The 60948-nt window shown below is 40.4% G+C and overlaps 2 protein-coding genes across 9 annotated transcripts; both read left to right on the top strand.

Moving 5' to 3' along the window:
• The first annotated feature begins 2134 nt into the window (after nt 1–2134).
• Nucleotides 2135–5996, top strand: wdr89 (WD repeat domain 89). 3 transcript variants are annotated; one of them, XM_034111638.2, is made up of 3 exons: nt 2135–2300; nt 3307–3819; nt 4161–5996. In XM_034111638.2, exons 2-3 carry the CDS (start codon nt 3328–3330, stop codon nt 4803–4805), a joined length of 1137 nt encoding a protein of 378 aa, XP_033967529.1. In that variant the 5' UTR covers nt 2135–2300; nt 3307–3327; the 3' UTR covers nt 4806–5996. The 3 variants fall into 3 exon arrangements, with proteins under 3 accessions (XP_033967529.1, XP_033967526.1, XP_033967527.1); XM_034111635.2 differs by having other exon boundaries at nt 2135–2350; XM_034111636.2 differs by having other exon boundaries at nt 2135–2346; nt 4161–5995.
• Nucleotides 5997–7598: 1602 nt separating this feature from the next.
• On the top strand, nt 7599–58844 carry LOC117467655 (serine/threonine-protein phosphatase 2A 56 kDa regulatory subunit epsilon isoform). 6 transcript variants are annotated; one of them, XM_034111446.2, is made up of 14 exons: nt 7599–8003; nt 21947–22110; nt 47969–48165; nt 50316–50417; nt 51456–51548; nt 51713–51843; nt 52489–52548; nt 53138–53246; nt 54202–54255; nt 54844–54894; nt 54985–55104; nt 57113–57240; nt 57988–58089; nt 58667–58844. In XM_034111446.2, exons 2-14 carry the CDS (start codon nt 21951–21953, stop codon nt 58764–58766), a joined length of 1407 nt encoding a protein of 468 aa, XP_033967337.1. In that variant the 5' UTR covers nt 7599–8003; nt 21947–21950; the 3' UTR covers nt 58767–58844. The 6 variants fall into 6 exon arrangements, with proteins under 6 accessions (XP_033967337.1, XP_033967336.1, XP_033967335.1 ...); XM_034111445.2 differs by having other exon boundaries at nt 21944–22110; XM_034111444.2 differs by having other exon boundaries at nt 7599–8166.
• The last annotated feature ends 2104 nt before the right edge of the window (nt 58845–60948 follow it).

The raw sequence follows: 60948 nt of genomic DNA, 5'->3' as shown, positions 1-60948 counted from the left end.
CACTGCTCTGCTTTCTGCACCTCACAGCTGTTATCACTGTAAACATCGCGTTGCGATGAGAGCAGGTTCTAAAATAATATCCAGGGGTTGCATGCAGAGCTGTCATTGGCTGAGATAAGTCCGGCCGTGCGTCACGACTCCACCGTTCCCGGAAATGCATCCGCGGAGGAGCCGTGGAGGAACCATCAGTGTATCCTCGGTTATAGCTCCTCCAGAGAGCCTCCTCGACGCTCGATCCTCGGTCCTCGGTGTGCATTTAGAGAAATGAGACGTCCTTCAAAATGGCGCGCTGAAATTCATTTCCGGGTCACTACCGGAGGACCGAGGAGTCGAGGAGGGGAAATTTGAGTATTGAGAAGCCTCTGAGGAGTCGAGGAGGGGGATTTGATGAAATGAGAAAGGGCCATAGTATCCTCGTGTCTTTTATTTTGAAATATGTTCTTTAACTTCCGGTTCACCGGACTGCTTTTCTTCATTCTTCAATACAAAACGGAAAATTGAATGAAGTTGAATGAAAAACCAAAATCAGACCGTTTTTTTTATTAGGTCTTCTTGTTATCCGTTTTTTAATTCAGACAACATAAACAGGAAAACGGCTTTGGTTTCACATTTTTTAGTTTTTGATTTAAAACGAAAAAAGGCTGGTATTTTCATTGTTTTCATTTTTTGGTTCAAACGAAAAATCAAACTGACAAAAAGTACACGGACCTTGTACTTATAGTTTGTCTGCTATGGTGTCACTTTTTTAACTGAATACCTCTGAACCGCGTGACCATGTGCAGCTGCATCAGCAGGAAACAGCTAAATAACTAGAGACATGAAGTGAAACAGTTCAACCAAGTTTTAGAAGTTACTTCAAAGTGTTCATGTCTTACATGAACATGTCTAGACAACAAACTCACGCTTTTTATCTCAGTCCATGGGTGCCCTCCTCTAATGTGTGACAGACATGTGTTGTGGCTGATTATTTTTGAGGGGTTTTAACGTTGCTTCTCCAGTGTTTACCTTACTGCTGCTGCAGAGCTGCACCTCATCCACAGATGGTGGTGAAGTGGTGGTGTGTCACAGGACGGACAGTTGTCCACTTCGCTCTGCCAGCGCTGCAGCACAGGAGACAGACTCCAGCCGCTGCCCTGAACATAAAGACATTTATCTTGGTGCTTTCCTTAATTTGTTATGTCATATTATCATCTCTCTGTGTACACTTATCTGTGCAATGCTGACTTTGACTCCTAATGATGTTGCTATGAGACGCCCCTACAGGAATTATTAATGGTTTATCGTATGTTCTTCTTCTGCTACTCCCCCTCCTCCTTTTTCTTTTTGTTCTTTGTCTTTTTCTTTATTGTTTTTTCTACACTATTTTAGTTAGTCTGTTATAATTATATCTTTGTTCAGAACTTGCATACAGTAGATAAGATCAAATGTCACCTTTTCTTTTTTTCCACGGAAAGGTTATTACTTTTTTTTTTAAGTCGGTTCAAGGTCTAACTGCTGTTTAAACCTTTTTTTAAGTTCTAAGTAGATATGCAAACATGTTTAGGCTTCAGCATGAGGACAGTGCAAACTAGATAAAGAATAATTGTATTACACAGTATAAGTATACTAAACAATCATATTTCTCTTATCTCAAGGGTCACATTTAAAGCAGACAGAAGGTTAAAGTATTTTTTGTTTAATTTGTCTAATTTATCCAATGTGTTTATGTGCCACAAACTGCAAGTTGCTGCTGCCACCTGCTGGACTCATAAAAGTAAATGTACAATCTCGTGCTCGCAGAAAATGGAAATAAAATGTTATAGCAAGAGGCATCGATTCAGATTGTTTGTAAATTATGAATTATGTATTATTATCTTTGAATTGATTAATTAATATAGTCGGAGAATTGTGTAATGTGACAAAGTTGTCAGTATAGTAGTTTAGTACTTCTTATCTTATCTATTTAAAAAATAGATAAATTGAATAATATTTGGTTATACAGAAAGTCTTCGTGGTCCCATTATTTATTATTACACCTTTTTGGATTATATTTTTCGCTAACGCTAATCGCTCCCAGATCAGCGGAACCTTTTATCGGGGTAGGGTTCCGACCTATAGTTCCGACACGGCCGTTAATATTGTGACACAACCTATTTCCTCCATGCTTGTTATAACCTAAAGTAGCGTGATTTAAATATCAGTTTATTTTTTTGACCGGTTTTTCTTTAAAACATTATTTTAAAATGCTTTATAATAACCTAGAGTGAATTGCGGTGTTTTCTCCCAAATGGCGACGGACGAGTCCAAGTAAACAACAACGTGTATGGTTCTTTTTTACTTTAGTTGTGGTGTGGACACTTCTAGCAAGTAGGTAGGTTTAAAATAGCACTTTATTACACGACATAACAACACATAACTGAGAAAGTCCAATAACTGATCCAAACGGTGATTGTGGTTTTAATCCCTCCAGGTTTTAGGAAACCAACACCAAACTCAATTCAAAAATATATATATATTTATCCGTATGGTTCTTTATTTAGTGGCAAATATCATTATTACATAAATACAATTCATGCCTTGCTATTTTTTATTTGAATGTGCCTTATTCGGCACAGGTAATATCCACCAAACGCCACATTATTTTCTATAAATTGCGGTGTTAAATGGTGTTAAATATGAACCTTCTTTCTAACCTTTATTGTTATTTTTATTGTATGCCGAATTGCTAAACGGTGTCCTATGATTAATACAACAACACAAGTGATACTAATGCGCACGCAAACAAGACAAATAAGCGAGGACACATTCATTGATAAGAAACTTGAATTGAGTTTTGCTATAAAAGAGTGAGGACACCATACAATTCAATGAATAGATGTTAAAGAGGTTACAAGTATCAACACATGATAAAAACACAAATCGGGGAAAGATTGAAGAGATAATCAAAATGGACAAATGATGGGGGCAGGACATATTTAAATATTCTAAAAATAAATAGGGTTTTCTTAGTAGTAGTAGTAGAACCTTTATTTATCCAGGAAAATCAATTAAGAACACATTCTTATTTACAATGATGACCTGACAACAATAACTGGACTTGAAAGTGAATTGCCATCAATCATACTTATTTGATCCAAAAGTATATTATTTAAACTGTCTGCTCTAAAGTTTGCCATTGCAAAGTGTCAAGAGCATTGCATTTTGGGAAAGTTGAGTATGTCCAGTAAGATCACGTGTAGTCCTCAGACAATTATTTTAAGGGAAACAAAAAATAAGAACTACAGTGAGTATACGCTGATTTGAACAATGTGTTTCCTTCCTGTTCAGTGTGTTTGAATCTTGACTGCCATGGAGGGTCTGGAGGAGAAGCTCAAAGGTTTGTCCCTCGCCCGGCGGTCTCTCCCAGAGGAGCCCACCTACCTGCTGGATGTGGCCCTGCAGCCGGCCGGCCTACTGGCTGTTTCCTGCTCCAACTTTACCATCCACCTCCACAACAAGGACACTCTGAGCCTGGTGGGTCAGTATCAAGGCCACAGCGGCCCGCTTTGTGGGGTCGTTTTCTCCCACACCTCCCCTGACTCCCTGTACTCTGGTTCTGCTGATGGGACGGTCAGGGGGTGGGACGTCCGCCGCCCCGGGTCAGAAGCGGTTCAGGTGTTTAAAAGTGGCCCGTCACACAACTACTGTAGCTTCGACTTGAACAGCAGCGACACGCTCCTGTGTGCCGGCACCGAGCAGGTGAACGATGAAGACAGCTTCCTGGTTTTTTGGGACGTCAGGAAACCAGGCGGCAAGCTCCTCGGGGTGTATTCTGAGTCGCACAGTGATGACATCACACAGGTAATTCTTGCCTATAACTCTAAACAACTATTTACCTCTGGCCAGCAGAGAACTCACCTCTCTATGGTGTTCTTGAGTTATGATGAAATTGGAATCTGTGTATGAATATAAAAACCCAATAAATCTTCTGTAAGTAGCACTTACAAAGAATTTGGCTTGAAGTGAAGCTAATGAAGTAGTACTTCATCTGGTTGGGTTTATAGATAGAAATGTAACTGCAGGATTCTTGCTTTTGAGTTTCTTTCTTGATGGTTAAATGCACTTATTGTAAATCGCTTTGGATAAAAGCGTCAGCTAAATTAAATGTAATGTAATATATCTTACCTTATCTTATCTTTAAGGTGTGCTTCCACCCTCGAGAGAAGGACCGGCTGGCGTCAGGTTCCACGGACGGCCTAGTGAATGTGTTCGACCTTAGCCGGGGGGGTGAGGACGAGGCGCTGTTGGCCACCTGTAACAGCGACTCGTCCGCGGGCTCGGTGTGTTGGTCCGGAGCCGAGTTCACCCAGCTGCTGTGCCTCAGCCACGACGAGGGACTTCACCTGTGGGATCTGGGGCAGCTAGACACCGACGAGCCCCTCACCATCTTCAGCACCTCCGACGCCCGCGGCCTGCCTCTGCTCGCAGACGGGGGGGGCGTGGATTACCTGGTGGGGTGCCGGTGGCTGCAGGAGGCCCAGAGGCTGCTGGTGGTTGGAGGGAAGAACAGCGGAGATCTCCACCTGATGGAGTGTGACCATGCAGGGCTTCGTCTGCTGAGGACCCTCGAGGGGGGTCACTCTTCTACGGTGCGCTGCTTCCTGTGGGACGCGGTGGGGGAGGCTTTGTTCACCGGGGGGGAGGACGCTCAGTTGCTGCTGTGGAAACCAGGAGGGGAGGAGCTCATGTCGGGGAAAAGGAAATCCAAGAAGAGCGAATCAGCTTTGAGACTCAAATCAAGGCCGCATAAAAAACATGGCTACCAGAGAGAAAAGAAGGGAGCGTAGCGAAAATTCTGAATCTCACTGACTTTACTCCTCTGCCAGATTACAGACTGAATGTCAATGCAAAGGGAAAATATGGTCTTCCAATTTATGAACTAACCCAATAGATTTTTTCGCAATTGCATACTGACATGACTGCATACTACATACTCAATTTGTATGTACTTCATTCTGGGCTCTATATTTATCTTTAAGTGCCATTAGATCAAGACTGTTCAAACTGAAGTAAACTCAGGCAATATGCTTTCTCTGCACGACATGACTATATAAAACATTTCAGATCAAAACTACCGTTGAATTAACATTGTTAAACATCAATGTGAATCAACATTACCTCTCCCACTCTATTCAATATTTTCCAGTGTTATATCAAGGAAAATTGAAATATTTGCAGATTCTTAAATATGTTTATACAGTACATCATATATAATGATAATTATTTGTACTGAAATCTCACTTGCCATAATTATTTTATCTAAACGTTATTCAAACAGTCTTCTCTAAAGTTTGCAATCGGACAGTCTTTAGAGCCGCAGTGCATTTAGGGAATTTGTCCACTGAGTATGCTCAGGTCTTATACTCATAAATGCTTGCAATCTACTTCACGGATAGGCTTTTATTACATGCACAAAATCCACTTACTTTGCAGTCTGAAAACACTCCACATCATTTTGACGTCACACCATCTTAGTATGAATAGTATGTTAGTATGCAGTTTTGTGATGTCCAAAGTCAATAGCACGTACCAATCCTAAACAGGTTTGGAGTATGAATATGTTCACGCTGGAAAAACCAAACTAAGACTCAAAGAGTTAATTAAAAAGAATATTTTCCTTCCATGGAGCATACAAAGGTAACAGAATAACAACTCGGAGCCAAACCACAAAGCTCTTGGAAAATGAAAAAAACAACTTTATATTGGTTAACTTTGTCCGATTTGTTACTTGCCAAACCATTTATAGTAACACATCTTGCATACTACGTGTAACAGCTCTTGAATACTATCTGAAAAAACAATATACTGTGAATCTTAATATAGTGTACACAGCTGAGGTTTCTCTAATATTCTCTAATCAGTTTTAAATAAAGATTGTTCAAACGTGTTATACTGTCCATTAAACAATAATTTTGTTGTTGTAATATTCCAACTTTAAAGCCCCTGCAGAACGAACTGTTGTTCCTGCATCACATCCTGAAAGTCACCGGAGCCGCTCAGCAGGATCGCGCTGAGGGAGCAGCTTCACTCTCAAATAGCAACGAGTGGAATAACATGATTGGCAGTGCGAGTGTGTTTGTGTGTGTGTGTGCGTGCGCGCGACTCCACAGACATCCTGCAGTGATTGAGGCTTGGGAAGCAACATCTTTACTCACATTAAGCACAAGAGTTTTTGGGAAATGTATGAAAAATGTGTTTATTTATCACATTTAACACCCAGTTGTAATAAAACAAAACCCATTATGAGAGTAATGACTCAAAATAACTTTTAAAGAAAATCCTATTAGGCGAGAAATCCATTATTTATTATTATCTCAAATAAATGTGCAATTATTTGAGCAGTAATACTTAAACTGGGTTAGTCTTTTCAAGTATCATTAAGGCAGTTAGCTTTTTTTTATGAAACCGTTATCACTTATTTTACAGTAACATTTCTGGAAACCAATCTTCAGTTGTACAAATAGCTGCAGCTGTAAAAATGTATTATACTGGAACTATACCTGCTTTTATGGCTGACACTGTAAGTAAACTGGTATAATATATCACAAATATATATCTTATTTGGAGAAAAAAATGGCAGTCTCAACTGCAAGTTAAAAAAACGGTCTTGTTCTTGACAATAAGATTCAGCATAAAATAAACACTCTTGATTTTAGACCAGAATTACCATATTACCGAAGGAAACTGGACTTTATAGAGATATTGTCATGAATTGGGCCTATAAGCATAATTGACAAGTGAATGTGGTTGATGCAACCTTTGTGAAGTGAGGCAATGTGAACTTTACAGATTTAAAAAAAAAAAGGTTCTCACAAATGTGTGAATATCTTTTTTTGTGTGCAAATGTAATGACTATAATCCTTTACATTTTTGTTTACGTTTTTTCTCTGAATATTAATTTACAGACCTCCCCTGGCTCAGTATCTTTTTTTAAACCTACATTGACTCCAATTGCTGTTAATATAAGTTAATACAAGTATAAAGTTTATAATATAAGTATAAAGTAGAAGTTCAAATATAAATAGGCCTACTGTAGTAAAGTACAAGTAAGTAAGGGAACACCTTGCCCACCCTTTTACCCCCCCCCCCCCCCCTTCCGAGTTCGCCCACGAACATGCCCTAGCATTGGCTATATTCATATAGACAGTATATGTTTAAGTTATGTAACACGTTTCCTGCTAACATATCCCTCTCTAATCAAGGGCTTGCACAGAAATCCACCCATCCTTAACACAGCGCTGCAACGTGCTGGACATATAATAAACCATCAATAAAGCCTGGTCGTCAAAGTGCGGGTACAAAAGTGTAGAAGCAAAGGGCTGGGCCTCGGACAGGTTTAGCCTCATTCCTACATGCTGTGTGTTGGAGACTCCGCACAAACACACTTTGCGTTCAGCCCATGGTTCAGCCCCGATATCTCTTTCCTTGTCCCTTCTCCTCTACCTAACCATCAGATGCAGACGCTTGCACTTTGATCGACATTGCCTCTCGTCCAATCACAGCGCTTGACATTGCTCTGGGCAGCCAATCGGCCTCGTACGTCGACGTTTAACCCGTCAAGCACGCTACTGTGCGGCTCTGTTATGTGCCATGGTCTAACCCAGCCAGTGTTGACAATAGGGTGAACAAGAAACAGCCCCGATTCATAAACGAGCTAAAGGATAAAACACCACAAATCCAGGGGTTTGGGGAAGACAAGCAATTGAATCAGTAACAGGAATGTAATTGCGTAATCGTTTTTTATACAGCCGTGTTTTGTTATTAATGGGAGTTTGAGGATTATTCCGTTGGAAGGAAAAAGGGTACTCGTGGGTTTGGCTGTTTTCAGGCCAGATTTTCCTGCTGTTTTGCCCGCTGCTGCTGCTTGGGGGGGAAGGCTGTTTTTGCACCGTGCTGGAGGTAGCCTGTTAGCCCCGATATATTTCCAAACATAGGATAAACTCCTCCACCGCCGTCTCCGTTGCAAACCCCACAAGAGGATCAAGGTAAAGTACTACGATTGGAGAGCTAACAGCCAGTCGGTCGGCTGCAGCTTGTCGGGACTCGGGACGGTGTGTGTTTCCCCGGTCTGTCACTTAGCATTAGCACTGCTCCCCCTCCCCCTGTATTTACATCTGGGATGATGGGTGATCGCCCAAGTCCGCCCAGGTAATGTTATTTTATCAGCATTCATGTAAATATTTAGATTTGATCTAAATGTTGTGTTTTTGTAAGATGCACTAGAAGCTAGTTGGTGGCTAGCAAGCTAAAGGCTACAACTTGAGCTAACCCGCGATAGCCGTAGGGCTAACGTTAGCTAGCTATCTTAACATTCCTTTTTTCTTTAATACAACTGGAGAGCTTTTATACTACAATGAATCGTGTCAATGTCAGTCATATTTAATTGATTGGTGTGCTCTGAGGAGACAACTAGCTAACGTTGGAAGCGTTACATTGAGACGCTTTGTAACAGTTAATCGGGAAGCTATCGTTGCTAGCTAGCTAGCTGGCTAACGTTGGTGAGGTTATCGCGCTGTCAAGTTTTGAATAATATGCTGCTTTGCTGCTGCCAGGCCCAACATGGCCAAGCTAACGACACTCCTTCTAAAAAAAATACTTTTGAACATACATGTGTAGCTGATAAAGGTGGTCGAGAAAGTATTTAGATCTGTTACATAAGTTAACGTACAAATACCACAATGTAACAATAATCTGTTACCAGTAGAAGTCATTCATTGGAAATGTTCATTCATTTAACCAGAGGTGGATGAAGTACTCAGAACTTGTACTTGAGTACAAATATAAGTACCACAGTGTAGGAGTAATGTTACAAGTTAAAGTCCTGCATTGGAAACTATACTTTGTTTAACCAGAGGAGGTTCAAGTACTCAGAACTAACAGAGTGTAGAAATATTTTGTTACAAGTAAAGGTCATTAATTGGAAACCTTACTTTATTTAGCCAGAGGTGGAAGAAGTACTCAACTTGTGTACTTAAGTAACAATAGAAGTACCATAGTATAGGAATACTCTTGTACAAGTAAAAGTCCTGCATTCAGAATGTTAGTAAAGTACAAAAGTATTAGCATCAAAATATACTTAAAGTACTCATTATGCAGATTGGCCCATTTCAGAATAATATGTATTATATGTTTTGATTATAATTATTGATGCATTAATAAGTAAATCAAAGCTAGTAAAGGTGTAGCTAGTTTTAGCTTACTCCAGGTACCGTGTAACTGAAGTCTTATTTAATTGTTGATTATATTTCACATCCTTAATCCAAGTCTGCAAAGTAACTAAATGTACTACACAAATGTAGTGAAGTAAAATAACATGATTTCCCTCTGAATTGTAGTGGGGTAGAAGTACAGAGTAGCAAATAATTTAAATGCCTCAGAATTGTACTTAAGTACAGTACTTTACATGCCTGCATTTAACGTATGTTGTATGTATCAGGAAAACTTTACTTTGAGTAATTCAAGTAGCAAAAGGTCCCGGCTATCTCTATGCTTATTTATATGATATTATTCAACTGATAATAGATGTTATATTATTATCTCCCATGCAATAATGTAAAGCAGAGATTTTACTATTATCGTTAATTGAGGGGGAGTTTATTTTGTATTATCCAATTGTTATTTTCATTATGCTTTATCCACTGATTATTCTCTCCTTTTTTTAAAATTGATCAATTGTGTGATTTATAAAAACTAAACTTACTTCAAATACAAATAGTAAGGTTTGTTTTGTCTAATCAACAGTACAAACCCTGAATAAAAAAAAATACATTATACATTTAAACATATTCAAAAGAAATTCAACTCAACCAAGATTTAATATAAGAGCAGATCATTTAAACCATTTTCTAAAAAGTTGCTCTTATACTGAAACCATTCATATGTGTTCTGTGCAAAAACTAGAGCTGTATATGTAGTAAAGTACAATATTTCCCTTTTGAGTTGCAGTGAAAGGAAAGACCCAAGTAAAGTAGTAACCTATACCTTAAAATAGCACTTATGTACAGTACTTGGATAAATGTACTTGGTTACATTCCTCCTCTGAGCCAGATGGCTGACTTTGATGCCCCATAACGGTAAATAAGTAACATCAAATCAAGTGTAAATGGATATTATCCTGATTATGTTATTTGTCATAGGTGGTAGGTTAGAGGCTGATCCTTCTGAGGTTAGGAAGCAGTGGAAAGGTTGGCCTGACGTTCAAATCCTGATGTTAAATGAACTCATGGGTTGAAGGAAAAGCCCCGTCAATCTGGCCTGAGACAAGTTTAGATTTCATGTCAAGTGAAGCCAACTGTCAAATGTGTGGCGATAATCCGAGATTAACTTTGACTGGATTTGCACTAAGATAGTGTGTCTCACAAACTCTGAATATGCCACTGGTCTGTCATGTTTTATTTCTACAGGCTACCATTGTTTCAATGTTTAGTGTGTGTACGAGCAGTCAGAGAGATCAACACCACTAATGACACCGTAGTGACATGGATGATGTGGTAGAAACATGCATGGTGACGAGTGAGAGCTCCAGAAAGAAAAAGACGAGAGGTTAGAATCAGTGGTAGATACTCAGGTGTTTTACTCTAGTAAACTAAGCATTCCTACAGTACAGAAACACCAGGTGAGAAGTAATAGTCCTGCATTCAAACTATATATTTAAAGTACCAAAAGTAAAAGCAGAATGGCCGATCACACAATAATTAGATTGTATTTGTTGATGCATTTATGATTCAATCACATTAATGCTTTTGCTAGTAAAGGTAGGGATAATTTAAAAAATGTATATGCTGCTCTGCTAGCTTGTGGATTTGTATCCAATTGTATGTGGATGGGTATCGTTTGAAAATTATCGATTCTGGTTCTGCTTATCGATTCCGGTTCTTATCGATTCCCCGTTTCGATTCCAAAATTGTGAAAGAAAGAGGTCAAACGTCTAGATAACAAAAATATCTTTATTTTTTGTAAACTTTAACTGACATTTTTATAAATAAAATATATAAATGCAATACAAATGTATTGTACAATAGCTGTGCTTTATTATAACTGAGCTATGCCTGTGGCAAGCTATTAACAGGCATTACACTGTGCCTTGAAAAAGACGAGAGGTTAGAATCAGTGGTAGATACTCAGGTGTTTTACTCTAGTAAACTAAGCATTCCTACAGTACAGAAACACCAGGTGAGAAGTAATAGTCCTGCATTCAAACTATATATTTAAAGTACCAAAAGTAAAAGCAGAATGGCCGATCACACAATAATTAGATTGTATTTGTTGATGCATTTATGATTCAATCACATTAATGCTTTTGCTAGTAAAGGTAGGGATAATTTAAAAAATGTATATGCTGCTCTGCTAGCTTGTGGATTTGTATCCAATTGTATGTGGATGGGTATCGTTTGAAAATTATCGATTCTGGTTCTGCTTATCGATTCCGGTTCTTATCGATTCCCCGTTTCGATTCCAAAATTGTGAAAGAAAGAGGTCAAACGTCTAGATAACAAAAATATCTTTATTTTTTGTAAACTTTAACTGACATTTTTATAAATAAAATATATAAATGCAATACAAATGTATTGCACAATAGCTGTGCTTTATTATAACTGAGCTATGCCTGTGGCAAGCTATTAACAGGCATTACACTGTGCCTTGTCTTTTTCTTTTTTAGTGTAGTGGAGCATCACTTTAGAGTGTTTACCGCGATCCATCTTTGGTGTTATGAAGTGACTGAGCTCGTGAACTGTCTACGGGAGGGCGGGAGCAGCCTCGCTGCGGGGAATCTGGACCTCTGTCGCCGCAACTTACATGATGCCGTTTTAAAAGATGAAGGGCGGTGCCGGCCGTTCTGTGATTCTTCAGAACACACAGATGGCCAGTCCTCCCTTACCCTGGCCGTATTCCACCGGGTCACCGCGGCGTAGACGGACCCGGTGGAATACAGGGTCTACCCATGGGTCTACCACGTTTAGGAACCGTTAAGCAGAACCAAAATTGTGTATTTTGTATGGGTACCCGGTACCCGGCATTTTCTTATCGGTTCTCATCTGGAACCGAGTTCCCTAATTATAACCTATGATAATACCACATACTGTATTGGTTGATTTGTATATTGGATCTAAAATGACAAAGGTAGTGGTGTAAACATTTATTCGTTTTTCCTCTGAAACTACTATAAAGTAGGAGGAAATAGAAATATTAAAGGAAGGTGAAATATCTCAAAATCAAAGTATACTTAATTGTTACTTTAGCTTTTATTTCCACTCGGCATGCCAAAGGCCAGGTGTGGCATTGTGATATTTGCAATCCCAGTGTGTGTTTTTTGTGTGTAGGCGTAACCTTACTTTGGATACTGTCACGCTGTTTCATCTTCAAGGTTTTTATATGTCACGTTGTGTTGAGGGGCAGGTCCAGCCGCTGCTCAGATAGCTTAACATCCAAAGTCTCCTGTGTTTATGATGACGCTGATGTGTAGTTACTGCCTCCTTCTTATCAGTTCTGTATGGCTTCGTATATATGTGTACGTCTGAAAGTTGCTGTGTTCATTTGTTCTTGACTGTGTGAACACTGAACAGTGTAATTATCCGCTCAATGAATCATACCAATCAGATGTGCCGTCACATTGCAGCATTCAGTCAGAATGGCTACAGAACGCACTACGAAGAAGTGAGTAGTAGAACGATTTGAAATAGTACATCTGCGATAAATACTGATATTATTAGGGCTGGAATCACTTATCTATTTAACCGACAACAAGGAAATTGTGATGTGATACGCATGAAACTTGCGTCTTGCTCTTTTAGTCAGATATGGCTGCTTGTTGGTGTTGAGTTTTTGGCTTAAACTTAATACATTGATCTAATGACATTTTCTGTAGTTGTCATGACTAAAGCTTCCCTTTTTGAAATTTCAGATATGCTCAGTTATCTGCGCAAAAAATGTAGGGTGACTAGTCAAAGAGGAATAGGTCTTTTCCTGTAAGTTAGTTATTAAACGTTATCACCTTTATATGGGCAATGGCGTCCGCGCACATATTACAACAATAACCGAGTAGGACGCAGCTCTTTTAACTCGATTTGAGAGTTTGTTCTTATTTATATGAATGTTTTTGCTATTTTTCCTGACATTTTCTCCTTTTTATTTAATAAGGAATACAATTGGGATAGTAAACAATTTGTGGCTAACCGCTTTCTCTGCGAACGGGTGATTGTTAGATGCCGGAACAAATTTGACATTTCCTTAAAGTGTCTCGGTAGATGTGGTTATGGGAATCATTATATGACACTAGGAAATATCATGAATGTTGTGCCATAGCTTAAATATTGTCACATTGAAGTTAAAGGTTGCATTTGACTATTTCTTGAACTGATTTCACTGTTTTAGTTGAGTAAATCGGGAGTGAATGCCATCATTAGATTGTTTGTCATTACGGTTTAGAGGTATTGCACGAACAATTCATTCATACCCAGACTAGTGTGTTTGCTTTCTGCCCCTCCTGGGCTGTTTTGAATGTTAACCACAGACGAGAGATCCTTGAGGCTTCCTCGTGCCAGCCTGCTTTAGATCTCTCGTGTGTGTTCCTGTCTGTTCCCTCACTTCAGCTCTGCCTTGCCGTTGCCTATTTGTTGACTTCCTGTCGAACAGCAGCTACCTCCCTCCTCTTCCTCCCTTTCTGTTTCTCCCTGTTGTTGGCTGTGCCCCCTCCTCTCTCCTTCCTCCTTGTTCTTTAATCCCACCCTCTCTGAGCCTGTTTGGATGTCATCTGGGCTCTTATGTAAGAGGCATGGGAGGGGAACGGCTTTGTGCTCGGTTGCCATACGCTTGACCAGCCGCTGTAGTCTCGCTGTCCCTCGTGTGTTGGAGTGTTTATCGCTATTGGCTGTCTACTCAGACAGAGAGGCAGACATTAAGTGACTGATGGTTGTACACGGGGATTCCAGTGCCCCTTTGCACAGGTAAGCTTGAGTCTGTACATTAAGATATTTCAGAGGCTGTGGTGGCATTCACCAGGTGGTGAAAGCATTGACTGCTCTTGAAGTGTTTCATCGTTGCCATTGGTGATGTAGCTAGGAGTTGCTGACTGATTGGGATGTACAACTTCACCGTTGCATCCCAAATTGCGGCTGAGTGTGTTTGATCAGAGCTGAATGAAGCTGACTGGCTGTATTAAATCATCCTTGGAAGAGATGTGAAGTTGTATTTGGGTGCGGTGTGAGGGTAGTATTTATATTTTTTAAAAACCCGACTTGCTTTAAAAGTCATTGTATTTGCAGCCCTTAATCACATATGGCTCTACAATCTTTACATCATATGCACGTTTTTCTACTTAATTACGATTTAAAATATGCTACTTTTTTTTTTACCGTGCCTTTGTCTTTTTTATATATATATACTCTTTTCCTTGTGTTGCATTTGCTGCTGTAACGCTGTAGATTCTCCTGCTGTGGGACAAATAAAGGATTTCTGATTCTAAAACTACAGCTGGAACCAACAATAACTTTCAACATTAATTTAATCGGCTGATAATTTTGTTAGATAAATTAATTGCTTTGTCTAAAAAATGTCATAACACAGAGAAAATTGTATCCCCGAATATGTTTAAATGTATTTGTATGTCTCACCAAAAGTCAAAAATACAAAGTTATTTACTTAACAGAATGTCCAACAACGAGTTGGAGGAGCTGTAACCAACCACAGCCGTATGCTGTTATTGCTCAGAAAACTACTAAAACAAATATTGGAATTGGTACATTTTCTGGCAAACAACTAATTAATTATCAAGCAAATTGTTTCCGCTCTGTCACAACCTCTATTCTCACACAGTCAGTTTGAATTAGGAAAGCTCCATCAGAGAACTCCCCTGTAGCCCCGTGAAAGAAACTGTCCTGGGATAGTTGCTGGTCGCTGCTGCTCTACGCCGCCATCATCAAAACGACTCCTGATATTCTGGATTTGACTCTTTCTAGCAATATAAACCAGTGTCAAAGTTTGTGTACATTAGAGCCACCCCCTCTAAGCCTTTATCTACAGATAATCTCAGACTGAAGGTGATTTTCTGAAGGCTGCGTTATGCTTTGTAAGGTCTTTGCGAGGCTGAACAGGTGTTGAGGTGTCGGTTTGCAGTTTGTTGTAGGGTTTTCGCTCGGGCAGGAGATGCTGTTGGAACACACTTTGTATGGCATTTGAATGAAGCCCTGTGCCAAACTTTGAAAGGCAAATTGTTATTATTGTTATTTATGACCACACAGCAGGATCCACAGATGAATGGTGTGCTACCAGCCAGTGATAGGACAGATCAGTGTTCAGCTGGAGGTGTTCTCCCACCCTGGTGATGCCCAACAGAAGGCGTTCACTCAGTCGGAGCATTAACAGCTGTGTGGTTATTAAGGAAAAGACAATGAGCTGTGTTGACGCATGACAAATTGGTTTTGTCATATGCAAGTGTGTGTCTGTAGGGTGTGGTAGTAAAGAGTTTCGCTGAGCTCTAGTGAAACGAAATATATATGTAATTATGACAGGTTACATTTTTAAGACTGGCTAAAGATTTAACCAAAGATTTCTTTATTGATCATTCAAATATCAGATAAAATGGTGAAGAATACTTTACAAAAGTTCCTGGAGCCAAATGGTGACAGGTTTTAAGTTGTTGTCTTGTAAAAATATGCAAAGATATTTAATATAAAATTATACAAATCTATTGCTAACCTTTTATAAAGAGCTAACAATTGACATTTATTGCTTGATATATGATTTGAGTGACTAATTGATTACCAACATGGTCTGCAATTGATGTGATTTATTGCCTTACTTCACCTAAAAATAAAATACGTTCCTAATTACATTTAGTTTAATTTATATTTAAGAGTAATATTAGACTCCAGTTCATGTTTTTGTCAGGCTATGGTTTATCCATCATCTAACTACATTAGTTGTCACAGCAATTAAGTTAATCAGCATCACATAGCAATGTCTGGGAAAAAGACAACTTTGTTATAAGTTAGGAAAGTAGGGCACATTGTACACATTGCGTCGTTGGGGAAACCCTGAGTAGGGCCTAGATATGGGTCTGCTAAAGAATAAAAGGTCAGTTGTTTTGAGGGCTGTCCCAAATAGTTTGAAGCTTCTTTCATAGGGTTGACATTTAAATTCGTACAACATTTGGATGCTGCCCCTCTCTCTTTTTCCTTTTTGCACGTCTAGTAACTTTGTTTTAACTCGGCTTATCTGCCGAGTACTATTTCAGTTTAGATTTCTCTAATATTACATGAAAACATATTTAAACTTCTTATTAATTGGTCTCTAACCACATGCAGATGCAATGCTACTCAACAATCATTTATCACTTTGAAAACTGCAGTAAACATGATGACAGACGATCGGCTTTGCAGCCTCATGTAACTTGCAAAAGGCTTCCACTGTCTGCTAGTCAGGCTGTGTGTGTGTGTGTGTGTGTGTGTGTGTGTGTGTGTGTGTGTGTGTGTGTGTGTGTGTGTGTGTGTGTGTGTGTGTGTGTGTGTGTGTGTGTGTGTGTGTGTGTGTGTGTGTGTGTGTGTGTGTGTGTGTGTGTGTGTGTGTGTGTGTGTGTGTGTGTGTGTGTGTGTGTGTGTGTGTGTGTGTGTGTGTGTGTGTGTGTGTGTGTGTGTGTGTGTGTGTGTGTGTGTGTGTGTGTGTGTGTGTGTGTGTGTGTGTGTGTGTGTGTGTGTGTGTGTGTGTGTGTGTGTGTGTGTGTGTGTGTGTGTGTGTGTGTGTGTGTGTGTGTTATACGGGGCCTGCAGGACATACTGTTCGACTGCCTGTGTGACTTTGACAGAGCATTAGAGATGCAGCCAGCGCAGAGTACGGCCTGCAGCGTCTCATTCACGTCTTATTACATAACTGCTTCTGCTAGAGTTGTAATTCATTTCTCCTTAAAGCCTTCATGTCATCCAGCTGAGTTTGTGTGGCCTGCATCAGGACATCAGTGTCTTCACTGTTGCTTAGGTCCTAGTGGAAGACAGAGTAAAGGACACAGAGTAAGACAATTGGTTGATTAAAACTGTAAATAAGTTAGATGCTAGCTCAGTTTTAAGTTCAAGACGTTAGGTATAATATCTCAACTATTTGATGAATTTCCATCAAATAGTTTCTTGTTCATCAGCAGATCAAATCCTAAACCCTGGACTTTTTCTCTTGTGCTTTCAAAATGCAATATGTATCTAACTTATCTGATCATGATGAGCTCACCTAGTAACTAGCATTCATCAAATTAAAGAATTGATAGTATCTGCACGCAATGTTGAAGCACCGCTGCAGCGTTTAAATGCACCTTTTAAATTTGAAATAGACTAAAACACAATTACAGGAATCACTATATGGATACATAGAAAATGTTTGAATATGTTGGAAGGAATCCAGTCAATAATGTATCTGAATAGCTGGCAACATGTTATTGTGTGACTTTATCATATCCAATGTAAGTCTGATCAGGTTGCATATTGACATGCTAGCCCTACTGTGTTTAAAACAATGTCATTTAAACCTCCAGCACACAGTCTGGCTTACTGCTGCTCTAATGGGTGTTTGTGATGTATCAGGTAGATGAACACGCGTTGGAACAGCCACCGATATGTACATGGATACTACGTTGACGAATTATAATCCAATCAGCTCTCATTATTACCAGACGGTTCCTCATACCCTCAGGAAAAATCTTTATTTTACTTACTGAGGTTTTTCTAATGGGTGTGGTTCAGGAAAGTATTTTAACATTATTTTGGAGTGAAAAGTGTGACTTCTGCTGATGGTTGTCTTGTCTGTATGTTAGAAGTTTTTTTTAGACTATATCGGCAGCAAACACCCAGCAGTGGACGTTTCCTCAGCTTCCTCCCTCAAGGCTCCATTGTTGTGCGTAGACTGGTGTTTCTGGTGTGTTAGTGCGTTGGTCCGTTGGCATGTAAGAAGGAAAGGCAGTGTGTCTGTGCACCAGGCCTCTTCGGAGGGGTTCAAAGTGGCCTGTTGTGTCTGCACTCGTTTGTTGTGACGCCAAAAAGGGAAGGTGGACTGACACAGAATAGGAAAAAAGTCAGTGGGGATGTTTTTAAGTTTTTATGAGCTCACTATCGTAAAAAAAATTATTGTAGGAGAGCTGCATGATGATGTCAACAAAATTATATTTGGTGATTCAAAGCGACACTGATCGTTTATGTAAACTTGGATCCTCAAAGTAAATCAGAAGTAAGTAGGGCTGTGCAATTAATCGTATTTTAATCGCGATTACGATTATGGCTTGCGACGATTATGAAAACAGCATAATTGACCAAATACGATTATTTTGCTGGGTGCGCTTTCGCCCCTCCCTAAAAGCCCACTCGGCCACGTGGGAGTGACGTGTGTTGTGAGTGTTCAGCGCGAGCGAAGATGTCAGAACAAGAGCAGCAACTCGTTAAAAAGAAGGGTAAAACTATTTCCACTATTTGGAAGTACTTTGGCTTTCAGGAGTCCGACGTGGAGCAAAACAAAGTACAGTGCAGGATTTGTTACCAGGTTGTGTTGGCACCACACGCTAACACAACCAATCTCTTTAATCATCTGAAATACAACCACAAAGTGCAATACGACCGGCCAATAATACAACAAAAAGCAGATGCCCGCTCGACTTCATCCACCACATCATCACAGTCATCGATTCAGGACGCATTGTACAGAGCAACGGCCTACGCGACGAGCTCGCAGAGACACAGAGATATTACAGGTGCCATTACATTTCACATCGCTAAAGATATGTGCCCAGTTAGCACTGTTAGCAACCAGGGCTTCAAGCAACTTGTCAACACGTTGGACAAGCGTTACGCGATGCCGTCTCGGTATTATTTCAGCAGGTCTGCGCTGCCTACGCTATGTGACAAATGCCGTGGGGAAGTTGAGAGAGATGTGGCTTCAGCTGACTACTTTGCTACCACAACAGACCTATGGTCTAGCCGAGGGGTGCCCAACCAGTCGATCGCGAGATGTGTCTAAAAATAGAACAACAATATTCTGTTTTATCGTTAATGTCCTCTAACATAATCTTCCTGTGCCAGAATAATGCACTTGAACGCATCAAAGCTTTGTGATTGGCCGGCGTCACCCCATGTCTCGGGGCGTGGCTGAGGGTCTTCAGTACAGGTGGCTTGTCACCTGCCTGCGCTCATCTCTGAAAACAGACCATGTCAACAGGCTGGTGTTTCTTGCAAAACATCTTTAAGAGATGACATGAGCAGCCCTACCAGCATTTGCCATGGTGGCCTAAACATTTTTATTTGGTCTTAAATTGTAGTTCAACATTTATTTCCTGTTACTTCTGGACCATGACGGTTGGCCAGCCTTCAACGTTTAACTGAGTGGAATATGTTGAATATGTTTTACCAACATGTTGGCTATATGTTAAGGAGTTTTCAGCAGGTTGTGACAGTGCACTGCATCATATTTGATTTAATTTATTTTGGTCTAAGTTATTTTTATTTATCATATTAATAATATATGTTTAGTATGGTTTTGGAAGTGCGCTCCAACATATTTGTTGATCTTGTTTATTGGTAAAATATTATTTGTTTTAAAGTTCAATAAATGGTCAATGAATAATCGTCAAAATAATCGTGATATCAATTATTGACCCAAATAATCGTGATTATGATTTTTGCCATAATCGCACAGTCCTAGAAGTAACTATATAATACATAAGACAATGTGAAATATTTTAAAGTAACATTTGAAACGATTTTTCACGTGATAGTCTGTGGTCACAAATAGCATGTCATAGACATTTCTTATGTTTAAATACAAATGTCTATGATACAAAATAACCCATGTGATACATAATTTTATCATAACGTGTTTTAACATTTTATCAAATAATTTCCCAATTTATTCCTTTATAGATCCAATTAGTCAGTGTGTTTAATATTTAACACATTGGGGCTCCATACACTCAGAGCAGGGGTCTCCAACACGTCGATCGTGAGCTACCGGTAGCTCGCGGGCAGCTTTTCAGTAGCTCGCCGCTCGATTATCGATTATAGCGTAGTGACGGTGCTTCCTGATTTTTCGGCCGCGGCCGGACAATAAAGTGTTTTTATTTTAGAATTGTTTCTGTCACACAAATATAAAATTGGTCCGTGTTGCAGAGATCAGGGAGCAGATGTGACAGCGGCACAGCGACACCACACATGGAGCAGTCTGCTTTCTCCAGCAGCACCAGTCAGAACCAACAGCAGAAGGACCAGCTCTGAATCAGGCCGCGTCGCTGCGGCTCAGAGACACGGGGAGGGATTTGTGCTTTTGAAAAACACTCGTTATCGTAATGTCAGGTTTTTAGTGGATTTAATCAAGTCTTGGATTGCAGAGTATGAATGTCCTCTTGCTATTTTCAGTTGATAAATACGTGTGTAACGTTTGTGAAGGCAGGAGGAAAGCTTCCGCGATCACCGTCTCCTCTCCGTTCCTCCAAGCCCCGCCCCCTCCTGAAAAATAACTACTAATAAGAGTGACAGGCTGATAGTGACCAGATAGAAACTTTATTATTCACTTAATCACTGAGATATAATGAAGCTAACTTAGTCTCATACATTCATGGGATTCATGCAACAGTGAGACAGAGAATGTGAGTGTGCACCCACATGCAGTATTTTAGTTGTTATATGCTGTTGTAAATACTCCTGTTGTCTGCTGTGTTCAGACTCAAGTCCTGTGTGTGATGCCACATTCAGGACATTCAGTGTCCTTTCTTTAACAGAAGACCGTGGCTAGAAGCTGCAGCTCGACTGCAGAAGCATTAGCTTTTTGTTTTTGAGGATGGAAAAATGTCACACACAGATATAGGGAGGCTAGACCTATAGGCCTACAATTGATTAATTATGGTTTATAATTTAATGTCAAGACGAAGAAGAAGAAAATATGGATGCACTGTTCAGTGTCAATCCTGTGTAGATGGAGGTTATAAATCTCCAAAATAATGTTCAGCTGAAGTCTCAGCAAAACTCACAACATTTCTGGAGCCTTGTAGACCCAGAAAACTATAAGAACATTCACCAAGCAGCACTGAACACGTCTGCTTTATTTGGCTCTACATGCCTTTGTGAAGCAGCTTTTTCTGACATGCATGTCATGAAATCTAAATACAGAACAAGACCGACTGATGAACATGAATGACTTTATTAGAGTGAACCTAAGTGGGTCCACTCCAGCAGACACCTGTATGGTGACTCCATGCAGCGCCAGTCATCTCACTAACTGTAAAAAAGAGTGAATGCACTTATTTTACACACGTGCCATAAGATGCTTGCAAGGTGGTGATTAAGGCGATGTATTTACTATGTGGGCCATAATAACAAGTGAAAACATTGTATTTTGCTCTTGGACATTTATGTGAATCTTCAGTGAAGTACTTACTATGTTGTCCATATTAATATGTGAGAAATTGTCGTTTTCTTGGACCTTGATGTGAAGTTAAGATTTGTGATAAGCTTTAGGTTTTGCAATTTCACACTTTTGTGTATAGCTTAATTCAACTGATGAGTGCTATGTGAATAAATGTAAGCGATGCGATGCAAGTAGCTCTTGGCCACTTTCATTTTTTCAAAGTAGCTCTCAGGTGAAGAAAGTTTGGAGACCCCTGACTCAGAGGCTCTTTAAAAAATATTCAATCTCAACAGAAGGCAACTTAACAACACTTTCATAATAGATTGCCTTTTAATGTGAAACTCTTACAACTTATTTTTCACAGGAATACTGATTAATGTATTGGTATTTAATATGCTATAATTTCTATTAAGAAATCCACTGTTGTGTTTCTATTCTGCTAAACTTTCAAATCTGTGTTAATCACTCTGCCCTCAGTTCGCTGAGCACTCTCAACTCATTTTTGATATGATTGTATTAACCACCCCCCCCCCCCCCCCCCCCCCCTGTATGTTTCCCCCAGCAGGGCTATGTCCTCGGCAGCCACCACATCTCCTCCATCTGCCGACAAAGTGGACGGATTTTCACGGAAGTCTGTCAGGAAGGCCAAGCAGAAGCGGTCGCAGAGCTCGTCCCAGTTCCGCTCTCAGGGCAAACCCATAGAGCTCACGCCCTTGCCACTGCTCAAGGGTAAGAGGGGAGGAGGGTGTGTGTGTGTGTGTGTGTGTGTGTGTGTGTGTATTAGGGATCGACCGATATGGCTTTTTCAAGGCCGATACCGATTATTAGTAATCAAGGAGACCGATAACCGATATTTGGAACCGATATACATTTGCAGTAAAATCAGAAAATCTTGGTGTCAAAATGTAGAATAACACAAACTCCAACACAACTCAACACAACTTCTTTGAAATGCATTTAAGCATTTGTTTAATGAACTTTTAAACATCTTACAACTGGTTTCCTCTCTGTGCCCTTTTCTTTAGTGCAGCCATCTGCTATGAGTTAGAGAGAGACAAGAAGTGGGGCTGCAGGCTGACATGCTTAACTAACAATAATGCTTAATTTATTATATCAAACCAATGCCTGTCTGTCTAGCATAAAATCCCAATAAGCTGCTAGCAACTGCAAAACACTAGTGCTAGCTAATGTTTTGCAAACTATTAAAAGTGAGGCTATTACAGTAGACCTAACGTTAGACTAGTAGCCTCACTTCTAATATTTTGCTAAACATTTGCTAAATACATTAGCTAATGAGCTTCACATATCAACCTGAAAAACTGCGAGGCTTCACTCCGCACCACAGTTCCGCTGTGAGACGATGCACGCTGACTGACTTCCCGCGTCCCTGTGTAACTGGGAAGCTGATAGAATTGGATCAATAGATCGTGCTGTTTTTGCAACTTCAGCATAGGGGATTGGGATGTTTATTGAACTTCGGCTTTCAACTGATTTACCTTCGAAACACATGTATGGCTCTGCCGCTCAGCGCTGCTGCTTGCCTCTGTCTGTGTCTGCATTCTTCGCACCTGCCTGTAATCTGAGAAGGTCCCGCCTCTATGGCTGGCTCCCGCCCGGAAAATCTTCAGTGTTGATTGACACTTCAGTAATAGCCTATCAGATAGCGCTGTGGGCGGGACATTGCTCGTGTACAGAGAGTGGTGGCTGCAGACAGAGAAACGGCCGCATCAGAGCCAAAGTGTTATCGGCAATTTTATAAAAAAAAGGCCGATACCGATAATCGGTCAAATGATGAATATCGGCCCCGATAATCGGTCGACCCCTAGTGTGTATGTGAGCTGATGGTGTCCCAGCCAAACAATAATATTGAGTTAACCCTGAATATTATGAACTTGTACGGATGATACAAAATAAGCTTGTGATTTAGTCCGATGTAGATCACTTTCCAGACGGTTTTAACTTGTGACTTCTCCATTTAAAAAAAAAAAAAAAAAAAAAAAAAAAAACAAAGTTAACATGAATGACAACCTGAACTAGTTGGACGGTACATCATGTAGCCCAGGGGTGCCCACACTTTTTGGGCCGGTGGGCTACTTTTGAAATGACCAGCTCACCGAGGTCTACCAACCAAAAATAAAATCCCAAATTGCAAGGAGCTGAATAACACGTTTTATGTATACATGGGATAACTACAACAACCCTATTTGGGTTCTTGAACAGAAACAAATACATGAATACATAAAACTAAAATGGCATGTTAACCTCTATTTCTCTCTCTCTCTGTTAAGAAACACATAACAAGCAGGCTAAGAAACCACTCTCCATGTCCTGAAATCTTAAACATAAAACACAAATATAAGTACAAGGAATACAATAAACGAGTAGAACACTCAACTTAGACATCAGACTCAAATGGGTCCTATGAACAGTCTCTCAAAGTTATAATGAAATATACATAGGTCCAATATAGGAATGTTCTCTCTCTCTCTCTCTCTCTCTCTCTCTATCTCTCTATCTCTATCTCTATCTCTATCTCTATCTCTATCTCTATCTCTATCTCTATCTCTATCTCTATCTCTATCTCTATCTCTATCTCTCTATCTCTCTATCTCTCTATCTCTCTATCTCTCTATCTCTCTATCTCTCTATCTCTCTATCTCTCTATCTCTCTATCTCTCTATCTCTCTATCTCTCTCTATCTCTCTCTATCTCTCTCTCTATCTCTCTCTCTCAAACCTTGGAAAGTATCTAGATATCCCTGCCCTAATGCCAAAGTAACTGGCAACTGAATATGTGTCGCCGTAGCTATGATGTCTATGTCTGGACCGCTGCGTAAAAAGGAGGATTTCTGCCCCATTACTTCTCTTCTTACTTCTATAAGAATAAAACACGGAGGACGGAGATCTCTTTTTGTCCCACTCTTCTCCCCGCTGCAGCCTAGCAGCTGATCTCAGAGCACGCTCCCCTCTCCTGCAGGGGGGCGTGGTCAGCTGCAGCTCACAGAATCAGCCCCCTGCAAAAACAGCGCTGGAAAGAGCAAATGGAGCGAAATGAGGCATGGCATTTGATTTAATTATAAAAGGTATAATATGTGGTAAACTGAAGAGCCCTTTGGGAGCCGAAAGAGCCGGCTCTTCTTGGGGAGCCGAGCCAAATGATCCGGCTCACCAAGAAGAGCCGGAATTCCCATCACTACCCGGCACTTGACTGATGTTATATCGCTTTGCATTCTGGGTTAACAGACTGGAAAGCTTTTTCTGTCAATCAAGTAAACTCCTGAATTAAGTGGCAGGGAGGACAAGGGAGGAGGGATCAAAACCAGTTTTGTCTATTTTAACGGAGCTTGTTTTTTTTTATTTTAATGAATGACTCGCGGTCTACCAGCATTGCCCCCGTGGGCGACCGGTCGCCCGCGGTCGACGTACTGGGCACCTCTGATGTAGCCTAATCTTAAACTTGACTTTGCCCCTAGACCGACCGACAGACAGCCGTGGTTTCATCGTGGGTGCAGACCTGAATTGCGGGTCCAATGTTCTGTGTTTTTTTAAACAACTGTAATACAGTATCCCTGAAATTCAGACTTACGGCCCGTCCACACACAGGCATGAAAAAAAATCTTTCAAAGCTTCGCCCATTCACTTGAATGGGGTGACGTAGAAGATTTTGAATCTTCGCCGAACTGCATTGTGGGGAGCGGAGCATGGCGTTGCAAGCATCGTGAGCATCAAAAGTTGAGCAATGTTCAACTTTTGATGCTCCCGATGCTTTCGAAGCTGGCATCAGCCAATCAAATCCCGTTTATGCAAATCCCGCCAGTACAAGCGCTAGGCAATCAAACCGCGTGCAAGCTGGGAGAGCCAGACCGCAGTTCATTTCCTCATATTCCAAACGAGAAATTACGGTAGCAAATCACCCGGTTCTTTACAACCAGAACTATTAACGGGATACAAACCGGAGGAACCAGGCATGGAGGGAGGTGGCAGAGACGGTGGGTGAAACTGGTAGGTTTTCGCCTGTTTGGGGAGTTTATATCCAGTTTACTTCGTTTTAACATTGCTATTGCTTTGTATGTCGGGGGCGGGAGATTCATGTGATTGGTTGTTGGTCGCGTTGCTCGCAAAAAATCGCCAAACTTCAGACACGCCCAGCATCAAGATTCTTTTCATGCCTGTGTGTTGACGGGCCGTTCCCTTTTCTGGTGTCTATGAAGACTTATTGATGGTAAATCATTAAAGTCTTGTCTGCACAATGTGAGTATGAAAGGGCCCGCCTTATCTTAAAGTGAAAATGGGTCAATAGATACCATATTTTAATGTTTGCCTTGTCGTGTTGAGACTCAGCTGTGAATCAGCATCACCCTCATCGGCCTTTCTTTGAACATGTACACGACAAGATGCCATCGTACATTCCTGAACCCAGAAGTTCTTGTGAAACTTGTGCTGTGGTGACCAGAGCTGCTAAACCTGCCTGTAATTGTCCTGCCATGCTGGTTTTAAGCATCTAGCTCGGAGTGTGTGTTGGTGTGCATGTTATCTACATGACTGGTAAGTCATGATGGTGATCACACAGGGCGGGTCAGGGCTGATGTTTGTCAATGGTGAAAAAAAGACATCTTCTTCAACCTTCGTGAACCATGAATGTTTATTTTTCCTGGAATATCTTTATATCTTTCAATCATCACCAAACACACTATGAAAAATATCCAACCTTTTTAGCTTGTGCTCCGGTATTTTAATTGAAGCAGTTATTTTCACTCCTCATCAAATGTTTAATACAGTTCGTAAAACAACTAAATAGTTAAATTGATATATATTTTTTTTCCATTCTGTTTTATATACATTTTCTGGAAATTGTATTTTGATTCAAGCCGATGTTGTCATCAGAAATGCTGTCCAATCAAGTGCTGGATAGGGACAATTCCAACAATTCAATACAAAATCTTAAGAAACAGAATGAATATCAATCAATCTGATGTAACTCAACATTGGAAATGTTCTTTATCAAAATAGTGCTTCAATACAGTTTATATAACTAAACATTGGATGCTTTCCTAAAATAAAGTGCTCTAAATCTAGCTGGTAGTGTCAAGTGAGTGACATGGTGCTATATTGTCTTTGAGGAATGCTAGTGTATTACTACACGGAGGAGTGTATAGATGTGTACACATCACACTGCAGGCCAAAGTGAATTGGGCGATGTGTGATATGCATTTGGGCGAAGCATTACACAATGAGACATCCCATTCACGTTTCACACAGCAGTGGTGTGGCTCCATGTTGACAGCAGGAATGCTGCCACACAGAAACCAGACACATCTGTCACCTGTCAGTTTAAATGGAAAACCACTTCCTGGTTCTTTCTCAGGTCGGGATTATAATGAGCACAGAAGGTAACCCTGAGGTGTGAGCTCTCTCTAGAGGCTTCTCAATACTCAAATTTCCCCTCCTCGACTCCCCTCCTCGACTCCCCTCCTCGAGACTTAGTCCCGCCCACAGGAGATGCGAGCGGAGGACCGAGGAGGGGAACCGAGGAGAGAGGAGGGGAAGCAGCAGACGTTTAAAGAAATGAGAACTCCTCTCCTCTGAGCGGTCATATTAAAGCGACGTCCGTTCATTATTACGTGGCAACAGCTGCATCAGCTGTCGAGTGTTTTGTCATATTTTATAATCTCTGTTAGATCAGCTGAACATTGTTCCCCCACATATTTACCTTGAATTAATTGAGAGTGCGGTATAATGAGACAATACCAGGCTACAGATGCGGACACACACACACAAATATATTTATATAAATATATGCAATTTAAAGTATGAGAGCACTCTCATAATAACGTAACACAATCAGAGACTGGATATATCCCCCCCCTCTCTCTGGTCGCTGAAATGGGGAATTGAAATTACGGGCCAAAAGTTGTATTTGCAGTATTAAAAGTAAGCAGAGGACACCAAACCAACTAAGACCTGTCTGTCCGCCGCATCTGCGCACACACTGTACCACACACACACCTACACACTGTACAGGACACACCTACACACTGTACCACACACACACACACACACACACACACACACACACACACACACACACACACACACACACACACACACACACACACACACACACACACACTGTACCACACACACCTACAGCTCCTAAAGCATAATCAGGCTACAGCCGTTGTGTATTTTATTATGTGAAGCACTAAATGGTTTTAGAAAAATATCGACTCTTTGTTTGTATATATCTACTAAACTAAAGCAAATAAAGAGAGTAGGTCTGTTATACTGAGTGATATTTATTTTACACACTGCTCTGCTTTCTGCAGGGCCTCACAGCTGTTCTCACTGTAAACATCGCGTTGCGATGAGAGCAGTTTCTAAAATAATATCCAGGGGATGCATGCAGAGCTGTCATTGGCTGAGATAAGTCCGGCCGTGCGTCACGCCTCCACCGTTCCCGGAAATGCATCCGCGGAGGAGCCGTGGAGGAACCATCAGTGTATCCTCGGTTATAGCTCCTCCAGAGAGCCTCCTCGACGCTCGATCCTCGGTCCTCGGTGTGCATTTAGAGAAATGAGACGTCCTTCAAAATGGCGCGCTGAAATTCATTTCCGGGTCACTACCGGAGGACCGAGGAGTCGAGGAGTCGAGGAGGGGAAATTTGAGTATTGAGAAGCCTCTTCTGTGTTTGTGTGCATGTAGGGCTGTGACATAATCAATCATCTGAAACTCCTTTTCACATAACAAGAGACTGAGACAAAACTAGTTAAGTGAGTTATAATAATAATAGTGATGCACGATATTGGTTTTTTGAAACCGATAACTTCCTGCTTCTCAAGACCGATACCGATACCCGATAATAATATATATATATATATATTAAATGTACCTGTAGTTTTTGCACACCAGGTGGTAAAAAAAAAGACTAGTAGTGAGCATGACATGAGCATTACTACTATGAACAAAACAAAGCCAAGAACAGTTTTGACTCTTCAAAGTGACCATATTTATTTTCCCAAATAAAGTTCTTGCCTTTTTCAAAAGCCTCGTCGATAGGTAAAAGCCCCGGTGCCTTTGCAGCTGGCTTTGGATTCGCAGCTAGTTTAGCAGCGCAGGCGTCTTCGTACGCTTTTAACACACCATCGTAGCGATGGCGATGTTTCAGGTGACTAATCAGGTTGGAAGTATTATAGCTCGTTGCCTTCTTCCCTCCTCGTGGAACTTCTTCATTGCATTTGTTAATACAAATAGCAAGCGAACTATCAAACTCTGAAACTTTGAAATAGTCCCATACCACCGACGACATGTTTGTTTACTGTCCTGGCTTCACGGCCGCACACCATTTACGTCACAGCCAGGCATGAGAAGGGAGCGCTGGATTTGTGAAGAACTCCCCTCTTCCTAAACCACTATACCACAGTACTGGCAAAACGGGAGGAGCCGAGGGAAAAACAAGCGCCCCTCATCCCAATCCACCCACACCGCAGGATTTTTTCTTTTTTTTTACCCAAAAAATAAATTGTATATTATCGGGGCTATTAATACTTTTATCGGGATGACGTCATAATTCCTAATATCGGACCGATAATTATCAGACTGATAATTATCGTGCACCACTAAATAATAATAATAATAGATTTAATTTGTTAGCGCTTTGACAGGTACTCAAAGACGCTTTACATATATAGTGAATATAAAATAAAATAGAGGAACAACAAATAAATATATAGTTAAAGTCAAATAATACAAAAACAATCACACATTAAAAGCCAGATTGAAGAGGTGAGTTATCGTGTGTCTGTTGGTGTGTGTGTGTGTTCATGCTCCACTTATACTTACTTCCACTATGTCAACATGTATGCTGTAGGTACACAGCAGAACACCTAACCTGTCCCCCACCAACATGCAAAGACAGTGGAATACACGCAAGAATACCCAAACAACTGCAGGCCTGTTTGAATTGCTTAAAGTGAGAATGTTCCTTGAGAGCCTAATGTCTCAGTTCCCTTTTCTGAAACCCAGGATAAAATTCTGAACATTTCATTTAAACTGCATCCTTACATATTTAACAACACTCACACCAGTTTTTCACCTCGTTATACCTTTGACGAGCTTTGGAAAACAATTGTGATTTCCCTTGTGTGGATTTGCTAATTCTGACTCATCTCTCCTGTTAAAACTGATAGTTCTATTGTAGCCAATTTCTGCATAAAATGTCTTTTTTTTTAAATACATTTTTTGCCTTTGTATTGTCACAAGCTGTGAACATTTTGTTGAGAATTTCGACTGGCAAAGAGTTGAAAACCTCCAATTTAATGGCAGCCTATATATCAAAACTACACACTTGGATGTAGTTGTGTATTTATACAGTGAGCATGCCAGCTATATTTGCCATCCGTGTTAAACGGACAGAATGTTCTTTCACTTCTTGTCTGAGTTTATTTTAGTTTGTGTTTTATAGTCGTACTGTGTTTATCTTCGCCCGAGCCGGCACATGGTTCGGTCCTTTTCAGCACCTCGCCGCTTCAGCTTCACGCGTTCACTTAACATTCACACCGCTCTGCACATTTCTCACCTCCTCAGTACAATCACAGTCTGCTGCTTCTGATCGCAGAGCAGCTCCACTGGAACCTTTGCTTTGCACGAGGACATGTTACTGATAACTGGTTTCATTGCTTGGCATTTTTCCCTCTCTTTTTTTAACCAGAATTTAGATTATGCTAATTTCCAGATTCAGGTATTTTGTCCTTCTACAAAGACATGTCTCCATGCTCTAATGTTCAAAAAGCTCTTTATTTTTCTCATACTGCCTGTGCTGCAGCACCTCTTTTCACGCTGTGTCTGAAACCAGAGCCCAGTCTGCTCTGATTGGTTAGCTGGTCAACTGCTCAGATGTCCCGCACCTTAGCCTTGTTGGAGCACTAGCCAATAGAAGCGTGAGTTAGGGCTGCTCGATTATGGAAAAAATCATAATCTCGATTATTTGGGTCAATAATTGTAATTGCGATTTATTAAATGCGATTATTCATTGACTTTGAAAACATCCATTTATTGGAGAAAAAAAATGTGAACAGTATGTTTTTAACAGTTGATTACCCTGAACTTTAAGTAAAACTCAACTGAAAAAAAAAAATAATAATAATCGTTTTATGTTGCAAGCCATAATCGTAATCGCGATTTAAAATACGATTAATTGAGCAGCCCTAGCGTGAGTGTTACGATGTGATGTCGCTATGTTCTGGAAGTAAACAAAGAGTCCAATGGAGGAGAAACTCCCTCGGGAGGAAACTTGGGGATTTTAGTATTTTACATACACAACAACCTATATAACACACTACAGGAAAGGGAAAAGCAATTGCCCAAAAAGCATAATAGGGTCTCTTAGATGTGACTTAATGCAAGAACAACATCGGTTGCAGTAAAGGAGTCATGCTGAACATGTAAAGATTAGTGTGTGATTATGAGGAGTTGGAAGCTGTCTGATTGATACGATATACTTTGTTGTCCCCGTAAGGAAATTTGTTCTGGACTCCGTCCTGCAGTTCCGCATACATATACATATACAAACATAGTGGACATTAAGAGACATACACATATCATCAGTCATACACCGTTTGAACAAACACAATACACAGACGCACATACTGACAATGGCGACCTATTGCACTACCCTCATGGCCAACATTTGATTTGATGGCACATTTTGAGATTTAAACATTGAGTAACGGCTCACAAAAGTTAAGAGGAACCATATTTTCAGTTGTAGGGTCATTCAGGGACGGTACAGAAAGAGTTAGACTTGTATTGCTCAGCTTGTAGTTTGTGAAATCACTAGAGTGTCTCGTACATTTCCCAGGATTTGGATCGGGATACCTTCCATGTGGTCACAAGACAACCACTCTAACCTTTGAGGCTTCCTTTCACTCCCATATATGTCTGAGTAAGCCAAGTGGAAGAACAAGGATTATTTTGCCCCTCCCGCTTGTCTGTTGTGAACTTTAAGCCACAGACAAACAGTGGACTCACTGTGACGTATGCCAAAAGCCCCGTGTTGAACCAGCAGCAATAAATTGGTAAATTAAATTACCCATTGTAGGAGACAACCTCATATGACCATAAAAGAGGTGCCTTCAGGACCGCTGGTGTTTTTTAATTATAGGGCTATTCTATCTCTAATCTCTTCACAATATTAAGCTGCCAGAAAGACGTGTATCGGGGGCGATTTATTTTATCAACAGGCCCTGAGGTCTTCCTGATTCTCAACCTATTGGGGTTTTTTTTTTTTTACACCAGCGTTCAGTGAAAGAAGTAATGGATGTAAGTATTGCTATTAAAGCTTGCCCTCCAATTCTCTGCAGTGTTTATATTGGTTTTTTAGGACTGTTTGTGTTATTAGTAAGAGATGGAGATGCAGAAGGTATTTTTTTTTTTTCTAGAACACTTTAATTGGAATGCTTTGCGGTGTTTGTGAAAAGGGATTTCCTTGTTTCTATTTTATATCTGAAGAGGATATAATCACTCGGTGTAGCAGTGGGGTTGCAAGTGCCATTTTCTTTTTATATTTTTAGGCCATAACTCGACCCAAACAAACCTGTTCTCTTGCGTGTCCTTTATTTAACCTTTTCTTATTTGAATCATTTTTCCTTTTTCGCTTTCTTAGACAAATCAGCTCGGCTGTGTTCCTTTTTTCATTACCATAATCTCTCTCCCGCCTTGATGTACGCAGCAGCAGTAGAGGTGGGCGTACATCCGGACAGCTGTACTCAATGCTGTCGATTTAGCAGACAGCGAAAGAACATCATCACTATGCACAAATCACATTTTCCTCTTCCTCCTCTTCTCCTTTTACTTGAGGCTTAGTCACCGCCACCGGTCAGACTTCAGCCAGTACCCAGGGAAGCATAGTCTTGGTAAAGCACGGTAGATCCCGCCATTCGCTGTGCAGCTCATTCTTAGATGTTCAGAGGAAGACCAGGTGGGCGCAGTTTCCTCAGGGGGATCCCCGGGCAAAAGGAGGACGCACGCTGCAGGAATTTTCACAATAGAGCCAGTCATATTTACATTATACTCAAAGCAATGTCCCTGGTTCATCAGATAGTTGCTTACCTCTAAAAAGCTCTGAGACTGCTAAACATGTCAGATTGAGCTGCAGAGGTCTGATTTGTATATCATTTTGGGAAGAAAACCCTGAGGCATTTTCCAATAGGTCTATCTAGAAGTATTGTATGAAAGCTTCTTGGGGAAAATGTAATCTTGGAGTACAGTCACTCCTAGAGACTCTGATGTCATCTGCGGTAAACATGCCCAAACAAGCCAGTCAGTGTGATATGTGTGAACAACATTGTTTGTTGTCATGTCTGACACACATAATATCCAACAAGTCTATAATTAAATAAAAACCCTAGGAGGTATCAGGAACATGTGTTGTTGTGCAGTACAATGATTGTAATGCACTTGATCTTGGTTGACTAAGAGGTGGCAATCTGTCACAAGCTTCAGTCGTAAATCTTTCTGTCTTGTCATTTTGAATGAAGTCAGAACGACAGGACAAAGCAGACTAACCTGAATGCACAGGTTTATATTGACAGATTCAGTTTATTCCAATTTATTCCAATTGTTTAGCATGTTTGTACAACTTTGGTTGAACAATATCAGCCCAACATTTTCGTCCAATCAACTCTTTGTCAAGCGTTGCTGTATCTCTCTGGAAAACCACAAAGCTCCTGAATAATACACGTTTTTATCATTTGAGACTCTAAAAGCTCCGTTTTCACATTTGCGCTGGCCATACCGACGGCACTTGTTTGATGTAAAGGCTATGCATCGAGATAACTAACCTGATCACCAGCCAAAGTGAGTTAAAGGTGGGGTAGGTAAGTTTGAGAAACCGGCTCGAGGTACACTTTTTGTTATATTCCATGGAATGCTCTTAACATCCCGATAGCAATGAATATCTGAAGTGCTTTGACAAAAAATCCATAAAATAATGTTATCTGTGGAAGCCGTAGCGCTGTAAAAAGCACGACCAATCATTTTAGCCGGCCCGGCTAAAATAACTGGTTGGCCTACCTGCCTGTCAGCTTTCCATCTGTGCACAAACTTATCTCGTGCCCTCATTGGTCATGTGCGCGTTCGTGTGTGTTGGAGGAGGGGCTCTGTCAGGAAGTGGCAGATTTTTTCTGGCTGTGTATTTTCTAATTCTAGCGCACTCGAGCTGGTTTCTCCAAAATGACCTACCCCACCTTTAAGCCAACAAAAAGTCTCTAAATGCCAAAAAGAAAAATCTCATTTGGGAGATTCTGGGTTCCCAGAGCAGGAAACTAACTTGATTACCGAACCAAGACGCCAATGGTTTAGGGCAAATACAACTACTGCTGGCCCCCTCTGCTGTATTTTAAACTCCAGGATAGTGGTTTTTAATCCCGTAAGTGAAGGCTCAAAACATTTTGTAAGAATTATGCTGTTCTCACCTCTCTTTACAAATTCTGACAAACTGCCCTAAAGCAAGGCCCTTCATTTCCCAGCACAAGGCTCAGGGTGTATTAAACAGCTTCTGAGTGTAACTGTTAAGCAAATACAAATAGCATGAACGCTCATCCAGAGTCTCCTAAATCCATAACGGTTAACAAAAAAATATTGAAAGAATACTTGGAGGCAATACCTGTTTGTGTTCAAGCATGTGTACGTTTGTAAAAAAAAACAAAAACGTCTCCAATAAACTCATGGGAGAAGGGTGGGAAATATTGCCAGCAAAAGTTGGCATAGCAACAAACGCACATCTCATGGCCTACATGAATCCACCTTTCATGTACCATGGTGCGAAAAGAGTCTGCAGGGATATTGTAAATATACTTTATATGATATAATCTCATTTACATGCATGTTACAGTTGCTGCATACTTTAGGCTTCACTAAGTGTTACCACAGAGATGTTCGCTGAAGGAGGTAGAACAAGGAATGCAAGCAGAAAAGAGAGAAAGAGGTGAAGGGACTGGCGGGAAATCTGAACGAGTTGTTTTAATGTTTAATGGAGGAAGAGGAGAGGAAAGAGATGGTTCCTGTGTGACAAAAAAACCCAACTCTTCCTCCGTTTGGGAATCTGTCCGTCCTATCCTTCTTTTGTTCCCTTTCTCCTCCATATCAGGATGTTTAAATATCCCCAGAAGCAAAATAACTCTTATTGATTTAGTTAATGTGTGGATTGAAATGATTAATGTACTCGAAATGTTACTTTATTCTTTCACAAATATTTAGTATTCATAAGGCTCTACCTAATCACTGTGATTGGAATTGTCACTGCTGAAGTATTCAAACTTAAAAAACAATCACTAGGATGGAAACAAAGTAAATAAAATGTAAAAAAAGAAGTACATTCTGTAGGCACACATAAAACTACAAAGAAAGAAAATATATATATATATATATATAAATAACTTTTGACAATCAAAGCATTACAGGAATTAGAAAGACAAATGCATTTAATAATCAATAACTTTTAACCAATCAGTCCTGTTTAATTTACACCCTCCTCGCCTTTGCTTGTTGAGTCTCGCTGTTAAACGGTAATGGTAAATACATAGTCCAACAACGTCCCAGAGGAGAGGATAAAGACTTGTAATTAAAAAGCAGGTTTCATGTCCTCCCCCTGAGTGTTTCTCTCCTCTCCTCCCTCAATGACGTCAGCTGCTTTGACGTCTCACAATCGACCTCCTCTTATCAAGGCCGCTGTGGCATAAATGCAGGAAAAACCTTGAAAACACAGCCTGTTAAGAGCACATATTAGTTTTCATAGCAGCAACCTTGGCTCGTGCTGGTCAGATCCTCATGTGGCGGAGCGTGTTGTCTGACTGAATCAGTTCCCTCTCACTTCCACCTCGTGTAGGAGGACTGATCTGTTGCTGACCTCTCTGGGCAGCAGGCTTTTAAAAGAAGCGAGGGGCAGAAAATAGAAAGAAAGCGAGACTGAGTTGTACAATGCTGCACAGCGAACCCTCCCCTGTCCCTCTCCTTGCGGCTTCCTCTGGTCTCCATTCGGCCAATGAAGCCCACCGACACGCCACCTCGTCTTCCCTCCCCTCCATGTCCTCCCCTCAGGAGAAACATGATCCATGAAGTGTCTCTTTACATTTTTCCAGCCCCACTCGTTACAAACAAGCCACAAGAAGGAGCGTGGGTCCACTGAACTTCTGCCGTCCACATGTTTGGCTCAAATCCGCTCAGACCACAACGTTCATGACTGTCGTTTTCTACCGTGAGTGCCTAACAGGGAGAGGAAACCTGATTAAGTGAGTGGTGGGATTCATGTGTGTGTGGTGGTGGTGCAAACCAGTAACGTGGAGTGTTAAAGTTAGCCTCTGCTGTGAAGGGCTGTCGCTGCTGCCAGCCAGTCAAGCCTGTCATGTGTGTGTGTGAGGCAGAGGGAAAGGTAGACTTAAAATGGACTGGGAATGGTAACACAAGACGGGTGTTTTTGACTGACTGCGAGGAAAATGGAAAGCTCCCAGGTGGAATGAGTACATTTATTTCTGATTCCTAGTGGAGGAATGTGTTTGTTTGTATTAAAGCTGAATCTGTTTTGAATGAGAACCATGTTCAAAGAGGATTCAGGAGTTTATGAAGAAACGTGAGTTCAAAAGAAGAAGTTGAAGTTCGCTGCCCAGCTTGCATCAACCTCAGCTATTAAACATGTGCCAACACATGAGTACAAAGTAAACACAGACTACTGATAATCCTTTTTAAATAATCTTATACATTTTCCTTTTTGATTAATTGTTAGGTTTATAAAATGATAAATAAAATAGGCTTTCCATATTACACTGTTGGACTTCAGATGTCTTGTTTGGGAACAGACATTTATTGACACTTTTGCTGATAATTGTATTTACCGAGAACCCTTTTATCAAGCTTGTTGCTATATGCAAGTCTGATTTAATTTAAGAACAGACAAATGTTCTGCTAAGAAATGACTATTTTGTCCTTTTTTTGTACTTTGTAATACTTGGCTATGGACACATTTAGTTTCAAACTAAACGGTAGATATTGAGGCCCAGCCCTAATCTAGTACACAGTGTAGAGAACGTTTCCCAGAGACACTTCTTCTTCTCCTCACAGGAACATATTGACTACTGACTCTCGTGTTATGAATGTGCAGTAGCACGAAGGGGGGGGGGGGGGGGTGTGGGTGTGTGTGTGTGTGTGGTGTGTGTGTGTGTGTGTGTGTTTACATTAATTGGTGCTCTTGTTCCTGCTAGGTGAGTCCTGGGAGAGACTATGCTTCTCACCTGGACTCTTGAAGCTGTCTTTGTGTGAACCGTCCGATTCATTATTCTTGAGCTGATGCTCTTCAAACGGCTTCAATTCAACTTTTGACATGACGAGTCAGCTGACAGGGTTTCGAACCTGTGACCTCTCAGTTATTTCAGGGTCTGTCCAGCCAGTTCCAAACAATGCTCCTCTGCCACTCTGAATTTGAATTTTGAACATATTACAATAACATTTAATCGATGGTCTTATCATCAGACATACAGTGATTGTACGGTTCTTTGAAAAATAATGTTTTTCTTCATATTTCAAGGAATCCAAATTAAACTTCTTATGTAACTTTTTAGACATTATTCAGACAAAATCAACAATTGGACGTCCTTAATTTCTTAAGTGATCTCGTCATTTTGTTCGGCATGTATTTAATGTATTGGACAGGCACAATGTATATTTTGGATGTAGGGAGAAAGTGAGAAGGGTTCTCATGCAACAATGGTCCCACAGCTGTAATCATATGAAAAATGTGAACACAAATTTAAAGGCAAGATTGTAAAAATACTTATTTTCACGTGTTTCTTAAAAGTCATAAAGTCATTTTATACCGTTTGAAAAGAAAGGTCTTCGTATTTTTCATTAATGAAGTACTGATGCCGCTTCCTGCAGTGTTTGCTCTCATTACAAGCTTGCAGGAGTCTTTTTTGTTTGTCCCAGTGAGATACATTTCAGACATTTAGTGTGAAACCTTGTTCCCTTAAAACGGAAGCGAGAGTGACTCCGTAGCCGTGCCATCTGCCATGTTGGCTACAGTAGCTGGGAGCAAAGTTTACCCAAGATGACTGCATGTGTTAATGATTGACAGCAGCCTGGCGCCTTGCAGGAACGCTTATGTGAGACCTGAGAACATGGAGATGGGGACACGGGTAGATTGTATTTGGGTCATCAACATATATTTTTCCATCGAGCCGTTACCTGAACCAGGCGAGCACATGCACCTAAAGTCTGTGCATGTGTAGGATGTTACTACTGTCACTCTATCAAAAGAAAAGGGATGGCCTTCAATTTTGGATGATCAATTAATCCTTTAAAACAAGACGATATAACTTGTTTAGAGAATAAATAATACTTCTTCCTCCTGCAAAGTGAAAGTTGAAAGCACAGGTTTTGCTACCGCCTGTCTACATGTGGTCTGGCCATTAGCTAACAGTGGCTAATGCTAGCTAACTAGAGCCTTGGTGTGTAACGGCCATTACTGAGGATGCTATTTACCTTCCACTGGTACTACTGTTAACCACGGTATGCTCAAAGCATTTGTAGCTATCCCTATTTAGTGACCTCGATGGCATTAGTTACATTTCCTTATTTTATCAAGTGAATATGTATAATGTTTCTCAGATTTATATAATTGTAAACATAATGTAATTGGTTATTTTTGTGTGAAACAAGTCTTTTGAAGATGTCCTGTATGGCCCACAAAGCTTGTGATGGCAGTTCTGCTATTTTATTGCATTTGATGACTTGGATGATGGGTTAATGATAACTAAAAGATGAGTAATTGCTGCCAACCAGCTCTGTATTGTACACATTGCTACAGGTCAGCTTGTTTTTGACTGTTGGCCTTGGTTTCAGTTGTTTCCTTGTACCTGGTGCAGTCTCCTTTCTCTCTCCTTCGTTCATCTGTTCCAGTCTGCAGGTTTCCTTACTGAAAGTAATTATTTTCACATGTCAATGTACATCTTTGTTCATTGTTTGTTAACCGTCATGCAGTTCCCTTATAGTCTAACGTTGGCTGGTTACTTCTGCCATTTACGCTTCAATAATAATTAAAGTGGGGTTAATATGTGGAGATGATTTTTGCTGTAAACGTTTGATTGCAATCTACAGAAATCCAATGGAAAACGTTCATTCACTTTTATCAAGGGAGGTCTTGGGACGCTGACTTCCGAGTTGGCTTACAAAAATCTGCCCCACAGCACGACTGTTTACCTCCACATTTGCAGTCGGGGTCACATGACCATTCTGACCTCTTTAATAGACTGTTCCTGGTGCCGGACACTGTTTAGCTTCCTCCATGTGATTACATGTGTACAGTGATGTGATTGTCAACACAGTGTCATGATAGCTGACCAGTTGGTTGTGTGCCAGCCTCCTCTAGAGGTTTACTTGGACAGCTGATGACGGCCATGTTGCTGGGTCACGTCTGTCTTCCTGTTGGACTAAACAACAGATGTTTTGTCAGTCAGCGTTTATCATCTCTCCTCACTGTAATCCTTTATGTAATGTTTAACCCCAGTAGCAACAGCCGTGACTGCTGGGAAACGCTTCTCTTTGACAGGAAACATGACGCACAGTTTCATTTTGATTCAGATGCCAACGTCTGCATCTATATAGTCTAGCTGAAAACATATTAAGCTGTTGAATTAGCTTTAATGCTTGCAGAAAACAAATGAATCAAAGTGTTAGATCCTTTTGGCACATTACTTACAGCATAAAGTAAATAAGATCCACTAGGTATAATCGGCTGGTGGGGGTATATATGTGGGGGGGAAGTGATATTGTCTAAAAGTGAAACATCAGAAATGTAACCAAATAGTTTTGCATGTTGGCAAAATAAAAAAGGATGAAAGACATGTAGGTATCAAGTTCTAGGCTCATTTGTGTGTTGTCTGTTTGAGGCTTGTATCTGAGAGGATACACATGTACCTATTTACAGTCTACAGAAATACTTTAATAAGTGTGTGGGAGATAAAATCCCTCTGGAAGAACCTTTTCAGACCATTAACATGCACAAAGATGTATAGACAGTAGGGATGTGCATCTCCATCACTGAGGCCGATGCGATGCGCATCTCGATACGTTGCCACGATACGATACATTAACGATACATTTGAAACACCAGGCGATGCGATACGATACACTCCTGTTGCGATACAGTTCGATACGATTTGATTCAACATTATGCGATTCGGGGAGATATGATGCGATTCAACACTATGCAAAAATAATGATACTTCAATTTGGTACGACAGAGGATTTTTGTTTTATTCCTTATATGCAGCAAATCATACATTAACAAAAAAGTGCTTTACATATTTGGTACTGCACATCCCATCATGCCGTTTATTTTTTTACCTTTAAAAGCTCTCCAGAGTAAAGTACAATTGTATAACACCTCACAGTTAAACAATGTAAGGATGCATTGCTCATGATTAACAATGTGCAAATAACAGCTACCATAGTGCAATGCCCATACAGCTGCCAGCCTGATGTGCTTAACACTCATTCATAGGCTGACTCACCAGTGAGCAGAAAGCAGTGGGTTCTATAACAATAAAGAATACAAATAACCTTTCACAAACAGGTATTTCATAACTGCTTACAGTAAGGAAGACATTTAAATTATTATTGGCCTTCACAGGCTGCTGTAAACTAAACACCACTCTCTCCGACAGAACATCTCACTGAGTGATTTAACTCATATGTCTAACTTTCAGGTTTCTCTTTTCAGCCGCAGACCCCATGTCGCCTCTTTATGTGCGTCGCTAAGTTCCTCGTACTACTTGTGTACTTTAAAGTGGCTCGGCATCGTTAACAATTTGCGAGCGATTTTTCAAGTTGACCGTCTGTAGTATATAGTGCCGCGCACATATACCATCAGGACGTTACTGATGGGGTGCGGCTGCGGAGTGATACTGTGTGTATGCAAGCCCGCATCTAGGACGGATCTATGTATCATGGCTGTAGACCTGTTGAGTAATAAAGATACCTCATACAAAGGTCTACGGATACCTTATTACTCTCCATGACCTGCGGTCAACTATATAGCATAAAGGACTATTACACCGTCTTTCTTGAACAATCCGAAGTGTTGCCAAACGTTTGATTTGTAGGTATTTTTTCGGTGCGCTGTGTTTCTCTTTCTCCTCAACTTCCGTGTGTGTTGATAACTGAGACTCTCGGCCTCCGTAGTGGCGAAGCAAATATCAAAGATCGTCTCTGCTGACAAGACATGGGGATTTTATATGAATGAATCGGTTTTTTACCGATGCAAAGACGCTACGCAATCGATGCATCGCGAGTTCAACCCGGTTCAACCCAAACTGTAGCCGATGTGCACTCTTTCAACCGGTGCACTCGCATCTTGAACGTTTATGCCGATGCGAATCGGTGAATCTTAACATCTCTAATAGACAGGAAAAGAACCTACAGGAAAGGGAAGAACCTAAAAAGCATATAAGCCTCTTTTTAGAGTGATTTCAGTTTAATCTGTGACGGTATTTTTTTAAGAAATAAGAAAGTGGCAATACTTCCCCTTTAACTTTCCATGAGGCCCTTTTTAATCCTTGTCTACTTCAGTGACCCACAGTAGCAGTACGGTTGGTTGTTCTGGCCTGGGTGCGGCTGGAAAGCAGCAACTTTCTCTGGGTGATTAAGGTTCATTAGAAGCCACCAGCAGTGAGGAGAGCAAAGGTCACACCGGCAGCGCCTTGACATTCCTCCATCAATAGCTCTGCATGTCTTCCTGACTATTTCACTAATCTCCTGTCCACCTTAACCTCCACTGTTTATACCTTTTTACGAGGATGACCCCTGACAGTGTGTACATACATAAATAATAACTACAAAGTGACCTTCAGGCAGAAGGGTCGAGTAATCTGCTGAGTCCATCTGTTGGACTCTCTCCCTTTCCTGTAACTCGAGCTTGCTCGCCCACTCATACACACTCGCTACTTTTATAGACGAGGGGCTTTCCCATTAACACTAAGTGTGTGTGGACTGTTCTTAAAGAGTGCGTCGCCTGCTCATCGTTCATCTTCCTAGACTTGAATCTGCAGCGCTGTGTGTAGACCGGTACAACGTAAGAATAGTGGAGCACAGAATAACATGTCATGAGGAACCATTACGTTTAGATGCATCATAATATTGTAAATATGGAAATGTTACTCTATTGAATATATAATACTCAGACACGGTAATTTATACTAGTGGAATAATAAGTATAATTTAGGAAAAGTATTTTTTGCACTTGTACTGTAGCACTCAACCTACTTTTAATGATTTGTTTAAAGATAATACACTCCCAATTTCTTTGGATAAAGATAGCTCTTTGACCTATGTTTGTGTAGCAGCAGGAAAGACTTTGCTTGTAGATAGTGTTGCTCTTATTTGTGTTTGTTTTTCTGCATATGTATGTACTGTAAGAAGCATTGCCTTACTTACAACAGTTTTACAATCTATGTGGGTTATTCTTTGTGTTAGAGAAGTTGCATTGGTGAGGTTTTGCAGCAGGTCTGCACTTACTTATGATGACTGGACCGACCCGATGATCTCCCCTGTAATCACTGCAGACTAAATCATGTTAAGCTTATTAAACAACATTAAAATCTTTCTTAAAAAAAGACTCAACCCCATGTGAGTCCATAAATCCTGACCCTGCGTTCAGTGGATTGACTCTGTTATGTAATTAACCTTAAAGGAATTCCTGCGGTGAACCATCCGACTGCTCTCGCTCTGTGTGTCGTTAAGCTTTTTTCCGCCATTAATTAAAGGAGCAGCGTCTTCTCTCTTCCTCTGCCAAAGAAGCCCCGATGAGAGTCTCTTCCAAATCGGAGACAGAGCAGAGAGGCAGGAAGGAGAAAGCCAGGGTGAGGCTGAAGCATCAGTGTTTCCACAGTTTCTCATAAAGCATCTCAGAATAGTCCCGTTGATATTAGACCAGTTTGCTTCACGAGAGAGAGAGAGAGGATGCTTGTATCGTTTTCTGACCGGGTGCCAACTCTCCTTTCCCAGAACACAGGAAATCTGCACTATTACTAGGCTTTATATTTAAAGAAAAAATGCAGCAGATGAAATGTTTCAATCCTTATTTCAGTGTTTAAGATTTAGCCTGTTGCCCAATACAATGTTTTTAAAGTTTTACAACCCTTAAGGGAGGGACAAAGTCAATGTTTAATAAGATATATTAGGTTAGATTGGATTTACTTACATTATCCCTTAATTGATTTGCATCAAGGAAAAAGAGTATACTTCCATATTAAATAACAAGTTAGGCACATGTTATTAATAATATACGATATTTACAAAAAGAGCACAAAATAGCATTGAGTATGAGTTGCTGTAATAGGCTGCCACAAACAGTAAATATATGCATGTTAACAGTGAAAGATGTATATCTATCAAATACACAATATAAATATACAGAATAAGTTGCATCACTGTAATAGACCAGCCTACAACTGACACATTGTAAACATAAGATAGTATCGACCCTTATACAAGTGTGAAAATAAACAAAACATACATAATAATATACTAAAAGCGGTGACTGGTTCAAATAACTTTTCCAAGAACAACAGAAATCATTTAATATGGATTTTGGCAGCACCATGCATTTTATTGCCGCATTTTTAAAGCATGCACCTAAACCCCTCCAAAATCCTTAAACCAACCCCAAAAAAGAATCCAATCGCAAAACAAAATGTATTAATATAGACCTAATTATAATCAATTGACCTTGGTCTGCCATATGGACCTGCAGATAAGTGAAGTCAAAGTTACGTTGGACAACTCTTCTTGTCCACTGACACAGTTGCGGTGAACCCTACACTTCACTGGCCACACGGACGTCGACTCGCTGCTCCCGCCGCGATGCATCCACAAATAATCCTGAACATGATGGCTGGCTTACGTACAGAGAGGCCGACAGAGCAGACCAACAACTGCCAAGCACTCATTACAGCCCTCATACATCCGCTGCCCACAGTGGCTGCTGGATTAAAAAAGATCACATTTGTACCAGATAAATGGATTTGAGGATAAAGATGGATGTTGTAAGTAAACGCCACCGATGATATGGCTACTTTCGAACGGGAAAGGGCTCTAGTGGTGGTCTTATGACAAATCTGTCTTGCCAGCGTGTTTGAGTGACTTTAAAAAGGAGATCTGAATTTATTCTGAATGAAACATGCGTGAACATTGTCGCAGGTTTCAGGGTTATGTAGCTTGAGTTGGTGAGAAGGCCTTGTTATCTGAACATGGTGAGTGATGCATATTCATTACATCAATTGGCTTTAATTTGGCTAAACGGAAACCAATCTTGGCCACGATTTTGTCCTTTCACTTTGGAGGCATATTCATTTTTTTTTTTTGTCCTTTGCAATTAAAACATTAAGTTTTGGTGATTTGGAAGAAGGCACTTGTATACTTATTGCCATTCTGCTTTTATGCTTTGCTCTTGGTGCAAACATCCAGACATGTAGTAACGCAGTATTTTTAAGATGTTGTGACGTAGTTTGACGTTGGCCTGCAAAGCCGAGACTAAGACTGTGTTAAACCTGGCCAGAAATATACAAATGTTTAACTTCTTAATGTGTCCGATTATCCTTGATGTGCGGTTTAATCGCTTCTAAAGAGGAAACCTGAGCTGTAATGTTGCAAACTGCAGTGGAGGAGGAGAATGTTTGATTTATTCCAATGTTTGTATCATGGTAAAAGTTTTAGAGATTGGACTTTGGGTTGTTGAATTTGGAGACAATATTATCATAATGAGCTTTTAAAAAAAGGTGTATGTCAGTGTGCGTGTAGTAGCTATTCCACTCCAGGGTTGTTCCATGCTGATGGTAGTTTCTGGGGTGTTCTTGGCTACAGACACACACACACACACACACACACACACACACGCGCACACGCACACGCACACACACACATATTCTCTCTCATGCTTAAGTCACAGTCACACACTCTTTCTGTGTCTCTCTCTGTTCCTCTCCCACTTCCATTCCCTCGTCCTGTTCCAAGCCCATTCGCTCTGCTCTGTGTCTCTGTAGAGGGATTACTGTGTCCTGTGTGATTATCTGTCTATTAATAGCTTCCTTTAAGGCCGTTTACATGCTCCTATAGCGGCAGGATCCCGAGGCCCCGGGCTCCGTAACACAAGCCGACCCCAACGCCTGCAGCCAGTAATTACTGAAGCGAACTGTACGCTAACGTAACCACTCACCAGGACCTGACACACAACACACATGCACATATTCACTGCAATGAAAACTACCATATGAATATATTATCAATATTCTTTTGAAGTGTCTCCTCATCCTTATCTAGTCTTGTACATACATTGCAGTGCCTTGCAGATTTGCATACTTCCAGTCGAGTGGGTACAACTGTAACGTGTACATATAACATTATATACAGACATTAAAGGGTTAGGAAACTTGCAAAATCGCTAAAAAATAATCAGATGTTTCCATATGTAACCGTATGCTTCAGCAGTTTCTTACCTGCTAGATTTTTGACTTGCTTCACCAACTAACTTGTGACCACAATGAACTGAAAGATGAAAGGCACACAATTATTTCCGTTCATCACTACGACGGATCCCTTTCACATTATATGTACTCGTTAAGATACATTTTTAATATGAACAAATAGATTACAGCAGTGTTAATGCTTGCTTTAGCTTTCATATGATTCACCAAATTCTGCTACTCTTATCCAGGGCAACTGAAAAAAGATGGAGCAGGACTGAATATCTCGCTCAAGGACTTGCAGACTTTGCAGCCGCCGTAATATTCTGGTCAGCACTCTGTTTAGGTATTTGGAGCACTGAGTGATCATATCACATGCAGGGCAAAGAGGAACTTGTTTGATCTTGTTGGCGGTTTAAACATGAGGTACATCCTCCTCAGATGGTAGATTATTTTCCTTCCTGATCACACATGATTTAAAGTTCCCCCATTATACTGTTTTTCATCAATATATTATAGCTCTCAGATATATACAAAACATGTCTCTGAAGTGTTGGCTCCAAACACCAAACAGATCATTGCAGCATTACCCATAATCCCCTCTGTTTCAGCCCTGTTTCCAAAGTGCTGATTCTCTGTCTGTTACTTTAGATGAAAATAAGGAGCCCCTCCCCACGCCCCTCTGAGAGATATCTGGTTAAAAAGAACACAAAGGTGCTCTAGGAGGAGATTCAGGTGATAGGGTGGGTTGCCTTGGTTGCTGATGGTTACACAAGCCAAAACATCGTTATGGCATCATAAAGTGGCCAAAATCTGATCAGCTCATTTTCAGACATAATATAAATGGATCAGGACCATAAGAGAGAGAATCTTTTTTCCTGAGACTTTCAGAATCTCTTTACACAGAGGGGACACGCGTTGATGTAGAAGAGACATGAACAAGTGGATTTTGCATAATAGGTCCCCTTTAAGATCTCGGTTGCATTTGAGTTAAATGCATCACCTCTGATTCATGCCTGGGTTTTATGAGAGCATTGAGCTGCTGGTGGTTCATCCCACCTAGTTTTGTGGCTCTGGGATTAAAGCCTGCAGAGGCCAGGACTCCTGCCAGTCAATCAGTGGGTTTGAGTTTGTTAGTGACTGGCCTGGTTGGACTCATTGAGCTGAGCTGCAGCAAGAGGCCAGCAGGTCATAAGTAACTAGTGGCATTTGGATCAAAAGATGATTAGAATAATCACTTAAAATGAGATCTGCCAAGGGTTGTTTTCTAGGACAGGAAACGGCACTTTCTGTTCAAACGTTCGGAGCTCGACGAAGAGAATTTCAAGAGTTTTAATCCATTCAGTCTGACGAGCTGAACTCAATTTGATCTAGGTAGGATAAAGACTGATGGGACTGGTGGCTAATGTGTTTTCTATGTTTTTTTTCTAGAAAATAAGATGTGCTTATGATCCACTGGCTTTTCAAAGATTTGTTAGTCTTACCTGTACAACAACAGCAAACTGTTTTTTTTCTTCTGTGTATAAAAAAGGAAAAATATAAACAATCTTAATACCTCGAGACACTGTAAAAGTTCAGGAAAATCAACACACATCTTACCGTCTCAACTGATTTAATTATATATCAACATCTAAAGCAGTAAAAAGTAGTGATAAATACTTTTAGGGCTGCACCTAACATTTATTTTTCATTATTCATTTACTATTTTCCCACTAACCAATTGAAAATGAGCTCTATAAGATGTTAGAAAATGGATTCCTAGAGCCTTCAGGTAATGTCTATTTAATGAATGCATCAGCTAATCACTCTGCGTGTCATGAGAGGTGACAAAGTCATTCCATTGTTTCTCAAAAAGTTTCTCAATGCAGTTTGTGACGGAATTGAAAATGACAAACGCGAACTCTGAAGTGTAATTAGGGAGCACACTTCAGACACACACTCACTCGGTGTACGTTGTGTGTTGAATTCAGAGCAGCTTATCTGTTACATAATAAAGCCCGGTGCTGCTGGGATGGGAACCTCAGGTCTGGCGATGAGGGAAGAGAGTCGTGGTCTCGCTGCAGGTCTGAACTTTGAGCGACCCCTGATTCTTCTCCCACCAGCGCGCGCGCACACACACACACACACACACACACACACACACACACACACACTGTGACAGCTCAGCATTGAACACACTCGCTGCTGGATAATGAGGCCGTCTCGCTCATCCTCCCTGTACAGAGAGAAGATGAATTAGTAAGGAGCTGATGCAGAGCAGGGAACAGAGTTCTACAACTGATGTATGCGGTTGTAGCATCCTTTGTTTTCAGGGCTGCACCATTTTGAAAAATTGTCATTATATTGAGTGATGTTGCAATCTGATTCACAAAATTGGAGGGAATGATACATTTTGAAACATTATTCACAGTATAAGTGAAAAATGGATTTAAATTCTTTTTTTGTGCTGAGGATTTTATCCAAACAAGGATTTTATTAAGTTTGTGGAATATCTAGGACTCACTGAAATACTTAATTCAGAACAATATTTTTGACATTTTTCTTTTACCAAATAAAGCGCATACTGCGATTGAAAATGTAAACTGATTTTGAAGCCCTACTTACTACGGTTTTATTAAAATCCATACACAAAAACATCTGTACGTAATCCACCTTTTTGGAAGTTGTATAATCTTTTATATGTATACGGACATTGTGTTTTTTTCTTATAGTTACCATCCACATTATACCAATAAACCCTTTGCCTTGTTGCCACTGGATGCTTGATGATATCTTTCTGAATAGTTGCGGAGCATCTTCAGAACAAGTAAATTAATAGCTTCTTAAAATCATCCTATTCTCTTTCAGAAATGTTATTTAGTTAAGCTTTAGTTTCTTTAAATGGGTATTGTTTGGGTGAAGGATAAAGTCTTTTTCTGAGAATGTGCTTATTATTCTCAGCTAGACTTGAATTACTCAGACAGTCACAAGGACGTCCATTGTCTCTGCTTTTACCTCTACTGTCATCCGCAATGTTTTTTGTATTTAAGAATATCACATTTATTTCGACACTAATGAAATGTTTTTTCTCTTCCTCTCTCTCAGACGTGCCAGCGCCGGAGCAGCCCGAGCTGTTCCTGAAGAAGCTGCAGCAGTGCTGTACTGTCTTTGACTTCATGGACACGCTGTCGGACCTCAAGATGAAGGAGTACAAGCGCTCCACGCTCAACGAGCTGGTGGACTACGTGACCGTCAGCAGGGGCTACCTGACGGAGCAGGCCTACCCCGATGTCGTCAAAATGGTGAGGAGGGATGCACATTCAAAAACTTGTTGTGGTACAGGCATCAAAACCATTGTCTAATCCAGGGTTTTCCCAACCTTAATAATAATACAAGTTATATATAGCACATTTCCTGGTGCTCAAAGCTTATGACCCGTTATATTGATTTTGTTTTGGTTCTCCTGTTAACAGATTATAGTCGCAACACCTTCAGCTACATGTTAGCCGCATCTCTTCTAGAGATTTGAGGTTTAGCCATATTTTTTCCCCCCCTTGTTTGTTTGGGTTACAGCAAAAGTAGAGAATGAAAGTTACAGTTTGTCGTAAAACTGTTGAAATATAAGACTATGACAAATACGCAACTAGAAAGACTACAAATCCCAGAGTTACAGTAAGTGATGTCATTAACGTTACACATTACACTCCTGTTACTCACCGAAACCTTGTAAAGCCGGTCCCGCATGCTGGCTCTTACGGAACCGACTAACTCCCCTTGTGTGTATGTGCAGTTCTCAACACGCCCAGACTTGTAGTGATTTTCACCTCGTTTAATACTTTTCGCCTCATTCTGAAAGAAAGAAGTGAAATGTGCCAACGCGACGGCCGTCTTGGTGTTGGTGACGTGTGCGAGACGGGAGATGTAGTTCATTAAACGTTTCACACAAAAATATGTTACTTCACATTTTTACGACACATTTTTTTTTTTTTGACTTGCAAAATGATCTTTTAAATTGACAAACATCCTCTGTGTAATTCGTGGCACAATTCAAACGGGATCGGAAGGGGAGGGACTTCACCTCTCTATAGCATTTTCCTTTCGACAGAATCTGTTATGACAGGACTTTTATTCTGAAATATTTGCAGGACAGTGTTGTGAGTATGAATTAGTAGAATACCGCTAATATAAAAGACAACCTTGAAGTAGAAAGCAAGGGTTGGCGATATAGAGTCTTAAGTTGTATACCGTCAATGTTTTCCATTGATGGCTTCTGTGATATTGTTGTTGTATTATATAGCCTTCTGTTTTCTGACTGTCCCAAAGTTTCCTGACGATGGGAGGCTCCTGGTATTATTGCCTTCGACATTAACACGAGATGAACCCTTTATATTCAAACAGTTTTATTTTTGCTCACAAACTTTCCCCCACATTCCTAAATCTTAAGAAGATGAATTACAGGCTGGTTTTTCATTCATTTGCGGCTGTATGCTTTTAGATGAAAGCCAGACTCACCCACTCATGCAGAGCCGTAAACTCACCGCACTCGAGTCCTGACCCATTTTCCTCCCTCGCTGTCGTGTGACCCTGATCTGCACTCGCACACTTACATCAGCAGCCCAGAATAAAGCAAGAAGCTACACAGAGCTTCAAAGCAGTGCAAGTGTACCAGTGTTGTTGTTGGCTAAACAGAGTTTTTCATTTGAAATATAAATATGTGAACGTTACAATATTCCTGAGTCGAACATGTACATTTTTATAGCCTATTTTAGCATTTTGCATCACTTTGGAGAACAGATTAAAATGTAAAATTAAATTATTTAATCTCGGCAGCAGTGTTGAAGTCAATGCGTTAAATGATGAAGATGAAGATTCAACTTATTGTCATTACGTAGTACAGGTTCTATGTAACGAAGTGGTTTCTCTGCATTTCACCCATCTTAGTGTTAGGAGCAGTGGGCTGCCATTATGTACGGCCCCCGGGGAGCAGTGTAGGGGACGGTGCCTTGCTCAGGGACACCTCGGTAGCACTTGGTCTTTCCGGGACTTGAACTGGTGACCTTCCAGTTGCCAAGCCAAGTCCCTATCGACTTCGCCACCAAACAAAGGTGGAACTAAAAATAAAAGAAAGCCTTTTCATGTTGCTAACTAGATTCAGCTAACGTGTGTACATTGGGTGTTTGGTCTACTTGTACCAAATGAACACAGGCAGTACACACACTTCAGAATAAACATTTGCATGAAAAGAAGTCGTGCAAAAATTCTCATTGACTTGTATCTGGTTGCAACAGAGAACACAACTTTATATTAATATTGTTGAATAGGAAGATTTAAGCGTTGGTTCTCCATAGAGAACATATACAAGAACTTATATACATGTTTTAAATATGGAGCCGTTATAAGTGGGTTGTATGTAAGCTGATAATCATGTCCCTCTGTGTTTTTTTTTTACCAGGTGTCTCACAACATATTCCGGACCCTTCCGCCCAGTGACAGTAATGAGTTTGACCCCGAGGAAGACGAGCCCACACTCGAGGCCTCCTGGCCACACTTACAGGTGAACACAGCCTCACAAAAGTGTTTGTGTATTCACTTACGCTCAGTTTGGATCTTGTATATTTGATTTGTACACAAAGCAACGACTTAAAGGTACAGTTATGTGCTATTTCTTCCTTTATTATCCATCCACCCAGCATTTGTGGCTGTGGCCCAGTTTGACAGATACTTCCACAGCTTTTGGTCTGTGTACATGCCTGTTGGTACCACACTTACTGCGATCATTTTTAACACCTTGATGTGCCCATTAAAAGAAGCCCATAACGTACAAATGTATGACTAGTTTTTAAACCTAACTGACATCAAAGACTGTGATGCTGCAAAAAGTCACTTAAATAAACTGTATTGTCAAGAAAATGTTCTACCATGTATCTAACCCCTAAAACCACATGTCTGTTTGTTTACTGATTGGAAATGAGGACACAGCGTGGTAATTAGTGAGCTTTAGACATATTTAGGAGTCTATTTGAAACAGACAGATCCAGGCTAGCTGTTTCCTTTTGCTTCCAGTCTGTATGCTAAGCCAGGCACAGATTGTTTGCCCAGGACTCCTTTAGAAATTAGATACACATTTTAAGGAGATCCTTCCTTGTGGTTTTCTTAATTTGCCAAATGTTTCCAAAGTCACAAGTAACTTTTTCCCACTTTATCAGCATTTCTTTCTCCACATACAAACATCCTTTTACCTAGCTATAGCCACCTTAGATTCCAACCTTTTGTAACCTTTGTTTGACCTTTCCCTTTAACCCAGTCCAGACCCAGGGTTTACAGGTTTAGTTTGAAGGATTTCCAAAAGGAACATGTCCGACATTAATTGTATTTTCTTGATGGTCTTTTTGTTGTACAGCGGGAAGTGTGACTGTAGTTTGTTTCCGGTGTTATTCAGAGTCGATTGAAGCGAACTTCAAACTCACAATTGACAAATCGGACAAATCTTCCGACACAGCAGCTGATGGAAGAAGTTGCCCATTGACATTTCAGCACTTTTTCTTTTGTTTTCACATCAACCACATTCCTTTCTTCTTCTCCTCCTCTTTAGTTGGTATACGAGTTCTTCATCCGGTTCTTGGAGAGTCAGGAATTCCAGCCCAGCATTGCCAAAAAGTACATAGACCAGAAGTTTGTCCTACAGGTGAGTCCGTCTGCTCAAAATGTCTTCAGTTCATCCGTCTCACTCGTTTCTTCCTCCATATTTTTTTTCCTCTCTGTGTCTCTTTTGCTTCGACGTTTTTTTCCTATTCTCTTCCTCTGGGATTATGATTTCTTTATCTGTCTGCGTTCCTTCTCTCCGCGCAGCTCTTGGAGTTGTTTGACAGCGAGGATCCTCGGGAGAGAGACTACCTGAAGACAGTCTTGCATAGAATCTACGGCAAATTCCTGGGTCTGAGGGCTTTTATACGAAAACAGATCAATAATATTTTTCTACGGTGAGTAATTAGTCCGTCGAAAATGTCTTAAACATTTTTTATCCATTAAATGTTGTTTCCACTCTAATAATCACAGGGTTCTTAGCACCGTGTATCCACTTTTATTTGCCTGTTCCCTTGTAAGTTTCGTATATATAAAGTGTATATCTAGTTAAAAACTGTCAAGCTTCTTCACACAAGGGATTAAAATGTACTTTCTGGAATGATTGGAATCGTTGCTAAAAAAGGAATAGACAACTCAGCTTAACGACAGAAATGTCGCTAAGATTTTATTATATCTTTTTCACATTTGTTAGATGACTAAGCAGCACAATTGTTTCGGACACAATATTTAAGGTTAGAAAAGGTGAGGACATATTCTATCACTAGCTGGTGCAAAAAGTATTCACAGTGTACTTGGCAATATTGTCAGCTTTATGAATATTAGAAAACATGATTTTGACAAATGTGTGTTTTCAAGTTATTTCCGTGTCCAGCATCGACACAGTTAAACAGAAGTCATGTCAAATAATTCTGGTGTTTGTTTTTCTGCCAGCCATTTATAATCTCCATTCAATGTGGTCATTTACAAGTCATCTGGGTTTAGTAGTTGATCTCCTCTCACTTGTCTCCCCTCTCCTGTGCCTCCCCCCTCTCTGGCTGCAGTTTTGTTTATGAGACGGAGCACTTCAACGGGGTGGCTGAGTTGCTGGAGATCCTGGGGAGGTATGTGGAGGCCTCCGACCCTCAAACACACACTTACACACACACACCTCTGTTAGCTGATGCTTTGAGACAGAACACACACACCTCAGAGCGCCAGCAGAACTGAGCTCTACTCCGATAACCACCTGTTTTCTTTAGTTGTAATGATATAAGAATGTCTAATTTAAGCATACTCGCTTAGGGGGGGTACTGATCTTCTTCAAGAGACTCCCCAGATAACAAAATACAGATAAGAAATGAAGAGAACTCAAAAGCTGATCCTCTTTTTATGGAGCCAAATGATACTGTAGATGTGAAGTTTAGGGAAGAGTCAGGAGCAGAGTTTGACTTGTAGATAAGAAATGAATTAATCCTCTCAAACAACATATTTGATCCATACATTTCGAGTTTTCTTTCTGTGAGCCTGGAGGTTAGAGGAGCTTCATCTCTTTCTTTCTCCTCCAGGCTCCACTGCCTGTATAAACAGTCTCCTTTATTCCTGCTGCTCATTGATCTCCCACTTGCTTTAAAGCGTCACAATGAGACTCTTTCATGTGTTCATGTTTAATTTATGTTTATTTTTTCTCTATTTTTCTCTCCTCTCCCTCAGTATAATCAATGGTTTCGCTCTGCCACTGAAAGCGGAGCATAAACAGTTTCTGGTCAAAGTGTTGATCCCCCTCCACACCGTCAGGAGTCTGTCCCTTTTCCACGCACAGGTAACACATCTCTACCAATAGGCCACAAAGCAACTGACTGATTTTTCAAAAATAACTTCTTAAAGGTGGGGTCATTTATTTTAGAAACACTTTTTGTTATATTCCATGGAATGCTCTTAACATCCCGATAGCAATGAATATCTTAAGTGCTTTGACAATAAATACATTAAAAAAAATGTCATCTGTGGAAGCCGTAGTACTGTAAAAAGCACGACCAATCATTTGAGCCGGCCCGGCTAAAATAACTGGATGACCTACCTGCCTGTCAGCCTTCCATCTGTGCACAAACTGATCTCGTGCCCTCATTGGTCATGTGCGCGTTCGTGTGTGTTGGAGGAGGGGCTCTGTAAGGAAGTGGCAGATTTGTTCCGGCTGTGTATTTTCAAATTCTAGCGCACTCGAGCTGGTTTCTCCAAAATGACCTACCCCACCTTTCATGCATAGACTTGAATTAGTTTGACCTTTTTTGAAACCTGGTAACTGGAATTACAAAATTGTTAACAGAGTTGCTAGAGACAATTTACCGAAGTGTCAAACCTACACATGCTGTTTATGTCATGCAGGTGTGTGTGATACCGTGACATGACATAGTTTTAAATATATATATACTTGTGCTTTTAAAAATAAGACCTTTTTCATGCAAACTGTAATGACTTTTTATAGAGTGAGTCAATGTATTAAGTTAATTAGTCTTTTAAATTAATCAACTTTCCTAATTGAACATAACTTTTACCTCCAAGCAGAATATTTTTTGACATGCTAAAAAATTAAACCATTTCTATCTGTTCAAAATAGTTTGGCTTTTGGAATTATTAAAATTGTTTTCATGCGTCTTTGTATTTGAGCTTGTGCAGGAGTTTGCATTATGTGTTGTGCTTTGTACGAGTTTGCGTTACTCAGTGAATAGTACTGTTGTATGCAAAGCTAAAGTGTGTTGTCTCCTCTCTCCTTGTAGTTGGCGTATTGCATTGTACAGTTCCTAGAGAAAGACCCAACATTAACAGAACCTGTAAGTATCCACCAACAGATAATGACAGCTGTTTAACTGTTTTAATAGTCCATTATTTCTTTTGTGTCTTTGTCAGTTAAAGGTGAACACAATCAATTACCGTACTTTTCGGACTATAAAGCGCATCTGCATACAAGCCGCAGCAGCTAAATTGTCCGTCTGTCTTGCTCTCATTCTGTCTCTCGGTTCCACTTTTACTTTGGCGCGCTACCTGTCTCACTCTTTTCCGGCCTCCAGCTTTTCCTGCTGGAGCCCGCTGCTTAAAGGTGGCGGGCGCAGACCGGTCATAGAGCCCATAGCGTTAATGGTGGTTAATTTTACCTGTAAAATCCATAGATTTAGGAGGTTCCCTAGTGGCAGTTAGCTGTACAAAAAAAATGGGGGGGAAAAAGTCGCGGCTTATAGTCCGAAAAGTACGGTACTCAATAACTGCCATGGTAGATTTTAACATTACAGCTGGTAATTGAGGTTGATCAGAAATGGGGCAGACAGCGCCTCATTGAGGGGGAAAGGAGAAGTTCAATGAAAGTAAAACAATTATTGTAGAAATAAAAGCTTTTCTAAACTCAGCCTCTTCATCATCCTCAGGTCATCAGAGGCTTACTGAAGTTCTGGCCAAAAACCTGCAGTCAAAAAGAGGTGAGGCCTCTTTAACTTAGTTTCACTTTGAGTGGTGTGTTTTTTCTCTGCGTGTGTGGTCACGTTTCTTTTGTCCGTTGCTGTGTGCAGGTGATGTTTCTAGGAGAGCTGGAGGAGATCCTGGACGTCATCGAGCCCACACAGTTTGTGAAGATCCAGGAGCCGCTCTTCAAACAGATCTCCAGATGTGTGTCCAGCCCACACTTCCAGGTCAGTCAGCGTCCTCTGCTGATCAACTGTTAGGATGGAAATGACTATGTGCTTTACTTTCAATGTAGTGTAGAAACAGGCATGTACATAATCTGTTTAGGGATTTGTAAGAGTAGTTAGGAGTGTGTTAATACCGTTTCAAAGTGTCCTTTAAACCTATTTATATAAAGCAGGGGTCTCCAACACGTCGATCGCAAGCTACCGGTAGCTCGCGGGCAGCTTTTCAGTAGCTCGCCTATCGATTATAGCGTAGTAATGTTGCTTCTTGATTTTTCGGCCACACAATAAAGTGTTTTTATTTTAGAATTGTTTCTGTCACACAAATATAAAATTGGTCCGTGACGCAGAGATCAAGGAGCAGATGTGACAGCGGCACAGCGACACCACACATGGAGCAGTCTGCTTTCTCCAGCAGCACCAGTCAGAACCAACAGCAGAATGACCCGCTCTGAATCACTCTTGCTATTTTCAGTTGATAAATACGCGTGTAAAGTTTGTGAAGACAGGAGGAAAGCTTCCGCAATCACCGTCTCCTCTCCGTTCCTCCAAACCCCGCCCCCCCTGAAAAATAACTACTAATAAGAGTGACAGGCTGATAGTGACCTGAAACTTTATTATTCACTTAATCACTGATTGAGATGATGAAGCTAACTTAATCTCATACATTCATGGGATTCATGTAACAGTAAGACAGAGAATGTAAGTGTGCACCCACATGCACTATTTTTGTTTTTATAATGCTGTTGTAAATACTCCTGTTGTCTGCTGTGTTCAGACTTAAGTCATGTGTGTGATGCCTCATTCAGGACATTCAGTGTCCTTTTTTTAACAGAAGACCGTTGCTTGAAGCTACAGCTAGACTGCAGAAGTATTAGTTTGAGGATGGAAAAATGTCACACACAGATATAGGGAGGCTAGACCTATACAATTGATTAATTATGGTTTATAATTTCATGTCAATACGAAGAAGAAGAAAAGATGACTGCACTGTTCAGTGTCAATCCTGTGGAGATGGAGGTTATACATCTCCAAAATCATGTTCAGCTTAAGTTTCAGCAAAACTCACAACATTTCTGGAGCCTTGTACGCCCAGAAAACTATAAGAACATTCACCAAGCAGCACTGAACATGTCTGCTTTATTTGGTTCTGTATACATCCCTTTGTGAAGCAGCTTTTTCTGGCATGAATGTCATGAAATCAAAATACAGAAGAAGACCGACAGATGAACATGTAAATGACTCTATTAGAGTGAACCTAAGTGGGTCCAGCATACACCTGTATGGTAGACTCCATGCAGCGCCAGTCATCTCACTAACTGTAAAAAAGAGTGAATGCACTTATTTTACATGTGCCATAAGATGCTTGCAAGGTGGTGATTAAGGCGATGTATTTACTATGTGGGCCACAATAAGAAGTGAAAACATTGTAATTTGCTCTTGGACATTTATGTGAATCTTCAGTGATGTACTTACTATGTTGTCCATATTAATATGTGAGAAATTGTCGTTTTCTTGGACCTTGATGTGAAGTTAAGATTTGTGATAAGCTTTAGGTATTGATTTCACACAAAAGTAGCTTAATTCAACTGATGAGTGCTATGTGAAAAAATGTAAGCGATGCGATGCAAGTAGCTCTTGGCCACTTTCATTTTTTCAAAGTAGCTCTCAGGTGGAGAAAGGTTGGAGACCACTGATATAAAGGCATCGTCCTAACTTTTTTTTACTGATTATTTTATATTTTTGCATTTCCTCATATATCATAATTTTCTACTTTTTTTGTTTCTATTTGTCAAAAAAATCCTAAAACTTTTTTTTTTTGTATTTTAAAATACTTTTTTAAGTTTATACATTTCATTTTATTTTTTTCTGTATCATAACATAGGGCAGCACCTATACCTTTTTAAGGCTTTCGTCTATAACAAACATATTTGGGAAATGAATGGGAGGACACAAGTACAAATATTCAGGATTCTCCACAGACTGAGCCAGGTTTGTGTTTTGGTGGCAGGTTGCGGAGCGAGCTCTGTACTACTGGAACAACGAGTACATCATGAGTCTGATCGAGGAGAACTCCAGCGTCATCCTGCCCATCATGTTCGCCAGCCTCTACAGGATCTCCAAAGAGCACTGGAACCCGTGAGTAACGCTTGAAAGGAATCACCCTTTATGTACAAAAATAAGACTGGATTTGATCTTTTTAAAGAAATTAGCCAAATTCTTTAGGTTTAAGATCATTTTAATTGAGCTTTGATTCAATGTTCCCACGTTGCATTTTTTCTGAGCAGCAGCTCTCATTTGTTTTTACTGTTTTTCTCATGACCTGAAATTCACACTGAGCAGTTTTTTTTTTACCACATGACGGCTCTGTTTACTGTAAACAGCAGACAACACAACTTCTGAGTGCATGACCGACAATTTAAAAAAAAAAAAATCTTGAATATTAAACATATTTAAAAAAACATTTGTCTTTTAAAATGCATTTAATTACAACTCTGTACGAAGTCAACATCCTACTATTGATCCAAAACAGCCATTTGAAAGCATACTCGGAGGAAGTCACTCCATAAATAACATGTACTTTACTGCTGGTAGGTTTCTCATGTATTTGAATGGGATCATTTATAAATCTATAAGTTAAAACACTGTTGTTATAAATTGATGAATTGTAATATGCTAAAGACACGTCAATATGTCCAACTTCTCACGTTTTTTTAAGTTGTTGGAAAATCTAAATAATTAACTATAAAATAATATATTCACATTTCAATATAGTAAGAAATGAAACCCACGAATGGATTTGTCTCGTGGACTCTTGATCAAAGTTTCTAGCCGCTGTGAATCCAGATGTTGTCAGTTGTAAACTCTGCTCTTCTCCTCCTGCAGGGCCATCGTGGCGCTGGTGTACAACGTACTGAAGGCCTTCATGGAGATGAACAGTACCTTATTCGATGAACTCACAGCCACTTACAAGTCGGACCGCCAGCGGTGAGGAGCTCACACTCACATCATCATCTCATTTATTAATGTTGTGAAAGTTAATGACACCTGCAGGGAGCTGCTTAACACAACCAGTGTTACCATCATCATCATCATCATCATCATCACACCCTACATATATCAGGACTTATACAAGCTGTGCTTATAAAACAGCAGCCCTAATGAGTGAGTTAGTAACAGCGCTAGAAGTAGGAAAACTAAGAATATAATATCTTACAGGCTTTTTAGTAGATGTAATGAAAAGTATGTCCTGATTACGTAATAATAAAGCCTCAATGCTCAATCTGAAAGCCAGACAGCGAGGGACGAAGATCTGAGTAAGGCAAAAACGTTCACCGCTCACCTCATCAGCGTCCTACCGTTTGATATGCTCCATGCCGACTCTCAGAAAAAAACTTTAAACTGTAATATTATCCACGACGTTACATTTTGTACCTAAATGGTCACAAATCCCTACATATTTAAATCTCTGAAGAAACCAATGATGTTGGCAGAGATTCAGCAGTTTAAAAACAGGCTCTCGTGTCTCAAACACAAAATAAAACTCCATGTTTTGTTGTCGCAGTGAGAAGAAGAAGGAGAAGGAGCGGGAGGATCTGTGGAAGAAGCTGGAGGACTTGGAGCTGAAGAGGGGCCTTAGGAGCGATGGGATCATCCCAACTTAACGAAGACAGCCGCGCTCCCCCTCTCCCCCCCCTCCTCTCCCCCTGTGACTCCCCCTCCCCTCCATCCTTACCCCGACTCCCCCCCCCCCCCCCAAACCTCTCCACATCAGCCATGTCTGCCCAGAGCTCCGAGAAATCCCCGATACAGGTCTCTGGATCGTCACGGAGAGCCCGCTGGTTTCTTAATTGTTTTTTTGGTATGTTTTTTTTTTCTCTCCTGTGTTTGTGCGACTTACTTTACAGTAGATTCATCACGTCTGTTTTCATTATTTCAACAGCACTGTAAATACTTTTTTTCCCCTTAAACTGATATTATTGCAAACAGAAAAACAGAACAATAATAATAAAAAAGGAAGAAAAAAATAGTAAATGAGAAAATGACTTGTGTGGGCGGGTGGATTAAACAACATCAAACGTGTGGACTGTAGGACGCGAGAAGAACTCTTGGAAAACATAAAACGACAAAAAAAGAAGATTTTAACTCTTCTTCCCGCCCTGCTTCCATACAGTCCCGTGTTTCATTTTATTTTCATGGTTCTCCTCTTTGCTTTTCCTCTCGTAGCCTCCGACTTTCTGTTACCTCCCTCCCTCCTCTCTAATGGGGCATCTGTCATTTCTGCCCCCGTGTGGGACGTCCGGACTGATAATGGGTTCCCCCTCCTCATTAAGGTTCCTCTCTGGCCCCGCCCTCCTGTCTTCAGGTTCTCCCTCCTATTTTGAACAGTGATAAACAATTGAATAAATCAAAATTTTTTTAAAAAACAGTAACCGGGACCTTCAGTACACACAGATCTTTGGGTGCGTTTACATGCGTGTTCATGGAAGAGTTCCTTGTTTGGGTATTTAATCTTAATATTGTTTTTTCCATTCTGTAATATAGTATCTACCTTTTTTAGTAGATATTTAATTACCTCAAGAAAAAATGCCGAAAAAGTGGATATTTTCTCATCAAAAGACATCGGAAGTTGGTTTTAAAAAACATTGCCTTATTTACAGTTGACTGCTACAGGTACAAAAATCATGCAATTTGGACCACGACATCATCTTTGGTTTTCTTGCATTTCCTGTGGCTCCTTCACAATAAAATCACTGCAATCAATCACTTTAATGTGAACGAGCAGCAAGATAAATTCTGATGCAAGGCGATCAAAAGATGGGGGAAGGCAAGCTATGTTTATTAATATAGCACTATACAAAAAGTGACTGTGCACTGTAACCAAACTGTATTTGAAAGCTCTCAATTAGACAAAAAGGTAGGAGTTGAGGTTTGTGCACTCTTGCCTGCCACTCACAAAGAAAACTCTTTTATTGAATGCAAAAAAATAATTTCTGCATCCATGTTTGTTTGAATCACAATTGCGGTTCGAAATTATAACATTTCCTACACCACCATGTGCAGGATTTCAGGTCTTTTTTTGCTTTTAGTTTGGTGGACGTATCACCTGGGGCCTGTACTACGAAGCTGGTTCAACCTAACCTGGATATGTTTGAGTTAGGTGATTTCTCCCGGCCGTCTTTCCTGCAACGGCAGCTTTTCTGTATTTCCTTTTTCCTGTACAGCGCAGCGTCATACTTCCTGAATGAAAAGTCAACTATAATATTAGACATATGAAGAAGTTAAACTTTAAACATCCATGACTTAAACACTTGATCCAGGATCAAAGCCACATAGCTGCACCTGCAAGGTGAACACAGCTGGGAACAGAACAAGTGTTTGAATGCGTACATTAACAGGTTTATGATATCACTGCCCCGTCTAAAACACGATCTGACTTTCATTACATTTGTCTCGAGTGTTTCCTCAACTTATGTGTTGCTTAAAATAATACTTCTGCATACAGTATGTGACACAGTGAGTGTTGCACGGCCAGATACGGCTCAGCTGACTCAGATAAGGAGATATGTGATACATTATGAAGTGATATGCCGCGGACTGTATTTAATGTTACTCTGATCCGGTTACTTATGTCGTGGCAGATATTTAAGTAAGCTTTCTTAATGCTAATGTTATAATAGTCAGATTGCTCTGAAGATGGGAGGTGATATTCTATTCATGTTCACGTTCACACAGTCGGTGATTTCTGCCGGCCGTCTTTCCTGCAACGGCAGCTTTTCTGTATTTCCTTTCTCCTGTAATATGACTTGATCGCTTTAAACTCCGCACACTGAGCTCTGATTGGTC

The sequence above is a fragment of the Pseudochaenichthys georgianus genome, chromosome 22, assembly GCF_902827115.2.
Source record: "Pseudochaenichthys georgianus chromosome 22, fPseGeo1.2, whole genome shotgun sequence".
Classification (NCBI taxonomy): domain Eukaryota; kingdom Metazoa; phylum Chordata; class Actinopteri; order Perciformes; family Channichthyidae; genus Pseudochaenichthys; species Pseudochaenichthys georgianus.
Note: the sequence above shows the minus strand (reverse complement) of the source record. Positions and strands in the feature narration are given on the sequence as shown.

Bases quoted from the DNA above. Each gene is read 5' to 3' on its own strand.
- wdr89 (XM_034111638.2), top strand. From the start codon at position 3,328: ATGGAGGGTCTGGAGGAGAAGCTCAAAGGTTTGTCCCTCGCCCGGCGG. The intron at 3,820-4,160 runs GTAATTCTTGCC...CTTATCTTTAAG, and splicing joins ACAGTGATGACATCACACAG to GTGTGCTTCCACCCTCGAGA.
- LOC117467655 (XM_034111441.2), top strand. From the start codon at position 13,924: ATGGTTGTACACGGGGATTCCAGTGCCCCTTTGCACAG. The intron at 54,895-54,984 runs GTGAGGCCTCTT...TGCTGTGTGCAG, and splicing joins AAACCTGCAGTCAAAAAGAG to GTGATGTTTCTAGGAGAGCT. The intron at 55,105-57,112 runs GTCAGTCAGCGT...TTTTGGTGGCAG, and splicing joins TGTCCAGCCCACACTTCCAG to GTTGCGGAGCGAGCTCTGTA.